Source organism: Vulpes lagopus, chromosome 3 (genome assembly GCF_018345385.1).
Source record: "Vulpes lagopus strain Blue_001 chromosome 3, ASM1834538v1, whole genome shotgun sequence".
NCBI lineage: Eukaryota > Metazoa > Chordata > Mammalia > Carnivora > Canidae > Vulpes > Vulpes lagopus.
In genome coordinates, this window is record NC_054826.1 from 45,158,205 (window position 1) to 45,230,293 (window position 72,089).

General features: G+C 39.7%; 1 protein-coding gene and 1 pseudogene across 1 annotated transcript; one reads left to right on the plus strand and one right to left on the minus strand.

Moving 5' to 3' along the window:
• Positions 1 to 7,929: 7,929 nt before the first annotated feature.
• On the minus strand, positions 7,930 to 32,147 carry PANK3 (pantothenate kinase 3). The gene is made up of 7 exons (XM_041748204.1): positions 31,819 to 32,147; positions 22,671 to 23,023; positions 21,015 to 21,268; positions 18,411 to 18,587; positions 17,627 to 17,750; positions 15,439 to 15,564; positions 7,930 to 14,291 (listed from the first exon to the last, which is right to left on the minus strand). Exons 1-7 carry the CDS (start codon positions 31,844 to 31,846, stop codon positions 14,241 to 14,243), a joined length of 1,113 nt encoding a protein of 370 aa, XP_041604138.1. The 5' UTR covers positions 31,847 to 32,147; the 3' UTR covers positions 7,930 to 14,240.
• LOC121486845 lies at positions 25,637 to 27,632 on the plus strand (annotated as a pseudogene).
• Positions 32,148 to 72,089: the final 39,942 nt, after the last annotated feature.

Consider the following 72,089-nt stretch of genomic DNA (forward strand, 5'->3'; position numbering starts at 1 on the left):
ACTTGAAGTCTGGAATTGTGATGCCTCCACCTTTGCCTTTCTTTTTCAAGATTGCTTTGCATATTTGGGGCCTTTTTGACTTCATACAAATTTTGGCATTGTTCTAGTTCTGTGAAAAATGCTGGTGGTATTTTGACCGGTATTGCATCAAATGTATACATTATTTTCGGAAGTGTATTTTAACGAATATTTGTTCTTCCAATCTATGAGCATGGTATGTCTTTCTATTTCTTTGTGTTGTCTTCAATTTCTTTCATCAGTGTTTTATAGTTTTCAAATACAGATCTTTCACTTCTTCAGTTAGGTTTATTCCTAGGTACCTTATTCGGGATGCAGTTGTAGGTGGGATTGTTTTCTTAATTTCTTCTGTGCTCCATTGTTGGTGTACAGAAATGCAACAGATTAAAAAAATGCAACAGATTTCTGTACATTGATTTTGTATGCTGTGACTTTACTGAATTCATTTATTATTTCTGGCAGTTTTTTAGTAGAGTCTTTGGGGTTCTCTGTTAGAATATCATGTCATCTACAAAGAGGGAAATTTTTATTTCTTTGTTACCAATTTGGATGCCTTTTATTTCTTTTAGTTGTCTGATTGCTGTGGTCAGGATTTCTAGTACTATGTTGAATAAAAGTGGTACAAGTGTGCATCCTTTACTTGTTCCTGCTCTTAGAGGAAAAGATTTCAGTTTTTCATCATTGAATATGATATAATCTGCAGGCTTGTCATATACGGCCTTTATTATGTTGAAGTATATTCCTTCCATACCCACTTTATTCAGAGTTTTTATCATGAATGGAAGTTGAACTTTGTCAAATGCTTTTTGTACCTATTGAGATGACTATTTGATTTTCTCTTTCTGTTTTGTTAATGTGGTTAGGCGAATGTAATAACAACTATGCTATGGAAACCCTATTTTGTTAATGTGGCATATTATGATTGCTTTGTGGATATTGAACAATTTTGCAACACTGGAGTAAATCCTACCAGCTCATGGTGAGCAGGAGGTATTTTTAGATGTTAATAGAGAATAGCCCTTTGCCACTGCAGCTGGTTGTAGTAGAGCCATTTGACAAAGTGGGTGAGGTCTTTTGGGTTGGTTGTCCTATCTGATGCCAGAATAAACAGAGGATTTTTCTTGGGCCTTTTCTTAAACAGAGGATTGATTACCTTCTTGGCCTCCTGCTTCTTCACAACAGCAGGGGCTGAGGCCATCTTCTTTCTTTAGCCTTCTTTCCTTTCAGCATCTTGGATGGCTGGAGGAGACAGCTTAAAGTAAGTATTGATAGGTATTTGTTATCATTTTGTTAATTGGTTTCTGGCTGTTTTTGTAATTTTCTTTTCCTTTCTCCTTTTGCTCTCTTCCCTTGTGATTGGTTGACTTTCTCTAGTGTTATGCCTGGATTTCTTTTTATTTTTATGCATCTGTTTTAGATTTTTGGTTGTGGTTACCATGAGGTTTATATATAACACCCGATGTGTATAGCAGTCTATTTTAAGTTGATGGTCATTTAACTTTGAACACATTCTCTCTCTCTTTTTTTTTTTAAGATTTTATTTATTTATTCATGAAAGACACAGAGGAGAGAGAGAGGCAGAGACACAGGCAGAGGGAGAGAAGGAGGCTCCACACAGGGAGCCCGACGTGGGACTCGATCCCGGGATTCCAGGATCACACCCTGGGCCAAAGGCAGGCGCCAAAACTGCTGAGCCACCCAGGGATTCCCAACTTTAAACACATTCTAAAAGCACTGCAATTTTTCTCTGCCCTCTCCCACAAGATTTATGTATTTCACATCATCTTATTGAGTGTCCCCTAATTATTGTAGATATAGTTGAATTTACTACTTTTAAATCTCCTATTAGCTTGATAATGATTGATCTATTACCTTTACTATATGTTTGCTTTTACCTATCAATTTTTCTTTCATAATTTCCTTCTACTTATGGCCTTTTATTTTACACTTAAGTCCTTTTAATATTTTGTATACATCTGGTTTAGTGGTGATGAACTCCTTTAACTTTCCTTTGTCTCTGAAATTTTTTCTCTCTCCTTCAATTCTGTATGAGAGCCTTACTAGCTAAGTAGAGTATTCTTCTTTTATTTATTTATTTATTTATTTATTTATTTATTTATTTTTATTATTATTTTTTTTAATTAATTTTTATTGGTGTTCAATTTACCAACATACAGAAAAACACCCAGTGCTCATCCCGTCAAGTGTCCACCTCAGTGCCCGTCACCCATTCCCCTCCAACACCCACCCTCCTCCCCTTCCACCACCCCTAGTTCGTTTCCCCGAGTTAGGAGTCTTTATGTTCTGTCTCCCTTCCTGATATTTCCCAACATTTCTTTTCCCTTCCTTTATATTCCCTTTCACTATTATTTATATTCCCCAAATGAATGAGAACATACACTGTCCTTCTCCGATTGACTTATTTCACTCAGCTAGAGTATTCTTCATTGTAGGTTTTTTCATTTCAGCACTTGAAATACATTATGCAATTCTCTTTTGGTCTGAAAATTCCTTTTGAAAACTCAGTTGATAGTCTTACGGGTATTCCCTTGTATGTCACTGGTTTCTTTTCTGTCACTGTTTTAAGATTCTCTCTTTGGGGCACTTGGGTGGCTCAGTTGGTTAAGCATCTGACTCTTGATCTTGGCTCTGGTCATGATCTTGGGGTCATGAGATTGAGCCTTGCATCAGGTTCCACGTTCCATGTGGTCTGCTTGTCCCTCTTCCTCTGATCCTCCCCACCCCATCTCTCCTGATCTCTCTAAAACAAATCTTTTTTTTTAAGATTTATTTATTTATTTATTCATGATAGACAGAGAGAGAGAGGGAGAGAGAGAGAGAGAGGCAGAGACACAGGAGGAGGGAGAAGCAGGCTCCATGCAGGGAGCCCGACGTGGGACTCGATCCCAGGACTCCAGGATTGTGCCCTGGGCCAAAGGCAGGCGCTAAACCACTGAGCCACTCAGGGATCCCTAAAACAAATCTTTTTTTAAAAAAAAAATCCCTCTTTATGTTTAATTTTTGATATTTTAGTTACTGTGTCTTGGTAACCGTCTTTGGGTTCATCTTGTGGGGGCTCTCTGTGCTTCCTGAATGTGGATGTCTGTTTCCTTCCCTAGGTTAGAGAAGGTTTCAGCTATTATTTCTTCAAATATTCTTACTGACCTTTTCTCTCTCTTTCCCTTCTGGGAAATCTCTAATGTGTATATTGGTACATTTGATGTTTTGCTGGAGATCCTTAAACCTATCATCTTTTTTTTTTTTTTTTTAATTCCTTTTGCTGTTTGGCTTGGATGATTTCTACTATCCCATTCTTCTGCATCCTGTAATCTGCTGTTAATTCCTGCTAGTGTATGTATTCTCCAGCTTGATTGGTTTTTGTACTTTCTCTTTATTGAAGTTCTCACTGAGTTTTGCTACTCTTCCAAATTCATTGACCATCTTTATGACTGTCTCTTTGAATTCCTTATCAGGTAGATTGTATCTTCATTGTTTAGTTCTTTTTAATGAGGTTTTGTCTTATTTCCCTTGGAACATATTCCTCTGTCTCCTTATTTTGTCTGATTCTCTGGTTTTCTATGTATTAGTAGATCAACTTTTTCTCTTGGTCTTGAAGGTAGTGGTCTTATGTGTGTGTGGGCTTATGGGGCCCAGAAGCACAGTTCCCTCTGTTCACCAGAACCAGATGCTCCTGGAGTGTCCCGTTTGAGGACTTTGTGCAAGCTGCTGTTATGACTGGGAGGTAACTGCTGTGGGGGTGCCTGTAGGTGGGACTGGCCCCCAAAGCTGCTGCCTGAGGGGTCTGGCAGCAACTGTTATGTACATGCTGGTGGGCAGGGTTGCCTCCCCTCCTCCCCAGGGTAAGAGTTGCTTTGGAGGGATGCTAGTCTCATGGAGGCTGCCTATTGGTTGTAGCAGGGCAGGAACTGCTTTGGGGGGACATTTGTCTGGATTGGTGGATTGAGTGTGGCTGGTCCACAGGGGAATACCAGGGTGGGTTGATTGGTGCCAGCAATGCAATTGGAGAGTGTCAGGACTCTCTCCTTCCAGCATTGGGCCAGGTAGGTTGAGAAAGGTCAAGAAAAAAAAAAAGTGAGCACAGTTATCTGAAAACTAGAAAAAATAAATCTAGTATCAGAAAGCATGTACCAGTGCTTGCCATGGGATGAGGATGGGAAAGGACTAAGATGGGGAGCAAAGGGAACTGTTTGGAATGATGGCAGTGGTGGTTATGTGGGTGTATAAATTTATCAAACTTACTTAAATATACAATTAAATATTATTGTACTTCAACTATCCTTCATTAAGCTAATTATAAAAAATAGGTCCCAGGTGCACTGGGTGGTGGCTCAATTGGTTAAGCATCCAACTCTTGATCTTAGCTCAGGTCTTGATCTCAGGGTCATGAGTTCAAGCCCCACACTGGGTTCCATGCTGGGCATGGAGCTGACTTAAAAAAAAAAAAGTCCTAAACTAAAAATAAAAGCCAATATAGCAGTTACAAATTTGCTGAAATCACTTTTTGAAGTATTAGCCTGTTATCCTGAAAACCTGAAGAAATGTTTTGGGAAATCTGAAAACATAAGGTATCAGGATTTTTAAATTTAAACTCTTAAAATAGGGTACTTAAAAACAAGAACAAAGCAAATGAGCAAATTGGGCTCTTCACTCCAAAAGAATATGCCATCATGGTTTCCATAATTTTTATTTCTATTTCCAGAAACTGAAAAGTTTACTTTTTAAAGCCCTGACTGGAGATGTGCATTTATTTATGTTAACTGTCTAGTCAAATGTACTTTAGGGGCTTATTAGCTGGGAAAAGCAACATTAAAGAGACCAATTTTTTATGTAGAAGATGTACAGTCCCAGAGATGAGTCATGTTTTCCAAGTTTATTTTAGAAAAGAAGCCAAAGCAAAACTCAAAAACAAAAACAAAAACAAAAACAAAAACAACCCTCAAATCCCAGAAGCATAAGAATATCTTAAAATAGAAGTATACAAAGCTTTTAGAATATGAAGTGATCAGGAGCGTATGGCTGGCTGGGTGCATAGAGTGTGCAACTCTTGGTCTTGGGGTTGTGAGTGAGCCCCATGTTGAGTGTACAGGTTACTTAAAAATAATGTAAAAATCGGGATCCCTGGGTGGTGCAGCGGTTTGGCGCCTGCCTTTGGCCCAGGGCGCGATCCTGGCGACCCGGGATCGAATCCCACATCGGGCTCCCGGTGCATGGAGCCTGCTTCTCCCTCTGCCTATGTCTCTGCCTCTCTCTCTCTGTGACTATCATAAAAAAAAAAAAAAAAAAAAAAAAAATGTAAAAATCTTTTTAAAAATAGGAAGTGATCAACAGGTTTTAGATGCAGAAACTTTAACAATGTTTGCTCAATATACAGTGCCCTTAATTGAGGAACATGTCTACAGGAAAAGAGACATCTTGCTTTCAAAATTCGTAATCTCTGTGTATAGAATCCAGTATGAACTCTTTTCTTTCCCTTCTGGAATAAGTGGACTTTGAATGAAACATGTAGATACTCACTTATGTGTGTAGACTTCAACTACTTTTGCTCTTCAGTGGCTTATTTCCAATTGTTTGCAGTACTTCTATCCTCGGAGTTAAACTCTACCTCAAATCTGTATTTCCATACCAAACTCATCATCTTCCTTGTTACCACCTCACACTTTTTTCCATCTTAATTCCTGCTTACTGGATTTTTCCTTTTCTTTTTTTTTAAAGGTTTATTTATTTCAGAGAGAGGGGAGGGCAGGGAGAGACAAAGGGAGAGGGAGAGAGTATCTCAGGTGGACTTGCAGCTGAGCAAGGAGCCCAATGCAGGGCTTGATCCCACCACCCTGAGACCACAACCTGAGCTGAAACCAAGGCTGATGCTTAACCAACTTCACCACCTAGGCATCTCAGGGATTTTTTTTTCTTAAACAGAAAGACCATGTACTTCCTAAGTCACATGGTAGTCTTCATGTTTTCAACGATTCCTATATGCTTCAAGTCATTCAATCTGAAAATAGAGATGAACTTTCCAGAATAATTCCTTGATTTTAATATAAATCATCACTTTTATTTTTTTAAAAAGATTTTATCTGACACAGAAAGAATGTGAGCACAAGCAGGGGGAGCAGCAGGCAGAGGGAGAGATGCAGGCTCCCCTCAGAGCAGAGAACCTGACATAGGGCTTGACCCCATAACCCTGGGATTATGACCTGAGCCAAAGGCAGATACTTAACTGAGCCACCCAGGCGCCCCACTTTTCTTTTTTAAACAAAGCTAACAGGCATTATCTACTAAAAATAAGTAAATGAAGTTTTAGAGGAAGCATATGTGAAATAACACTTCCAAAGTACCACATGGTTCTGGCATCTCTCCTGTTGAGCACACCCAAGAAAGAGTTTGGAAGAACCACTTCGTTTTGACGTTCATTCCTGGCGTAGAGTAACATAGCCCCATTTTGAGAAAGAGTGGAGTTTTACACATTTTTTTTAAAAAAAGATTTTATTTACTTATTGAGAGAGAGAGAGAGAGGCAGAGACACAGGCAGAGGGAGAAGCAGGCTCCATGGAGGGAGCCCGACGTGGGACTCGATCCCAGGTCTCCAGGATCAGGCCCTGGGCTGAAGGTGGCGCTAAACCATTGAGCCACCCGGGCTGCCCAGTTTTACACATTTTAATAAATATAAGCCTTACATTTCATGAAGGCTTCTTATGTATAAAAAACTTAGTATGCTTTCTAGTGATGGGAAGAGGAACGTGGGGAAAAACTATAATTCTATCTTACGTAGACAGACTAGATAAGAACACTTTCTCTACAGTGAATTCACTCAGCGAACATTTGTTTACTGAATGCCTTCTCTGTGCCAACTACTGGGGCTAGAGGTAACTGTGCCATGTCCTTGCTCTGAGTTTACATTCTACTATAGCTAATTTCAGTTAAAACTTTGCTTTTAAAAAAAAGATTTCATAGGGCAGCCCTGGTGGCTCAGCGGCTTAGCACCACCTTCAGCTTGGGGTGTGATTCTGGAGACCTGGGATCGAGTCCCACGTTGGGCTCCCTGCATGGAGCCTGCTTCTCCCTCTGCCTGTGTCTCTGCCTCTCTCATGAATAAATAATAAATCTTAAAAAAAGATTTTATATATTTATTTGAGAGATAGCAACAGAGATAGCAAGAGAGAGCACAAGTGGGGGAGGAGGGGGAGAAGCAGGCTCCTTGCTGAGCAGGGAGTCAGATGTGGGGCTTAGTCCCAGGGCTCTGGGATCATGACCTGAGCCGAGGGCAGAGGCTTTTTTTTTTTTTTTTGAGATTGATTTTATCTATCTTTTATTGGGGTTCAATTTGCCAACATATAGCATAACACCCAATGCTCATCCCATCAAGTGCCCCCCTCAGTGCCCATCATCCAGTCACCCCCACCCCCCGCCCACCTCCCTTTCCACCACCCCTTGTTCGTTTTCCAGTTAGGAGTCTCTCATGCTGTCTCCCTTTCTGATATTTCCCGCTCATTTTTTCTCCTTTCCCCTTTATTCCCTTTCACTATTTTTTATATTCCCTAAATGAATGAGACCATATGTTTGTCCTTCTCCGATTGACTTATTTCACTCAGCGTAATACCCTCCAGTTCCATCCATGGCGAAGCAAATGGTGGGTATTTGTGGTTTCTAATGGCTGAGGAATATTCCATTGTATACATAGACCACATCTTCTTTATCCACTCATCTGTCGATGGACACCGAGGCTCCTTCCACAGTTGGGCTACTGTGGACATTGCTGCTATGAACACTGGGGTGCAGGAAGGCATAGGTTTTTAACCAACTGAGCCACCCAGGTGCTCCTCGGCTGAAACTTTAATCAGAGTGAAAATGTGGGAGTACAATATGTAAAATGAAATAATAAAAAGACACATATTAAACAACTTAGAGAATTTATTTGGAAAGTAGGAAATAAAAAGAATGATTTTAACATTTATTTAGAATACGAACAAAACTATAAAAAGTTAAACTACAGGAAAGAAGGCAGAGAGTACAGAAGTTGGCTTAATGGCCATCCAATATAAACAAGCAAAACCTAAGTTTCTTTCATGCAAATAAGCATTAAGGAGAAGGGCACAGGAATGTTTACAGAACAGGCCACAACAAATATTTTAAAAATTTACATAAGAAAATGTACATAAATGAAAAAATAAACTAGACAATTTACAAGAAATGTTTTATAGGTACAATAGGCTATAAGTTAGTTTATTATGAATAAAATTTATAGCACATCATACATTTTTACATCACAGATTCAGTGTTAAAAGAATTCCAACATGACAAAAGCTTATTAGACTTGACAAGAAGAATGTGAAGGACAGAATAAGGCAACTTAAACTGAAATGGCTTATATAAGTAAAATTAAAACATACAAATATCTAGATATGATTTGGTCAATAACTGGGCAGAATTAAGACAAATGTCATTTACTTTAGTTAAAAAGTGGAAGTCTCAATATAGTTCAAATAAAAAGGGAAGCATACAATTTGTAAAAAAAAATAATAAAGCCGTCTTCTTATTAAGGCTTACATCCTAATTCCATTAATTATAGTTGGGACAAAGAGACTAAGATATTGATGTTAGGTTGTACACAGTTACCTTTTGTTTCTAAGTGTTTGTTCTAAATGTTGTATACCTCAGAAAAAAAGTTGTAAATTTCAAAATGGCTTAATATCTGCAATAACCACTGATTGTGCCATGTATGATGCCCATGATTCAGAGATACAAATAAAGCTAAAATAATCTCAAACTATTTGCATTACTTATGTATATTTTACAAATTATGTAAAAGTTCAAATGTTTTCTTTGAAAGCTACTGAAACTATAAGCAATGCAATGAATAAAAGATGTTAATAGCAAAAAAAAAATTCAGCAATATCATAGAATTGAAATTCAGTTGCATATTTTATACAATTCAAAACCTTGAATTTTAACTTCATTCACTCCTTTGAAAAATATATTCATTAGTTCTTTTAAACACAAAATTAGTGGCAGCTGCAGCAAAATGACTGAAAATTTTAATCTCTTAACTACACAAAGAGCCAACATATAAAGATTTCTAAATTTTTTTCTTAAGGAAAAAAAATTATTTCCCCTCAAACACATCATTCAGCACTATGTAGTACTTGAAGTCTCAGTATCAACTCATTGCTACATTGATTTTAAATAACAAGCTGGGAATGTCACAACCATTATTCTCAGACAATTCTAAGGATAAAAGTATTTTAGGTCTTCATCATATTTGATGTAAATGACTAGAACACAGGATATTTCAACTCACTTGGAGGTAATTAAAATATAGTTTTAGAAATTTCACTAAGAATTGTGTTTGACAAAAACAGTAATTCCTGGAAGAGTTTATCCCACATCTGTTCCTACTCACAATGACCAGAAAGAAGAAACAGCTTGAAGAAAAGGGCCACTAAAAATCTCAAATATATCTAATATTCAAACATTCATGAATTTAGTGGGATGTTCCTTTTTGTACAATGGAAAAGTTATAATAATGTCCACATAATTTTAAAGTTAACACAATAAAAATTCCAGATACTTCCACAGATAAAAGCGTGCACACACATGTGCACGCACACATACACCGACACACACACACACTTTACTATATATATATAAAACCCCTCATATTACTTTAAGTCTATCTACTTGGCCAGTATAGGCAAGAACATAACATTATGAGAGAATATCTAATACTATTCTACTGGTTTGGTGAGAATCCAGAATCTAGTGCCTATCAACACATATAAATCATATTAACTTCAACACAGGACACCACGTATCTAAACAAATTATTTTAGTCTTTCCAAATGCTGCCATGAATAGAGCAACTAACTGTCTTTTTTCAGGATCCTGATGGTAAATGAGTCATTTCCCCATTGTAACAAATCAATTCCCTCATTTTATAATGAAAGAATGTAACAAAGAATTTAGACCACTGGCTGGCACAATTTCTAAAATAATGCCAACTTACCATCCTACATCCACTGAACACACAAGAGATAACACAAGCAAAAAAGACTGCTTTGACAAGACATTTGAACTTTTCAGAAGTGGAAATAACTCAGAATTTTAGATATGGTCAAAAAGCTAGGGTGATTTACTTTTTATATCACCATTATTTTTATTAGGCTATTAAAAATACCTTAAAGAAAGAAAAAAATTACTTCTTTTGGTCTTTATTACAAGGCTCAGTAGAAAATATAAGACAACCACTGTCTCAAATATTGAAAATAGGCAGTAATACAGATAAAGCACATTATTTTCTGAGGTTATCTGATGATAGAAACAAAGTTGGCTGAATTCCTTATTAGGAAAATAGGACATCAATGACATTTCCTGGCAAATCATCTTAAATAAGGTCAAAGAGTATTACAAAAAGGCAATATATTTCTAATATTTTGTTTATATATACCACAAAACTCAGTTAAATGCAAAATAATAGACACTCATTTTTTTTTCTGGTGATTATCCTTTAAGAGTTTTTCCATGGCTTTAAATAAGAAAGGATTTCTAAGCTATATCCTCAAATGCAACGGACTAAAAAGCATAAAGTGCTCAACAGAAAAAGATATACTGCACAAAATATGAACATTTTTGCATATAAAAACAAGCAAAGTGGTTATAAAGGACATCTGGAAATCATTGCCTTGCTAAGCTTTCCACCCAAGAATGCAACCTTAGAAATCAAGGCAAGATGTGATGGACTGCTCTTAGAAGGCAAGAGTTCCCATCTGACATAGAGGAAAACCTTTCCCTTTAGCTGCATTTTTTCTTAAAGACACGGGATTTTCAGGAACTAGTACTTATAATACAGTAATCACATTTGCATGCAAAGGTAAAAAACTCGGGAATCTTTACAGAGTCTAATATTTGGCAAAAAATCTGAACCTCCTTAAAGACTGTCAATGGCCATGTCTGTTATTGGCAATGGCACTGACTTTACCTAAACAAAGAGCCCACCTATTTAAATTAGAGTAGCTAAGCAAGGAATGCCCCTGTTGACAAGCAAGCAAGTCTAATACTATGTCTTTGGAGAAACTGGGTATAGAACGAAAAGCCATTAGTTTTAAATGCCTCTAGTTAAAAGGCAATATTTTGGCGGGAGAGGGGGTATTGGTAGCAGAAAGTTCTAGACATTGTGTTCTTTATCAAGTCCCCAAATAGATAGTGCTCTTTGCGTTTGAAAATACCAGTTTTTAAGAATGAAAATTAAATCCAAAAATTATAAAGGTTCTCTTGTGTGTATAAAACTCAATGAAGAATTAAACGGGCCTCTTTTTAGTCCTAAAATTGTCTTCTCAAAGTTCAATTAGATAAGGTTGGGGGGATTTAAGTCACTGGAATCATCAAATTTGCTTCAGTGAAGGAAAAACACATTCTGGAGACTGTTGATGTCAGTCAGGATGGTCTTGGGCAACTTTATCAGTATCACTGTAAAAATGATACACGGTTATGATGAAATGGCAGGATTCAATGTAAGGTATTTTTGAGTTGGCCAGAAATACAGCTAATCTGTGTAAAATAAACTAGCCCAAATGAGCTATTTACCTTCCTTCTGTATTTAAAAAAAAAAAAAAAAACTCCCATAAAAAATAATATTTCCCATATCCCCTCTCAAACATTCTTTAAAAAGCCCTTATTCATAAAGTTTTAATGGATACATGATAGCGTTCATTTTTAAGAGCTAGCTCTGGAACTGCACTGTCTAGTACAGTAGCCACTACCCAAATTTGGCTCTTGAGAACTTGGAATGTGGTTAGCCTAAACTGAGGTGTGCCCTAAGTATAAATATACACTGGTTTTAAAGACAAACAAAAATAGGTATCTCCTAAATAACTTTCTATAGTGATTATATGTTGAAATGGTAAACATACCAGACATACTGGGTTAAATAGAAATATATAATCAAAATGATTTTCACCTGTTTCTTTTTACTTTTTAAATGTGCCTACTAGAAAATGTCAAATTACATATGGCTTACACTTTATGTTCTTAAACTGTACAGTCTAATAGAAAGAGAGCTTTTAGGCATTATGCTGATTGGGCTTAGAACTAAACCTATTTACCACTGTATGCTTACAAAGAATTTTGTGAGGCTATAAAAAAAAAACAAAACTAGAATCTTGGCAGTCTATCACAACTCTGTGTTCATGCTGATTACTCCAGGAATTCTTGATTATACATGAGAATAGCCAAGATCAACAGTGGTGAAACTGTTGTTCACTGTATATGCATTTTAACAGGTAACTTCAGTTTCAAAGGACAAAAGTATGAAACACAGTCCCAAATTAACAAAAGCAATGATCAACTTAACTTACATGGACTTTGACCCTTCCATTTCTTTCTTAAAGACAGACCCAGATCTATAGCTGTTAATATAGTTTGCCATAGGTAACTTGAAATTATCACTTAAAAATAAAAACTTTTTATACAAATGTCCAAATCACAGAATTTTAAAATAAACTGAACGCATGGCTTTTTGTAATAACAGAAATATCTAGCTACAACAGTGGAAACATTAAAGTAAGAAACATTTAGTCATTGTAGATTTTTCAAAATGACTCACTGATCTAACATGAATTCAAAGTTCCAAATATTCTAAATTCTAAAAAATTACCTTACATGCTTTTCCCTCTAAATTAAATCACTCTCATTATTCAGATGTTCATGTCTTTAAATAAATAAAACTGAATTTTAAATATTTGAGCACAAAATTTGAAAACTATAAGGAGAAATGTCTCAAAGCACCTCTACTGCACATTGTTTTTTATGGAAAAAATTATGTTCCATAAAAACATATAAATACTTCTTTCTTCCTATAATGTAAACAATTTTTAAGCTCTTCAAAGCACATCCACATTTACTGGTAATTTAAGGAGGTGAATATTTCCCCCAAATCTACTTCTTAAACCAATTAATTAATTAACAGACTTAAACAACTTCACTGAACTCTTGGACTTCCAAAAACGTTAATGCCAAAGTAAAAATCTGAAAAAATTAATAACATTATAAAAAATGACTTCAAAATAGAGAACAAATTCCAAGGCAAGAGGATTTACAAATTTTGGAACTATAATGCCTTTATTACCAGAATGTATAAAACACTGATCCTTTTCTAATTCTGCAATACTGCCTCAGACTCCTACAGTTTCAAAACAACTCATCTTTTAGATTTCCATAACATCTCTTTAGAATAAATGTGATTAAATGTGATTTTGTTGCTGTTCATAATAGATTAAAGTCTCTGGCTTTGAAGTTTCAGACCTAATTAAACAGAAATGACTAAGTTCAGGCCCGAGATAAATGTGGTATAGAAGGAGCACAGGTCTCTATCAATGCACACAAACCATATTCTATTAGTATAGTCCTGGGACCTCATTAAATGGACTTTCAAATAAGTAATTAAGCCTCTAATTAAAGGATACAAAACATTTTTCAAGTATAATGATTAACATAAAATACAGAAAGTGCAATTATCACCGATTATGTTATTTTCTAGGATTCATCTTAAAATTCAGGATAATATTTAATAATAGTATTTCAATTAAATTATGGCATTTGAAAAAGTTTATACTTCTGGGAAAATATCACATAAACATGCTTTTTTGGTGAAGGAAACGTTGAGAAAACTACAAGAATGAATAATTAATATTGCCTTAACATTTCTAAAATCACAAAAAAAATGATCATCTTTGATAGCCATTTCAATAAGTTTGATACAGGGTATGTTACTGTCCACTTAGTAGTAACCAAGACACACAGAACACACTTGTAACAAATATTCAGATCCAATTATTTTCAGGAGCTAAACATTTCAGAGACTTTAAGATTTGTTTGAGCATACAGTACTGCAATAGTTGGCTACATAAAATAAATAGAAAATCTTCTGAGAGGAAGCTCAATAATCAGAGGCTGTATTGCATTTAAGGATTTAACACTGGCTATATACAGAAGGGAAAGCATTTCAATTAGAAATACTTCACATGTTACCAAGCTCTCTCTTTTAATATGGCAACTTTTAGCAGCTTACCACTGTGACATTTAAAAATCAACAGGAATAGTGCTACTCTGTTATCCTTTGGTTCCCAGTGACAAAATAATGCAGTAACAATGACTCTGGTTTTCAGTTCCTCATGGATGACATTTATTAGTAGAGAGAAACCTGATGCTTTTTAGCTGAAATTTGGCAGCCCAAGAAGTGCACCAACAGCTCCAAAATATCCCTGTATAATTTTAAAACAATTATTAACACAGTTCAGCTTTTAAATTAGTAGGCAATATTAACTACTACTAGAAACATATTTATGTAAAATCTATTTAAGAACATTTATTCAAAAACATCAATTTCTGTGTTGCCAGCTAGTATTTGAAAAATATGAAATATATATTTTCAAAGTGTGGTTTTTAGACACTGAAAAGCTTCTAGGGCTATTACTACAATTCTGAGCCCTTCTTCCCTTTCCTCAAAACAATTCCTTTTCTTTCACCTGCCAATCTCCCGGGCTACAGCATGCCACTCGGAGCCTGCACAGCAGCAGTTCATCACAGTGAGAGCAGGAACAACCCAACATAAACACAAGAAAATACTCTGAATCTGTTATTAAAATTAATAATACTTCCATTTGATCAGAAACAAAACAATTCAAGGTAGATTTAGTTAATCCAAAGTATTATATGAACTGATATTTTCAGATCAGAATAACCAGATATAATGAACGAATAGAAAAAAATTTTTGAATAACCTCCAAAATTTCAACAGTGGTCCTTCTGGAGGTGTTGTGGTGGTAGGATTAAGGAGAATTTTCATTGCCTAATTATATATTTTTGTGTCAGTTCATTTTTAATATTTTTTTATTTAGAGAAAAACAAAACAACAAAAGAATACAATTTAACTAAGTATACAGCAGCCCAATATTTACAGAGCTTGTAAGATCTAGTATCGCTCTTTCTTGGTCAGTGGAAGTAGGAAACTCCACCTTAATGGGGTGCCTACCAGGTTATAGTAACCCTTATCTCCCCAATTCAAATTGAAGTCAGGGACTCAATATACTATTAGGTAAATCATAGTTTTATACTTATAAGTACATAGTAAGAAGCAATAAATGAAACCTACTTATAAAAGCATGCTATTGGGCAGCCCGGGTGGCTCAACGGTTTAGCACCTGCCTTTGGCCCAGGGCCTGAGCCTAGAGACCCAGGATCGAATCCCACATCAGGCTCCCTGCATGAAGCCTGCTTCTCTGCCTCTCTCTCTCTCTCTGTGTCTCTCATGAATAAATAAGTAAAATAAATAAATAAATAAATAAATAAATAAATAAATAAATAAAAGCATGCTATTAAAATTTGCAAAGCATTATTTTCCTATCATACCTCATGCTCTAGAAACAATGCTTTCAGTTGACCTTTTGACCAATAATCCAGTGCATATGCCAAAAGTTTCATTGAGAGAGTATTGACACGTAAAAAGTTTCCAACAAAAACAACTCGGTTTATTTTCTAAAAGGAAAGAAGAAAATGACATGAAATATAAATTATCAAGTGGATTTTATAATACAGTAGGGTTTAGAAAATCTCTACTTTAAAATGCAAACAACTACTACCTTTTTTTAGTGTCTACCACATTCCTGGTACATATTATCTCCATAATCCTGAATATTTAAAATTTAGTTCAGGACATGTCACTACACATTTGTCAAAACCCACAGAATGTACACCAAGAGTGAACCCAATGTAAAGTAAGGGCTTTGGGAGATAATGTGTCACTGCAAGTTCAATGATTATAACAAATGTACCAATCTGGTGCTGGATGTTGACAGTGGGGGAGGCTGTACAGCTGTAGGGTTCGAGGGTATATGGGAACTCTCTGTATTTTTCTACTCAATTTTGCTGGGAACCTAAAACCTCTCTAAAAAATAGTGTATTTTAAAAAAGCAAAATTCTGGAAAGACCCTAGTAAATGATTTTAGATGACACTTGTTTTTGAAGATGACCAATAAATAATCTATTAAGAAAGTAATTTGGAGAAATATTATTGAGATTAAAACCAAGGAAAAGTATTTTAAATGGGTTTAGGATTACTAACACTGTAAACTTGAGGCTTCTAGCATCTCTGGCATCAGGCTAACCCATCAAGTCACCCTCTGCTAAGAAGATTTCACTCATTAATTTGGTTCTGTAGAGAACCTTGAAGGAAATTTTTTATGGAGGAACTGGTGTTTCAAACTCCATGAAACTTTTCCACTCTCACTGTATACTGAACTTTTGAATATATGTTTTTGCACACTGAGTTTGGATAGTGTAAACAGTGGCCTTAATTATTGCTAAGTCAAGTGGCCAGTGAAAATGTAGATCTACAGGGCTAAGAAAAAAGGTCCTGGATTATTGTTAGCCCATAAAAGTGAAATACTCCCTAAAACGTAGGTTAAAACATCCGTTAGTGGCTCCATCAACCAACTTACTACACTGTCACTGAGAAACAACATATTGGATTTAAACAGAATAATTCAAAGGATTAATTTGGGTTTTTTCACAATTGTTCTCTGCTGAAGCTTTTTTCCTCAAATATCTGCATGCATGATTATCTCACCTCTTTCCAGTATCTATCCAAGGGTCACATTTTCAATAAAGCCTTCCTTTAACCACTCAATTACTCAGCAATTTATTTTCTGCCGATGTACTCTCAATTTTCTTTATTTTGTTTGATTTTCTTTTTTTAAGAAATACCACTTATTAACCTATACATACTAAAAATTTATTAAAATACTAGAATGCATGCAATCTCCACAAAGTCAGGGATCTTTGTTTTCTTCACTAGTGTACCCCAAGTGCCTAGAACAATGCCTGGCACATGGTTCTCTGTAAATACTTAATGAAAAAATGAACAGATGAAGGATTCCCTCAAAAAAGCAAAATTCCCAATTCATTTAAGGTATTTGATATTTACAAATATCAAATTAAAATTAAATGGGCAAATACATCTATTACACAAAGGCAGATTATATATACAATCTCCTTCAAATAAAAATAACCCAACAATGAGGGTAAACACAGGAGTACTTGCTTTTCCTAAGTATACATCATTCAAATTTCTTGTGAAGAACAAGTCTCAATGCCTTCATAGCCCTGTACAATGCTGCTTGATCCATATGCAACAAGGCAGCACTGTAAAGAAGCCGAAGGCAATAAGAAAACTTCTAAGCACTTGCTAATCAAATGTAACATTAATAGCAAAAAATACCCCTTTCAAAAATTAGTTACCTCAAAAATGTCCTATGTTTGGAAAAATTTTCTATCTTCAAGAGATTTAGGTTGTGTATTTCTGAAAAAGTTTGTAGATAAATTTGAAATGTAATTATCTCTTGGTTCTACTACCAACTTGAATAATGGGCTACTTTCTTTAAAGGTAACATAATTTGGTACACATGGTATATACAGCTAATGAACCTTGGGATTTAACAGAGATCTCAATCCTACAGGTCTCCTTAAGGAACACAAAGAAGCCCTGCTATATATACATAAAACTCCAATCTATATTTTTCATATAGTTAAAATTTTTTACCTCATTAACAGCACACATTCGTGCCACAGAACCAATGTTATTGGTGATAGTAACTAAAGTAGCTCTTGCTAGATCTTCTTTACTGACAGTTTCTCGCTTCTCCTTATAAATCATATTACCAAAACTGCAGAGAAATGAAAAACAAAATTCTGTTGATAATAAGCAACATTTCACACATTTTATCCTACAGATAAATTTATACAGGTATAAAATATGGTATAAACAAGGTTACTGACTGACTCACTGAACTACACACATGGCAGAATACTGGAAATCACCATGAAACTCTGATAAATCCACAGAATAAAATACCAAGAGACTGTTAATAGGGGAGGGAAGGAAGGAAGGGGAGAGAAAAAGGAAGGGGGACAGAGGAAGGGGAGAGAGAGAATGAGGAAGGGGAGAAAGAGAGAGAAAGGGGGGGGGACGGAGGCTGGCAGATAGACTAGGATATGCTGCTTGTTGATGAGTACACAGAATAAGTAGTATGCTGTATAATGGTATATAAATTTTACCTTTTGAAAGTTACCTTCTGTATAAGGGGGTGAGAAGGATATATATTTTTATTTGCATAAAGAAATATTGAAAGGATACTCAAGAATAAAATGGTTTCCTACAGGGTGTACCTGGGCAGACTTAACGTGTATCTTATTTTTAAATTACATGAATGTTCAAAACTTGGAATCTAAGCCAGGTAGGAGTAAGCCCCCTTGTAGCTTCTTGATACGTTGCTTTCTAAAAACTAAATAAGCAACTTTAATTACAACATAAATATTAAACTCACCTAGACGCTACAGCCCAACCTGGCAGACCAAATCTTTCATAATCTCCCCCGTAAATATCACGGACCAGTTTGTCAGCTTGGGTGCTGTCACCTTTGGATGCCATTTCAAGAGCCTCTTCAAAACTTTCACAGCCAGTCAATAAACAGCATAAACCCAGAAATGTACCCCCTCCAAGGCTAAAGAAAATAAAGAAAACTGGGTAAGTTATATTTATAAAGTATTCTTTCTCCAAAATTAAAAGGAGTATTCATGTTATCAATATGCACAAAGAAAGAACACATTGCTAATGCCAAGTGCTGAAATATCAGCATAATGAAGGTAAGAAAAATGCCAAACCAAACTTGTCAGATGAAAAAATAAACCAAAGGGGGGAAAAATCAGTTGGTAGAAGCAACATGAAGGCTAGAGGGATGTTTTATATCTTCTATTATCTTTACCCAATTCCTTACACTTTATAATCGCTAAAAACAAATGCTTTATGTGTGGGGATGGGGAGGGAAAACAGTTTAAGTGTTAAAAAAAAAAAAAAGTAGTATCATATGAATTAAAAGGAGAAAACTTATAACTCTAAATGGTTTCCAGGAAAATGATTTAGTGAAAGGCCTATTTACTTGATCTGACAAGGCTGAAATCAATTCAATGTGACACATTAGCATTTTAGCATGACCCAAAAATGAATATGGTGAGAAAATTTGTCAGGCTGGTCAATATGTTAAGGATAAAAATTTACTTGGATATGCTGATAAAATGAAACCATGTCTCTCTAATCCCTAGAATCAAAACCTTTGCTCCCAGTCTCACCTAAATTTCTATTCTTTTCTTTTTTTTTCATTGAAGTTCGATTTGCCAACATACAGTATGACACCAAGTGCTCAAACCATCAGGTGTCCTCCTCAGTGCCCATCACCCAGTTGCCCCATCCACCCGCCTGCCTCCCCTTCCACTACCCTTTGTTCAGTTTCCCAGAGTTAGTAGTCTCTCATGTTTTGTCACCCTCTCTAATTTTTCCCATTCATTTTCCCTCCTTTCACCTAAATTTCTAACAAACTCTATCCCTGGAATTTAGTTAACGGATTGAATTTCTTTTAGAATTGATTGAAGTAGGTAATACTTCCCTGTAATTCTATGGCATAGAGAGTTAACAATGGAAGCAGATTTTTAGGAACCAGAGATAAAATATTAAAGGGTGCCTGGGAGGCAGCCTGGGTGGCTCAGCGGTTTAGCGCTGCCTTCAACCCAGGGTGTGATCCTGGAGGCCAGGGATCGAGTCCCATGTTGGGCTCCCTGCATGGAGCTTGCTTCTCCCTCTGCCTGTGTCTCTGCCTCTCTCTCTGTGTGTCTCTCATGAATAAATAAAATCTTTATTTATAAATAAATAAATAAATAGATAGATAGATAGATAGATAGATAGATAGAGGGCGCCTGGGTGGCTCAGTCAGCTGAGTGTCTGCCTTGTGTTTGGGTCATAAACCCAGAGTCCTGAGATCAAGCCCTGCATCAGGCTCCCTGCTCAGTGAAGAGCCTGCTTCTCGTTCTCCCTCTACCGCTCCCCGTGCTTATGCTCAATCTCTGTCAAATACATTAAAAAATAAAAATATCTTAAAAAAAATACTAATTTAAGTATCATTTAGGGGTGCCTGGCTAGCTCAGTCAGTGGAGAATGCAACTCTTCATCTCAAGGTCATGAGTCTGAGCCCCACATGGGGGTAGAGTTTACTTAGATTAAAAAAAAATTATCACTTTAATAAGAGTGCTACTTTAAAATGGAAATGAGTTTTTCTTCATAGACCTGCAAATCTTCCTCAAACAGGAGTCTCTACCCTCCTTAAAAGCTGATAAAGTATATATCAGAATCATAAGGACAATTTTAAATTTCATTTTACAACAATATTTCAGGCATTATAGAAATTAAAGAAATACCTTATGGGATATTTAGAACATTAATGTTATCCCATAAAGAGCTCATGTTAAATTTGTCCTCTAAGAATTATTACAAGAGCATGTGGATGGCTCAGTTGGTTGAGCATCTGATTCTTGATTTTGGCTCAGGTAACGATCTTAGGGTCATGAGACTGAATTCTGCATGGATCTCTGTGCTTAGAGGGGAGTCTACTTGAGATTCTCTCTCCCTCTGCCTCTCCCCCCATGCTCTCTCTTGCTTTCTCAAATAAATGAAATAAATCTTGAAAAAAAAATTATTACAATGTTATCCGATACCACACTTAAATATTAATCTGATCCAACCATCATGCAAGCTGACCAGTGGCAAATTTCAGGCTTAAATATGTTATAAAACAGTGAAAACCAACAAGAATGCTTTGGCAAATACAAGTCATTAGAATCATTCCAGATAAGAACTCCCTCTTACAATTATGGAAATTTTGATGCCAACTGATGTTAAGCAAATGTAAATATGTAATGATTTTAGTTTGAATCTTTATACACATACCTTATAAAACAATATTATTTGCAACACTTATACTTATACATCTACATTTTTTGCTACTGCACAAATGTATGTTAGAGGCTAGCATTAAGATGATTTCACAACTTCTGTGTATAAAACAACATGAATGCTGCAATAAGTACAAAAAGGTCACTACCTTGTCCCGGTTACTCGTTTATAGTTGTCTTTGGAATGGACTGCTAAAATACTGACTCCTGAACCAATGTTCACTATCAGCAGCGGATAGGGATCATCCAGGTTAAAAGGCATCTTTTGGCATCGCTCAGGTTCTGAGGCATTAGCAAAATAATAGCACTCTGCTTGTCCATTGAAACTGACAGAATCTATATACAGCAAGCCCTTTACAAGGCAGTCAAGTTCATCCAGTTTGTGCAGGTGGAGGTTTCCAATCTATAAACAAACAAAACAAAACACCACAGAATTTTGTAAAGTGAAAAAGGGACAGTATTCAAAATACTTGGCTCAACTGCACTGTATGTGTAATTTTCATGTACCTTATAAAACTTGAAAATTATCTATGACCCATACATTTTCACTTGTTTTGTTTCGTGTCGTTATCTCTTAGTCCAATGGTTCTCAGTGATGGTGGTATTACCTTTGGATGCATTCTGGAAATTTGTGGGGATATTTCAGTTTTTACAAAGATGGAGAGGAGAGGAGAGGAGCAAACTAACATTTAGTGGGCAAGGACTTCTTATGTTCAAACCATTCAATAAATTGAATGCAATCAGTATTATCCATCGAAAGAAAAAAATGAATAACAATTTAGACTTTTAAACTATCTCAAAGTTTAAGGGGCTCACTTATGTGAGCCATATAAGTGATCACTTACATTCTATTCACAGACTTTTCTAATGTGAATTTAAGAAATTAAATGGTTTATGCATGTTTTCAAAGAAAACAAATTTCAGTAGCCCCAAATGCTAACTTTCTTTTATTCAAATGAAAGGACTAATGAAGAATGAAGAAGCTTGGCAAACCCCCACTAGTATATAATCAATGTTACATAGTCTTCTTGCCATATCCAAATGACCTCCTTTGAGATAGGAATGACCTCCTTTGAGATAGTAAGGCTGGTGGATAAAACCAGAAAAAAGGGAAAACAGGGACTCTCATTCAGATGTCTACTTAATCAAAGACACTGGCCTCAGCTGTTTTTGTTTTTAGTGAAGAGGCAGGGGCAGGGAAAGAGATGGCCCTGGGAGAAAGGACTGTATGGATAATACACAAAAGCAATGCAAACACATGTCAATAATAGTGATTGTAATTCAAACCCCACTTATATTTGACTTTGTACACTGCCAAATTCATTGAAATCCCCTTTTATTGTAGCTTTATAGCAGTCCCTAAACTTGGCAAGTTTTACCAAGTATTATGTACAATAAGCCCAAATCTGGGCAATTTTTTACTCAGTCTATAAAGGTGTTTAAGTGCCCCAAATGAAAAGCTAGTCATGAATACAAATTTCCTCTGTATCCAGCAGGGGGAACTAATCTAGGCAACATGCTAGATGGGAACCTAGCCTCTTATTTTAAAAATAAGGAGGGGGCACCTGGGTGGCAGTTGGTTCAAAGTCCAACTCTTAGTTTTGGCTCAGGTCATGCATGATCTCAGGGTTGTGAGACTGAATCCCATGATGGACTAGGCCCACAGTGAGTTGTCTGCTAGTCCCTCTCCCTCTGTCATTCCTCCCACTCCTATGCACATACTCTCTCTCTCAAATAAATAAATCTTAAAAAAAAAAAAAAAAAAAGAATGAGCATCAATTTTTGGCTTTGAGTAAGATACCTACTGTGCGAAAATCTTCTTCAAACTTGTAAGCACCACCTCCTGTAGCACATAGCACCGTGTGTAATGTTGAGAAGTTTTTATCTCTTCCCATCTGGATAAAAGTAGGCAGGTCATGGGTTGGAAATCTGATAAAGTGCAAGTTTCCTCTTCGGCCAAAAAGTGTTAAATCCTTCAGTTCAAGGTGTACATCCCGAATACCAGTGGATCCATATGCTACATTAGAAGTCAAATATTTCCGGATACTTTTTAGGCTCTCAACTTCTTCTTGTTCTTCCTCTGCTGTGATATCAATAGGTTCAAAATATGAGAGCTTTACTAGAGTCCCCCCAATGTCCATGCCAAACCATGGGAAAGCTGTGGATTAAAAAAACAAAAACAAAAAACATATGTGTATGTATATATATCAACTTTAGAAATGCAAATTAGGTACTAGTTAATTAGCCACAAACTTATATGCTGAATCATGCAGTCAATAACATTCTGGGGTAAGATGCATCTTCTATGTGCAACTCAACTTTTTCCCTTCGAAGTATTACTTTATACATTTTCTAGAAACCTGTAACATTAGATGCTTAGAGCTCGCCCAGGGCCTTTCAATTCCTGCTCAGGTTGGTATTCCTTTTCACCCTATTAAATACTCATCATATGCCCCAGGGGAATCAGGAAAAATTTGGACCAATAATTGGTCCAAATCTGGACCTGTTTTAATAAATAGGTCATTACCTAGGGCTTGATAATATTTCTAATAAGATTTTAATGTAATAAAATTGGCCTATAATTACTTCAAGTAACCTAAGGGAAAAAGTACCTCCTTAAAAAGAACTTATTCTTTGCTCATTAAACGTTATGTTTCTTTGGTACATCTGGTTAATAAAATTAGCTGTTAATAATGTTGAAGAGAAGTCTATTGGGCACATTTGGGCAGGGAGTTATATCATTTGGGTTTGGGACTTGGTGTTCTTTCACCAACTGGACTTATATGACTTTGGAAAAACCATTAGCTTCTCTGAATCCTAGTTTGTTCCAGGTCTGTTTCAATTCTCTGAGATCTTAAAATGACAGAGACTCAAGAATAATTTAATACTTAATACAAAATACTCTAATACATACATTACAAAAAACCTCAGAACAAAACATACCTCACAGTTTTTTATATGTAAGCTGTCATGGGAAACTAGTTCCCTCCAAAATCTGTTTCTTAAATATTAGTATTTTATTTGATATATGTGAGTATTAGAAACCAGTAACATACAATTCAACAAGAAAGGATTCTATACATTTCTCCATTTCAGAATTTACACTTACTGAAATCAGTACAGTAAATAGTATTAAATGAGGAAGGAGTAATTCTAATTATCTTCTTCTGGAGAAATAGTTCATTTTTTTTTAAAAGCTCATTTATTTTTTGTATTTGAAACCCAAGTTTAGACATTAAAGACAGTGTTAAAAAGGAAACTTCTTTAAAAAATAGTAAAATGACTTAAGACTATAATCTGGGGGGTAAGACCCCAGCAGTCATAACATTTGTGTCACCTAAAGATTTTTATAAGCCACTAAAATATAAAAGAAATGGACTAAATTTTCTCAATTTTCAAATCCCTAGTAGCAAGCAACAATACTAAAATTTACAGATGAGAAATTCACAGCAAGTGTTTGCTTGGACAACACACTGAAAGAAAAGACAATACAGGGTAGCTCTACTGATCCAGTAAGTCAGAGACGGCTTCAGAATTTTCCCAATCTGCTGAACAGGTAGATAATTAGGACACTTTTCAGTGGACATTACATAAAACATAGGAATGATTCTGATATAACTAAAATGATTTATTTTTTTAAAATTTGAGAGTGGAGAGAGAGGGGGGAGGGTGCCTGAGCGGGGAAGGACAGAGGGAGGAGAAGGAGAAGCAGACAGAGAGCCTGACTCTGCTGGATCCAGGACCTTGATATGATCTGACCCAAAGGCAGATACTTAAGTGACTGAGCCACCCAGGGACCTGATTTCTCTTATTTGATCATGTTTGATTCTAGATTCATGGGGGTGGGTGTACAAGTCACTGTTGCCACATAAAATGAATTTTGGGATAGAAAAATTTCTACAAGGGAAGATTTACTAAGCTAAAAACCTTTATTTTCCAAAGTTAAAAATACTTTAGAAATTAAGTTTATAGTTTTCCTACATATGTGTCAGGTGTCAAAATACATACAAATAAAAAGATTACTTCAGAGCAAACTACAATGCTGAAAAACTACCAGGCTCAAGGATCATGTTATTTTTATTTTCAGTCAGAAGTCCCTGTCTGCTCCCAGGTTTATAAATATTTGAAAACTGCCATTCTTGAAAGAAAAACCCAATTAATATTTATGTGAAGAACTTTTAATTCTTACACGAAACCATAAATTAAGTTTTGAAAAGACCTTACTGCCTAGGAAAATATTTGAAGTTTATAGATGAAATACTGGAGAGTAAGAAATTTTCTACTTTTCTTCTTTTTTTAAAAAATTTATTTATGATAGTCACACAGAATGAGAGAGAGAGAGAGAGGCAGAGACACAGGCAGAGGGAGAAGCAGGCTCCATGCACCGGGAGCCTGACGTGGGATTCGATCCCGGGTGTCCAGGATCGTGCCCTGGGCCAAAGGCAGGCGCTAAACCGCTGCGCCACCCAGGGATCCCCTCCACTTTTCTAAAGCTATGTAGGAGTACCACACATTTTCATCCCAAGGGGTCAATGGCCAATTCCAAAATACCTAATGGTGGAGTAGGCAGTAGAAAAAAGGCTCACTGAATGAAATCGCTTGTGAAACCTAGGGTGCACGAAAAGTGTTAACTAGCTCTTTCCCAAAGAAAACTACTGCTTAAGTATAATTATCATTAAAATGATAAAAACAAAAATCTTCTACTGCTTATTTATTTATTTATAGATTTTATTTATTTATTCATGAGAGATAGAGAGAGGCAGAGGGAGAAGCAGGCTCCATGCAGGGAGCCCTGGTTTCCAGGATCAACGCTCTGGGCCGGAGGCAGGTGCTCAACCGCTGAGCCACCCAGGGATCTCCCTGGTGGCTTGTTTTAAAAAGCTTTTCTTGATATATTTGCATGGAACAACCAATCTTGTCCTAGCTGAAAAACTCCACACAGAAACCAAAAAAACTTGTCTACAAAGTTATGTCTTATTGTTATAGTATATCAATCTGCAATTTCTTTTAAATTACATTAATTACTGAAGAATATTATAAGATATGTACGACATGCAACATATAAAGAATACAACCACCAGGGATGCCTGAGTGGCTCAATCGGTTAACCGTCCAACTTTTGGTTTCAGCTCAGGTCATGAGATCAAACCCTGCCTTGGGCTCTGTGCTCAGTGTGAAGTCTGTTGAAGATGGTCTCTCACTTTAAAATAAATAAATCTTAAAAAAAAAAAAAAAAAGAATAGCCACCAACAACCACAAACTCATGAGATAATATTACCATTCAATTTTAAATCTTTGAGTGACTCACTTTTTTACACTGGACTAGACAAACAGAATGTTTTATGAAATAACTGTAAATTAAGTTGGAAAAACTGTATAATATCTTTAAGGGTTATTGCCTATAGAGGTTGTTTTTTAAAATTAAGAATGCAAAGACCCCAAGAATCATCTCACATCTAGCCTATGAGATATGTCTGTTCTTAAGGGAAGCATAACTACAGATGCTATATTGTAGACAATAAATTTCTCAGTAATCATGTGCAAACTAGAACACTGCATGCCCTTTCTATTTCTTAGTAAATCTCAATTATGACAATTTTCTTCTTAAAATCAGGAAGTAAGGACTGGAAGAACTCAGCCTTGCCAGTGACTCTAAAGAAAAAAAGTTGGTAACAGCCATCTTTGGTATGGTGAACTTTTAACTCAGCAGAGTTCTGGAATTCATTCCCTTATGCCAAAGAGGGGGAAAAAAAAAATCACATTAAAAAAGTATGGAAGCCCTCTGCCCCAGGAGCCATGGAGGAGCAATGCTACCATAGCAATGCTATGGCTCTATGCTACCCTATGGCTGTGGGCCTCAATGAGGGCCACAAGGTGAGTAACAGTAGAAGCAAGCCCAGGTATAGCTGCTGCTGCCATGGTCACCTCACCAAACACACCAAGTTTGTGCAGGGTATGATCCCAGAAGTATGCTGCTTCGTCTCATACGCCCCATATGAACAGCATGAGTGGCACATGCAAGATCTCGAAGGACAAGTGTCCCCTCAAGTTCATCAAAAAAAGTGTGGGGACATAAAACTGTGCCAAAAGGAAAAGAGGAAAAGAGCAATGTCCTGGAAGCCACGAAGAAAGCAGTAGCCAAGAAGGACTTAACCCCCTTCCCTCTGTATATAATACAGCCTCTTTGGAACTTGAAAAAGAAGTTAAAAATTTTTAAGTAATCTTTACACCCAATGAGGGACTCAAACTCACAACCCCAAGATCAACAGTCCCAACCAAGCTCTAATGACTGAGCCAGTGAGGTGTGTCCTACAGAAAACACAAATTCTTAATAATGATCCACTCCTATCATTTAGTAAGTGGTATAATTACTGATCTTTACATTTTCCAGTACATTAAAAACAAAACAAAACAAAACCTTTTTTTGTCACTGACCAAAATAGGAGGGGAAAGGGGCATGGAGCTCAAACTTTGTTTGCAATTCCAAGTATGAGGCAAATATAAGTACAACCACAGGTCCACTAACATAGCTCATGAGGTAAGAAAAATATCTGTTTCCTAAAAAATCAGGGAAGTATCTATACCTATAGCTTTGTTACTTCTAGCCAAGAGATAGGTTAAAAGTAGGTTACCAGTGTGTGAACAAGCTACTTACTGCATATAACCTAAACATTTTTTTTTCTTTGATAATAAAACTCTCCATTGCCAAGGTGAAAATAATGAATGAAAATACACATTTAAGGGGATCCTTGGGTGGCTCAGCGGTTTAGCGCCTGCCTTGGGCTGAGGGCGTGATTCTGGAGTCTGAGATGGAGTCCCACATCAGGCTCCCTGCATGGAACCTGCTTCTCCCTCTGCCTGTGTCTCTGCCTCTCTCTCTCTGTGTGGCTCTCATGAATAAATAAAATCTTAAGGGATCCCCGGGTGGCGCAGCGGTTTAGCGCCTGCCTTTGGCCCAGGGCGCGATCCTGGAGACCCGGGATGGAATCCCACGTCGGGCTCCCGCTGAATGGAGCCTGCGTCTCTGCCTCTCTCTCTCTCACTGTGTGCCTATCATAAAAAAAAAAAAACAAAAACAAAAAAACAAACAAAACCAAACCAGAATACACATTAAAAAAAAATACATTCCATAAATCATAAATGCAAATGACTATTTTGATGATGGCAAATACGTGCTGCCCTCTCAAGACTTTCCTACAATATATCTGACCTTCAAAAAATAAGTACTTTTCAGCTGAGCCTAACAGAGCTGCCATTAGCCATCAGTAACAAAAATATCCAGAACTATCATAAGCATAAAGTGCTACATCAAGAATTATCTCTCTTACGAGACAGACTGTATATGAAGAGACCTGCCATGTCCAATCCCCTTGATATCTAGCCATGAGGCAAACTGTTGATTTCTAACAAGATGTGTTATAAGAGTTTGGTGTCTTGCTAGGTGTTGTAAAGGGGTGGGGGAGAAATATTAAAGAACTGTTTAACTGCTAATGGCTCCATGTAGATTTCAGCCCAAAGGGATCCTTTGGGACCCTTTGATGAGAAAGGGACCAAACGATGAAAATGTTCAAAACATTAGTGGATTATTTTAAAAAGCAAAATTCTAAAATGGGCATGTGTGCAGGTAAATTCTGGGTATGCCTGATGTTCTTGGATAAAAAAGACATGCATTTTTGCTTTTCCCAATAATCATTCCAAATAAAAATGTTGGTATTTTGAAACAGACTAAAAAAATAACTACTTTTACATCTTTAGTATCATAATTCCTTAGAAAAGCATCAGGTAAAAAAAAATTAAAAAAAAAAAAAAAAAAAAGAAAAGCATCAGGTAAATATTTTTTCCCCCTTTGGTAAATTAGGTACATCAAAGGAAACATTAGAAATTATATTCGATTGTACCTTATCTCATCATCTACTGGAAGGGATTTTTTTTTTTTAAGTAGGCTCCACATGGTGCTTGAACTCACCACGTTGAGATCAAGACCTGAGCTGAGATCAAGAGTCAGATGTTTAACGAAGGGAGCCACCCAGGCGTCCCTGGAAGTGATCATTCTTAAGTAATGATTCAATTTACAAACAGGCCAATCAAATTATATAGAAGCAAACCACACACATATGCCATATACTTTGCTCTGCTCTTGACAAAAGCTTCAGGCAACAGCTTGGGTTAGCAAAGCAGAGACTCAAAAATCTTTATTTTCTCAAATTAAAAAAAATGTATCTTTTATTATCATCTTGTTAATTAGGCTACAAGCCACTAAGGTAAGCAAAACAAATGTCGAACATACCTTAAGACATCCTGTCAGTCGAGGTACAAGAGGAACTGTACCTAGAGGGCTGTTTGGCTTTTTATTTTTTTTTTTATTTTTTTTTATTTTTTTTAAAATTTTTATTTATTTATGATACTCACAGAGAGAGAGAGAGAGAGGCAGAGACACAGGCAGAGGGAGAAGCAGGCTCCATGCACCGGGAGCCCGACGTGGGATTCGATCCCGGGTCTCCAGGATCGCGCCCTGGGCCAAAGACAGGCGCTAAACCACTGCGCCACCCAGGGATCCCTGTTTGGCTTTTTAATATCTAATATTTAAGCAGTGTGAAAAACTTAAGGTAAAGCAAACACTGCCAGTGTTTTTGCAGGTTTCCATATTTTCACTAGCAAAAGTTTTTCATTAGGTTAATGTTTGATTTTATCCCTCCCTTGGAGTTGAATTAACACATATTTCAAATGTTAATCTTTTACTATATAATCTGGCAGATGAAACTAATTCATTTTCTTATTTTCTGGTTAAATACACGCATCTGATTTATAACCTTGCAATATATTAAGTGATGTATCTAAAAGCAATGTTTTCTGACACTTAGAAATGTGAATGTAAGAATGTGAAGCCAAAGCCATTTGTTTAACGCTGCAATGCATATAAAGATAGTGCTTTAAACATATGAAGGGCTCACTAAATTTATAATTATTTAAATAAATAAATTTATAATTATTAGAAAAACCCCTATACGAGTACTTAAAAGCAACAAAAATGTATCTTTAGCTAATCTGAGTGTTCATGTTCCTAAGAACATTAGAGATAACACTTGCTGGTTACATATATTTATAATCCATAATTGAAATACTTTCCTTCACAAAGAAAAACAAGATGTTCTTTACTTTTCCTGTAAAGAACTGAGGAAGCAGTAACGTCATCTTCTACACAAAAGAAACAGGAAATGTTACGTTAGACTTCTAAATCATATTAACTGACTAGTGTTTCAGTATGACTCTTTCATCATTAATGGTCTCATAATGTAGTAATACGTAACTTTAAAAAAACAGGTGTTCTTTTCTCAACCTAAAGTTTATTTTATAAACCTTTATATCTTTGCTGAAGCACCTCTGACAGAGGTGGCATTCTTACCTGATAACAAGTGTGCCCAAATCTAACAAACCAATTATCATGGCAAAAAGAATATTAACTGTAAGAGTGTGCATATGAGCTTGTCATTGTTCAACTTATTTTACTAAATGGAAGTTCTAAGACAAGCAGGAAAATGTTAGTTAAGATGTCCAAGTGTTCTGTATTACTGCATCTGTTCAAGATCAGTTTAATTTAGCAACTGTAAAGAAAACTAGAAGTGGTTCTATATTCCTGTCACCTAAGCCTTCACGTCACTATTTTATAGACTCCTTGAACAAGAACTCTTTCACTATCATAAGAAATCATCATTAAAATACGTATCTCTTAAGCAGGCAGATGAAACCACCAGATCAGAAAGGTTTCTCTATTTCGACTAAATTGTACCCCCACGGGTGCAGAAAAAAGAACACTGGACTATGAGTCAGTCCACTCAGGGAACCTCATCAGCACAGAGTTGGTTGGTATAGCCTTGAAAAGTTACTCCGGGGCTAAATAAATTCCATTTCCTCATCTGTAAAATCAAGACCAAATCATCTCACATTTAAATAACAATGAGTAGTTTTTAGAGTGCTTTGGTATGCTGCCTTTCTGGTGAAGTTACAAGAACTTTGACCGTCCAGAAGGGAAGGTGTCCATGCTCCCTTTTGCAGATTTCTTAGGTCTGTAAGATCACACGAGACAGTAAAGACCGTAAAATACCAATACGACCCTAAAATAAGCATACATCCCCTAGTTCCTTTGGGAGAATGTACTTAGAAAGTCCGAAAATCGTGATGAGTGATTAAATAAGCTACTTACAGGAGTAAAAGGTCTTTAAAAGCCTAAAAATAAAAAGGAAAATTAAAGTTGATTTGCTCTTAAAACATGTGAAGAATATTTCATTAAACAGTACGTACATATACAGTCGTAGAAAAATCTCTAAGAGTATCCACCAAAATATTAATAGTGGTTAGCTCTGAGTGGCGGGAATACCCGTGATTTTTATCTTCCTTTTTGTTTATGTTTTTTTTTAATTTAATTTTTTTTTTTAAAGCAAACACGATCTGTCATTCTAAACAAATTCTAAGCAAAAACAAGCCACGGCAATTACCCACTGGTAGGTGACCGGCGTGTTTTAAAAAGATTCTAATTGTAGCAACAGTGACAACTCCCAGGAACACACCGGATTTCAAGGACACAAGCGAGAAGCCCAGAAATCAGTAGGGAAAAAAGAAAAAACAAACAAACAGACAGTGGTCAATGCCCCCGTGCAAACGAGGCGCGTTTCCAACCTGGTTTCAGGGGGAGCAGGGGGGGAGTGGACTGGCAGGTCGAGCACGCCCGGCCAAAGCCGAACGAAAAATCCCCGTAAGCGCGTCCCAGAACTCGAGGAGGACGTAAAGCGCCGGGGCGGCGGGGGCCTCCGGGGGCGGCGGGGGCCTCCCGGGGCGGAGGGGGCCTCGGTGCCCGCGCCCCCACCCCGAGCCAAAGGCCGGGGACCAGGCCGCTCCACAAGGCGCCTCCGCCCGGGGCCCAGGAGCTCTCCCAACCCGGCCCACGCCCCATCTTACAGGGCTTCTTGGCATCTTTAATCTTCATGGCGTCTGCGGAAGCAACCAGGGGCAGCCTCGGTCCGGGGCTCGCAGGGCAGCGGCGGCGACTCCGGAGGTGCCTGGGCCGCGCGGGAAGGCCCGGCCGGTTCCTCCCCTTAGGCCCGGCGGGGCGGGCCTAGGGCGGGGCGGCGGCGCCTGAGGCGAGGCCCGGCCCAGGGGGCGGCCTCCCCACCCCCGCGAGGGTGTGCCGGGACCGAGCGAGCTGGGGAAGGCCGCCGGCCTCGCCGCTCCGGGGCCCCCCGCGGCCGCTCCGAACAAAAGGCCCCGGTCCCCCGAGCCGCCGCCGCCGCCGCCGCCGCACTGAGAAGTAGCCCGCCCAGGCCGGGAGCCCACGTGACGCGAGCTGCCCCTCTCCGCTCGCCGCGGGCTGCTGGGGATTGTAGTTCTCCGGGTCCTGACGCCGCGGTCTTGGCCGGCGGCTGTGGGCTCGGACTACAAAGCCCAGGATGCGTCGCGGGCCCTCCTCTGAGGCCCCTCCGCTTCCGGAGATCGCCTCAGCGTGGTCCCAGAGAGAAGAGGGAAGGGCCTTAGTCACGCCAGCGACGGGGCGACCAATGGTGGCGAGGCGGGCGGGCGTGCGGTAGGAGTCGGGCCCAGGCCTGCCCCCGCCGCTGAAGGAGAAGGGGCAGGGCCGTCGGCGCGGGGACCGTCCTGACTGTTGTGTGAGTCGCGGACTTCCCCCGCAGCGGAAAACCTGGTGGCGGCCTTGTGGGGAGCGCCGAGGCCAGGGCTGTGGCGCCGGCGTTGAGGCCGACCCGTGAGCGCCTGTGTGAATCCGGTCCTGCGCGGCCCGGCCCCCTGGCCCCGTGGAGACGCCTCGGATGTCGTTGAAGTCGGGATAATAATAATAATGGCAGTGAAAACAGTAACTAACGTGTATTGGAAGTTGCCATGTCCTAGGCACTCTGCTAAGCACATCTTACGGAATTAGTTCAACTAACCGACCTCGTAAACTGCCTTACAGTCGTCATCATTCATCTTGAAGATGAGGTGGGAGCCGAGAAGTTAAAAAAAACCTGCGGGGCGCTTGCCCTTTGCCACAGTTCCGGCCTTCCAAAGGGGGAAGTTTGCAGGGAAGAAAATTAGACGCTCCAGTTCTCACAGCAAAGACCCCCTTTCCCCAGGCCTCCTAGATTCTGAATTTCCTTTCTCTCTCTTTCTTTCTTCTTTCTTTCTTTTTCTCTTCTCTTGTCTTTTCTTTCTAGGTTTTATACATTTATTCGTGAGAGACACGCACAGAGAGGTAGAGACACAGGCAGAGGGAGAAGCCTGCGGCCGGCCTGGGTCCCAGGGCCCCAGGGCCCCGGGGTCACGCCCTGAAGGCAGCCGCTCAGCCGCTGAGCCACGCAGGTGCCCCATGCTGAGTTTTCTTTCTTTTTTTTTTTTTTTAATTTATTTATGATAGTCACAGAGAGAGAGAGAGAGAGGCAGAGACACAGGCAGAGGGAGAAGCAGGCTCCATGCACCGGGAGCCCGACGTGGGATTCGATCCCGGGTCTCCCTCCAGCATCGCGCCCTGGGCCAAAGGCAGGCGCCAAACCGCTGGCTTACCCAGGGATCCCCCCATGCTGAGTTTTCAAGCTGGAACAAGAAGCGATGGCATTGCGGACCTTCTCCTGGCCTCTGCTCCACATTTGTGCCCCAGTAAGTTGACCAGGAATTCAGTGACTCTGGCCACCATTCAGATAGTTTGAGAATTGGCCAAGGACGATTGAGCGTTAGTGCCCCTGCCTTGTGGAGGATGAGACAAGGATTGGGAATATGGCCAGGAAGGGACACAAACTACCAGGGCGCGGGTACTGAGAGCTGGCACTTTGCAAGGTGCTTTCCTTACTTTTCGATTGAATCCCCACAACCACTTTGAAGTATAAAGATTAAGAACTCCAAATTTGAATTTACATCTTGGTCCTGTAACTTGTCAGTACGTTTGGGCAAATGACTTCATCTCTCTGATTTTCATTGGAAATAATAGTGCCTACATTCCATGGGATTGGGATAGAGATTAGATGAAAGCAGGGATATAAAGTGGTTAACTCATTGCGTGTTTGTTTTTTTTTTTTTTTATACATTTATTTCTGCTTCATTCTTTAGGTTAGAGCAAATGATGATCCTGGAGTGAAAGGTCTCCCAACCAAGGTAGTGATGGAGGAGGAGGGCCTTGAACAAAGATGATTGTGGTGGTGATGATGGTTTGCCATTTATTCCAGGTAAAGGAATTGGAAGAGGAGGAACAACTCCTTTGGGTAGAGGTGGCACTGGTAGAGACAATGGTGGGCATGGACCTCTATCTGCCTGTAGATGATTAGTAAGTGATGACCATGTCTATTATTGCTATTGTTTTCCTAATTATAAATATGAAGAAAGGTTATCCGTGCTGTTTGGCTAAGGTAATTATTTAGGATTGGACCTCAGGTCTAATTGGTACTTTGTGGTTCCTTATTTTAATTATTTTGACCCCAAGTTCCACATTTGTTGTTTAGAAATATATTGTTATTCTTTTTATAGAAACATTCTTTTGAATTCCATAATGTGTGACCTTGTAACTCTGAACTATGACTGGTAGACTTAACCTCCTTTTCCTTTTTTTTTCCCCCCTCTTGACCTTCTATCCCTTACAGAACTGTCGATACTCTCAAATGGTCCTGTTTGCCCAGTTTTATTGGTAAGAGTCATGATTTCTGATCGGACATGACTTCAAAGAGTGTTCAGTTGATCTAATATGGGTTTACCCATTGTTTTTAGAAGTATCACATACATACTGTCTTCGCTACCAGAATATATCTTTTGGTTATTTCCTGTCTCTTTCTGAGGCATCAGCTTGGAAACCAAAGGGGAAGTGATAGTTGTGTCTTGTGTTAAGCTGGCCATGCACCGAGAGGTAGGAGAGATAGAAATGAGAACCCATAAGAATTTGGGTGAGTTTTGGACACAGGCACTTGTTAGTTTCTGTGACCAGAGAGATAAATGTACACGTGGATGACTTAGCTTAATTTAGCTTAAAAGTTAGGTTTACACTGATGATGTTATGTGCCAGAAAAACACAACTTTGAATAGTGAGAATTCTAGTCTTAGATCAGCTATGGAATTTCTGTGTGATCCTGGGAAAGTCCTTTCTCTTCTCTGTGTTTCAGATTACCCATCTTTAAAATGAAACAATAGAGATTTCTTCCATTTCTGATTTTTGAGATCCACTAAAATGTCTCTTTTTCAGGAACATTATGAGATGTATTCAACTGTGCTTTCCCTTAGGTTTTTTCCAGTGTTGTTGAAACTGACAGGTTATCCTGCTTCATTTTTTTTTTTTTTTAAGATTTTATTTATTTGACAGAGAGAGAGCAAGAGACCACAAGCAGGGGGAGTGGGGGATGGAGAGGGAGGCAGGCTCCCTGCTCTGCAGGGAGCCCAATGTAGGGCTCAATCCCCAGGACCCCAGAATCATGATCTGAGCCAAAGACAGACACTTAACTGATTGAGCCACCTAAGCACTCCCTGCTTCAGTTTTTTGACCAGAAACTTTGTTCTACAAGCCCCTGTTGGCTGTCAGCCCAATCCCTCCCTCCAGTACTGTCTGGATAATTGCATTTTCTTTCTTCTTTAGCATGTCCTAAAAACCCCTCTCAGCAGAGCCAGTGTGGAGCTGGAGAGAGTACATTTAAGGGGCCAAGTGACTGTCTTCCAGTTTCAATATTTATAGTTGACAAGACACAGTAAATTCACCCTTGCAAAGGAATAGAGGAGAACTAACACATCCTTATTTTGCTTTTACTGAATGGGTGTCCTTGGAGGCAGGTGGTAGATTGTACCTCATGATGATTATGAGGTCTCCTGGCATGATGTAAACACACACATATACCCCCTAGCGTCAAAGCTGAGACCAAGCTTGTGACAATGGATTCTGTCTCTAATTAGATGGTGGAGAATATCCAGTCAGTCCTTGGATCCACAAACTCAAGCCAATATCTCACTGTGGGAGGGTATCATTTGTATGAGCATCATCAGCATCGCCATCATAATAGTGGAAGCACAATTTTATCCAAAAATGTTAACTGAGACTTAGCTATGTTCTGGGCACTGGAGTACATGCTAGGAGGAGAAAGAGGTGAAAAAGAGAGAAATAATAATGAAGTCCACAAATCAATGAACAAGAATAGGCTATGATAAATGATATGAAAGAAGTAATCAGATTGATGTGCTAGGGCAGAGAAGGAAGGCTCTATTTTAGTTTGGATAGTCAGAGAAGGCCTCTCCGAGAAGGTAGTGTATAATGTATAAGCTAGAATTCTTGCAAAATCCTTGAGAAGACAGAGGTGTGACTGGCACTGGACATAGATTTGGCTTGAGGTACAGAGCAGTATATGGGCAGTTGAGAGTAAAGTGCATCGGAGTAAAGTGATTGGAGATGAAGTTGGTGAAGTGAGCATGCTGGGCCTTGAGGACCCTTGGAAAATTTTTAGCAGGGCGTTGACATGATCTATGATTTTAGGAAGCCACTCTGGCTGCTTTATGTCGAATGAGTGGATTGGAGAGGTGCCATGACTTGGAAATGGAAAGGCTAGTTACTCCAGGCACCTCCATCACCTTTCTGGCTCACAATGCAAGCAGTTACCAAGTCTGAGAGGCTCCAGGAGTACTCTAGGAACTGTGTGGGAACTTGAATCAGTGTGGTACAGCAGAGATGGAGAGCAGTGCTAAGATGAGAACTTCATACTGAGCTCCTACAGTATGCCAGGCACTGTGCTAGGCATTCAGGGTATGGTGAAGGATAGGACACCTTCCACCCTCCTGGAGTTTCCATTTCAAGGGGGACAGAGAGAGTAGACAAGTAGACAGCATCCACCCACACAGAAAGCTGGCCTCCTCTTAACCCCCTCTTAGCCTGCATCCAACCAATCAGTCTTCTCGCTGCTGTTCTCATCTTTCTTCCTGTCCAACCTCACTGCTCTCATCTAAGCACCAGCCTCCAGTCTCCCCAAGTATACTCTTAAAGATCCTTCCTGCCTCTTGATTGGCTTTTCTCTATCTACCTTCCTTATTGATACCAAAGTGAGTTTTTTTCAAAGGCTAACTGGACTGTATCATTTTCAGAGCTTATTTTTTTTTTATTTTTATTTTATTTTATTTTATTTTATTTTATTTTATTTTATTTTTTTTTTATTTTCAGAGCTTAGAACCATATTTCTCCCCCAGTGTTGACCCCAGGATAAAATCCCAGCTCCTTAGTCTAGGATATAAGACCAATTATGACTGGCTGCTATAAACTTCTTTAGCTGCATCCCTTGCATCCATGTATCCTCATTATAAGACAAAAATTGCTTATAGCAAATGGAGTACATGCTACTACCTAATGCTATTACCCCTTTTGCATGTGTAAGGCTCTCTTCTTTTCTTCCCACTGAACATCTATTCATACTTTAAAGCCCAAACCAGAAATCCTCTCCTCTGGAAAGGCTTCCTTATCTCCATGCTACTTGCACAAGCTTTGCCTCTCTTTGCATAGTGATACAGTGATCTCTTTACTTGCCTGTCTCCTTCAGTACCAGATGAACTCTTTGAAGGCTAGGATTGTGATTTATTCTGCTTGGTATCCCCAAGCTTAGTATGGGGCCTTACACAGAATGCTGGCCCACAAATGAATAAATTGGATGAGTTTGGGTCCAAGTCCTTCAAAGACAGCCTGGTAACTCTCAGCCTTCTAGCAGCTTCCAACAACCAGTAATTATTGACAACAAAAGCAGATTAGTAGTAGTGAATCACTGTACTTTATGGGGTTAATATTGAAGAGAGTATGGCCTGGGAGCCATCATGTATTTCCTAACACTCTGTGCAGTCAGGTGCACCTCTAATTATAGCTGGGCCTCTTCCTGGGCCTGGGACATCTACAGGAGTATGTTTATCAAGGCTTTGACCAAGTTAGACTGGAGTTCAATGGTAAAAGCCAGGCATCACAATTTGATAGAATTAGGTTTTGGTCTTTCATTCATTGTGCAACTTTGGAGTGGTAATTTTCCTCTCCATCTATGTCTTGGCCTCCTCATCTGTAAAACATGGATATAAAAGGCTCCCACGCCATTTGGCCTTTTTAAAGATGAAATGACTTCCTGCATCTAAAGTGCTTAACAAAATAGCTGACGTATGGGAGCAAAAGGGTGGCCTTGCTGGTGACTATTAAAAAGACAAAGCATTCTTGCTGATATTTGAGCCTCAGTAGAAAGGTCTTCTTCCCACACTAGTGCACACAGGCTGATTTGGTTAGGGTGTCTGACTTTCTTATAAAACTTGAGTACTTTGTTCATAGCTTTCATCATGTGAGTCTCTTTGTGTCACATTGAGTCTCAGCTTAGTCACACTCAGCTCAGAAAGTTCTCAGAGGGCAAGGACTCTGTTCTTTAATCCTCAACTGTTTGTCTCTCTTTTTAAGATTTTATTTACTTCTAGAGAGAGCATGAGCAGGGGGAGAGGGAGAAGGAGACGGTCTGTTGAGGACAGAGCCTGATATGGGGCTCGATACCAGGGCCCTGAGATCATGACCTGAACCGAAGGTAGATGCTTAACCAACTCAGCCACCCAGGCTCGCCTAATCCCCAGCTCTTAACACAGCTTTCCTGGCCCATAGAAAGCTCTCACTGACTATCAAATAAATGAGAAACCTTTCCTACTGGCATGCTATGTTGCCATGGGGTGGTGTGTGTGTGTGTGTGTGTGTGTGTGTGTGTGTGTGTGTAGAGGTACTATTTGGTGGGATTAGAAGTAAAAGTCGTGGTAGAAAGCCCATGGTAATGGAGAATGGTTAGGGACCTCTGCACCAATGAGATAAGAGACTAAGAGCACATAAGGACAGGCCCCTGCATCATAGGATTTTTGAGGCTGTCCCTGCCTTAGGCTGTGAGGCCAGTGTGTAGGATAAGAATAGTTTGCACAGCTCTACTTTGGAAATCAGGGCTTTGACAGAGCTTAGCCAATTACCCAGCAAGAATAGCTAGCTTTCTGGAGCTGAGAACCTTATGAAAATTCCAAAACTGGGGAATAATCCAAAAAAAAAATTTTTTTTTACTTACTTTGAAAAGCAGGATTAAAAAAACCTACCCACCTTTTCAATATTCTCTTTATCTACAATATATATTATCAGACACTTCCTGTGCAAAAACCCACAGATGAGAGGAAGGAGCCAGGAATAAACCAAGTGCTTCACATGAAGTCATCAAGTGAAGGATAAGGAAGAGTAAAGAGTATAATGTGGTGTGGTGGCCAGACTAGAGCAATGCTATGCAAAGTGTGGCACACTGGTGGATGCTGATCCCTGACTTTCTATAGCTCGCAGTGGGATATGGAGCTTGCAGGAGAATGTATTTTCAACTGCTTCACTCAGCACACTGTTTCTAGTTTGGCTGATAATCTTTTCCTAGTAAGATACGCTCCATGAAGGTAGCACTTTATTATTTTATGTTTTGGCCTAAACTGTCACTGCCTTGGGCTTGGACCAGTACCAAATAGTTCACTGACCAGCTACTTTGAGCAACACAGGTCTAGAGCATGGAGTTTGAAATCAGACTTGATGATACTACTTAAGCAACTCCTCCAAGTTATCTGAACTTTGAATTCCAAATCTGGAAATCATTCTTGCCCAACGATGTTTGGAGCACACACAATACTCTAGGTACTGTTCTATGAGTTGAGGATATTGAAGTGACCTTGGCTGATAGGATTCATGCTTTCAAGGGGCCTAAAGATAAATGAGATAATCACAGTTTACAACACATGTTGTTAAGAAAGTCAACTAACTCTTTGATGAGTGAGTAACACATTGGTTGATTAGGGAATGGTTGACTTGAGAAGTTTAAGAAGGAGCCAGTTATACAAAGAACTTGGGGATGAGTGCTCAAGCAGAGAGAGGAGCATGTATGAAAGAAGGCTCTGAGGCATGTTGGGGAAACAAGATAACCAGTGTGTCTGGAATGGAATGAAAGAGGGAGGTAGAGGATAGGAAGGTGAGGTCAGAGAGGATCCAGTTCATGCAGGCCTAGTGGAACACAGAAAAGAGTTTAGATTCCAATCCTAAAGCAATGCAAAAACATTGGAGGATTTTAAACCAGGTCATAAAGTTTCTTGGACATCATGTTAAAAAGTTTGGACTTACTCCAGAGAACAACAGAGACCCATCAAAGATTTAAAAGCAGAGGAATGTCAGAATTAGAACCAGGTTTTAGAAAGTTTACTCTGGCTGTGGTAAAGGTAACAGCTTATATAGGGCTCAGGCAAAGAGACCAGCTAGAGGAAGACATTCTGGCCATGGAATGAGTGGATGAGTGTAAGAGTGATTGATTTAATATCATTAACTAGACCACAAGCTTCCTTATGTCATGAGCCTCAACAACTCTTGCTTTTGATGTTTTACAGCACAAACATTGTGAAAGTCAATGTTTAATTCATATCTAATTAGTTGAATTGACCAGCTATCAAAGTCAACCTAGCGTCCCCATCCATTTTACAGAAGCTTAGTCATTGTGCACAGCATTGATCTTACCCATGATGTAGATGTCTGTCTCCTTTACCTTGTTCACTTCTTACCTGTTTATATGGATGCCCACTGATGCTGAAGTCTACAAGTTGATTCAGTTTTCAGCAGCAACTGAACTGGAGCAATATCCATCCAGAACCAAATAAATGCCTAAGCCCTGTTTGTAATGTCTTCTTCGAGTCATCCAGCCACAGTCTGTTGCACAAGGCAAACTGGCACTTGGCCAGCCTGCTTAATAGAATTGTCAGTGCTCCTACATGAGAGAAGACCTATTCATTACCAGAGGCTTTGCCAGCCAACATTGGCTCAATCAATAGCAAATAACAATGATGAGTAATGTTTATTGAGCAACTACTATGTACCAGGCACTGGGCCAAGGATTTACATTTCTCCTCTCATTTTAAACCTCACAACAATCTTATACAATAGGCATTCTTAATTAACTATTTTATTTATTTATTTACTTTTAAATGTGTGGGTTTTTTTTGAAGTTCCATTGCTGTCCGTAACCGTCTAACCATGATGCCTTAACATGTGGAACGTGTGTTGTGGGGGCCATCACTAACCTCTAACCCCCCGTGTCTGCATGAGCATGTGGTCTCCCCCGGTCCTTGCCCCCTCCGCAATCCCTGTGGCCCAGGGAGGTGTGTGGGATGTGCTGCTGCTGCTCTCCTGCCCGCCAGGGCCTAGCCAGCCCCCTCCCCTGGCCAGGGCAGTGGGGGCGGCTCCAGGGGCTTGGGGAAAGCCAAATTGCCAAAACTGAAGTTGCCTCCATTCCCATGTGGGAGGCCAGGTGTCCTCACACCTCTGCCTTCTCTGTCCCAGAGGGTGGTGCGGGAGCCCGGGGCCCCAGCACACAGCCCTCGCCAGACAGAGCCAGCGGCCGAGCCTTACTCGTCCTACCCAGGCCTGCCAGCCTGGTGTCGTGTACCTGGCCGGTCAGTATTTATTGCCTCCATATGTGCCGTCCTCTGGGCCCCCTGGCCTGCCACCTCTGCCCCGAGGCTCGGTGCCACCATCCCCGGCAGGCCATCCCTGGACCCAGCCAGGATAGCTGCGGGACCAAGCCGCACAGTTGGGGCCTCCTTCCCCTTGCCTCCCTTGTTAGGCCTGGGCCTAGGATGTTCCAGAGCCTGACACTGCTTCTCCTTTTCTGACCGGGAAATAAACTCCCCCAAACCAAAAAAAAAAAAGATTTAAAAAAAATTTTTTTTTATTTATTTACTCACAGAGATGCAGAGAGAGAGAGAGAGGCAGAGACACAGGTAGAGGGAGAAGCAGACTCCATGCAGAGAGCCTGACGTGGGACTCGATCCAGGGTCTCCAGGATCACATCCTGGGCTGCAGGCAGCACTAAACTGCTGCGCCACTGGGGCTGCCCTAAGATTTTATTTTTAAGTAATCTCTATACCCAGTGTGGTTCTCGAACTTACAACCTTGAGATCAAGAGTCATATGCTCCACTGACTGAACCAGGGGGGCACCCTTTAATACATTTGAAGAGAAAGAAACTGAGAATCAGAGAGACTAAGTAACTTCTCTAATGTCATATAACTAATAGGATGCTGACCAGGATTTATACGTAGTTCTCTTTGATTCCAAAGCCTTATGTCATTTTAATAGTAATTTTTAACTTATATGTTAGTGGCTCTTTATAATTATTAAGGTTTTATATATGCTTATTATCATAACTCAAGCAATTTAAGATTATATAAAGTAACTATGGGGACTATCTTCTGGTTATCTATTGCTCTGTAAAAAATCACTCCAAAGTTTAGCGACTTTAAAAATATGAGCAGTGATTTAAAGGATGCTGTGGGCCATGGCTACGGAGCCGCATGTGGCCCCACGGGCCGGGCCTGAGTTGGCTGCGGGGATGTGGGCTGGCCTGGATGTGTGGGGAGAAGGCAGGTTGGGACTGGGGTCTGGGGCTGGAGCGTTTGAATTTGGAGCCATGGCCTGGGGCCATGCACTACCAGCTTGCCTATACTTGCAAGGTCTGTGGGACACGGTTTTCTAAGCACATCTCTGAGTTGTCCTATCACCGGGGTGTGGTCGTTGTGACCTGCCCCAGCTGCTAGAAATTCTATATCATCACAGACAACCTGGGCTGGTTCTCAAACCTGGATAGAAAGAGGAATATTAAAGAAATCCTGGTGGCCAGAGGGGAGAAGTTGTGCTGAGTGGTTGGTAACAGGGCCCTAGAGCTGGTTTTAGAGGCTGCAGGGAACCCCAAATCCACCACTGCTCCAGAGGGGCATGAGGACTAGGATCTCACTCATACTGGCAGGACAGAGCCCAGCTGGCCCTACCTTTTGCCTTTAGAAAAGGCTCCAGCCCCAGGCCCATTTGGGCTTGCCTGTTTTCTATCAATAAACAGACATCACTTGGGAAAAAAAAAGCAGTAATTTAATTCTTTCTCATCGTTCTGGGGCCTGCCTGGGTTCATCTAGTCCTGTCCCACTCATGGTCTCCTAAGCAGTTATAGTTGGTTGGGGCTGGAATCTCCCATGCTGACTATAGACTGGAACCTTAGTGGGGCTGTCTCCTGGAATAGTTCCTTGGCCTCTCTCCCTGTGGCCTTGGCTTTCCTCAGAGCCTGATGGGTGGGATCCCAAAGTGAGAAAGAGGAAATAGAAGGTGCTCATTTCTTAAGGCTTGGTTCAGAAACTGTCATATTACCACTTCTGCTGTTTTCTATTGATCAAGAAGTTACAGAGCCAAGATGGAAGGGAAGGAGACAGACTCCACTCTTAAATGGTAGGGATGTCAAAAAATTGGGAGGTCAGGTTTTAAAACTACCATAGTCTGCCTCTGACCACAAATTATGTTCCTCTTTCACTCAAAATGTAGTTGTCTCATTAAAAGAGTCTCCCAAACATACTGTGCTATTAGGGACAAGAATGAAGTCCAGGACCTTGCCTTTATTACTTCTAGGTGTGGATGAGGTGCTTTGAGTTTAGATCCTGTTACAGCTCTTTAAGGATGGTTCTTCTTGATCTGAGTACATGTGAACAAAAAGACAGATTATTGGGATGCCCGGGTGGCTCAGTTGGTTAAGCATCTGACTCTTGATTTTGGCTCACGTCATGACCTCGGGGTTGTGAGATCAAGTCTGGAGTCCAGTGTTCTGCATGGAGCCTGCTTAAGATTCTCTCTCTCCCTCTCCCTCTCCCTCAGTCCCTCCCTCCCTCCTTAAAAAAAAATAGATACATAGAAATAACTATATCTATATCTGTATCACAAAAAGGGTGTCTTCCACACCCAACATAAAATGGTGGGATGGGCATTGGAAAATTATAATATAGTTTTCTTGCTTAGGACCCAATTCTATTCAGTGATTCTCTGCAGCTCTGCCTTCTGAGCTCTGGGTTCTGCCTTCTGGATTTAGCCTTTGTTTTCCATGAAATGTAAACTGTGCTTGCCCTGAGTGGTTTCTGAACCTGCTTCCTGCACACAGAAATTCTGGAATCCAAAGCACCCCCCCCCCTTTTTTTTTTTTTACCTTGCACTATTTCCTTCTCTTTTAGTTCAGGCTGATTCTAAGAAACATTGAGGAATTTTTAAATGATTCTTCTTGGAGTTCCTTCTCTTGGGGAAAAAGCCATTACCATAAATCTCTTTGGCTCACTTAAGTCCTTTCTACTTTGTGTGCTTTTCCAGGCTACTGGGACATCCTGTTGTTTAATTAAGACAGACAAGCACATTCTGAAGTGCCTTAGAAGGATTTTGTCTGTTTTAAAGGGTTAATGAAGTAGTGAACTTTGCTGAAGGTCATTTCAGTTTGAGAATAGTTTGCCCTCTGGAACTGCTGGGCTTGAGAAGTCATTTTATTTTCAAACCCAGAAGACCCTGCCACATTACTTACCCTCTAAATTTTGCTCTAAAACCCCAAAAGTTTCTTTTTTAGCTGCTCTCTCTCGTTTGCATTTTACTATAGGCAGGTTGGCCAGATCATCATATTCATTATGGAATATTTCCTTCTTTTCCACATTACAGCACACAACAGTGTCACCAAAACTTCTACCACCCATACAGGGGTCCCCTTTCCTCCAGCTTCCAGTAACATTTTCCTCACCTTCCATCATCAAGACCCTTTAGACTTCTACTAACATGCTCTTCGAGGCCCTTCTAGCTTCTACCTGCTGGTCAAGCATAAGGATAATTATGATATTGTGATTAATAGTAAGAAATATATATTTAGTCTCCAGACTTTGGAATTGGGAGCAGAATTATAATTTGACACAAGTATATGTTTTTGTTATAATAGTAACCCACTCCCCATACCAAAATCTGTTTCTAGTTCCTTCCGTGTAATAAATCAACCAAAAAATAGTTGCTAAAACAACAATCATTTTTATGGCTCATGACCCCCAGGATCGATGGGGCTCATTTAGCCAGCTCTCACTCATGGGTGTCTCATGAAGTTGCAATTGTCTGGCTGGGGCCAGAGTCATCTTGAAGTTTAGCTCAGGCTACACAGATCTCATCCCTCCTTAAAGAATGTATAATAACTGGGATATAGACAGACTAAACTAGTTAACTAAGGAAAGCCCAGCTAAGACACCATGGGGATTTTCAGCATTAAAATGTTGCTGAGGCTGGTATATTGGACCATATGCAAGATGGTTAAACAAAGCAAGTCATCTGTTGGAAGAGAAAACCAAGATGTAAAGATGATGGAGAACACAGGGCACTCTGATTCCTAGTGGCTTTCCAAGCCCATAAGTCCTGGCTGTGCTTTGTTTCCACAGTACCTCTGCACTCTTACCATAAGCTTCCATTTTTGATGTATTGGCCTAGGGAGATTTCTGTTTCTGACATGCAACATACTGACCTGACTGGAACCCTGGAGAGATGTTGTAAGGATCTTTATTATTCTTAAGGAGTGGTGGGAAGAAATGAGCATGTACTTTAGGGCCATTGACTGAGATACTCATTTAATTATCCATTGTTAATGCAAGGAGGTCTCTATTGCACTTCCATTAGATACCTAATTATACTAGGCACTGGGTACATGGAGGTGAATAAGGTTGGCAAGGTACCTGTCCTCATGGAGCTCACAGTCTAGTGAGAATCAGCCCCAGAGCCAAGTTCAAATTCCTCCTGTGCCAGTTACTAGCTGGGTGAAGACCCCACTTTTCATCTGGGAAGTGGGCATCACTTTGTGGACTTGGTATGAAGACTAAATGATATATGTGTATGTGCATGTAGATGTGCAGACCATATAGCACACAAAAGGCTCTTAAATATTTGGGTTTATTTTTCCTTGTGTTGTTTTCCTAAATTTGGAGCTGGATAATACTTTGTCGTGAAGGCTTCCCTGTGCACTGTAGTATGTTTAGCAGCAGCATCTCTGGCCTCTACCTATAAGATGGTAGTAGCACTTCCTATGATCTCAAGTTGTGATAACCAAAAACGCTTCTACGTATTGCCAGATGGGCCAGGGGATAGAGATTGGGTGGGCAAAATTGCTTCGAGTTGCAAACCATTATATCAGACAAAAGGCAGACATTTATGTCTAAAGCTATAGACCTTAACATCCACCTCTGAGTTTGACTTCCCAATCCACCTGACTCCTTTTCACTGTTTATTATTATTATTATTATTATTATTATTATTAGCTTCCAAAACTAAATGGGATCAGGAGGAAAGTAGACACTAATGCCAATGTTGTAGTGCTGGCACTAAAGAAAGGAAAATCTACATAGCCCCCTTCCCTCTTCCTTCTCTGAGGCCCAACCCAGTTTTGCCTGTTTAATTGCCATCAGTGACTTCAGCATTAACCAGTCTGTTGATCCACCCTGGAATGAGAAATAGGAAGGTTGTCCAGATCTGATAGTGCAGAGAAATCAGAGCCTTTCCGTAGCACTATTTACACAGGCCTCATCTGGGGGTTGAGGGTCAGGGCTTTGGTGGTTTATAGCTGGAACACACTTGTCATTACCTGAAGAGGAGGGAAAGGGTTCTGTTTCCAGTGGTAAGCACAGAATTTCACAGTAGGGGGGCAATGGGCCTAGCAGTCTGATTTTGTGTAGAAACTAAATTTGCAAAAAAAAAAAAAGAAACTAAATTTGCATGGCAAGAATATGACATCCATAGATTGTGTTAAAAGAACTATAGAAGTATCTTAGTTTTCTAAAAGGTCTTTATTTATACTTTACATGAGTTTGGAAAAAAGTAAGTAGTTTATTTTAAATATTATATCTTCTATGATAACAATTTTGTTTGGAGTGGGCCTTCCTTTGGCACAATACTCTTAGAGGCTGTGGGGCAAGACTTGTGTGATTCTGATTCTGTCTTGCCACTTTCTCTCTTGTGCATTTACCGGCCTTCTTCTGTTCCTGAACATCACATTCCTTTAAGGCCTTTCTACATGACTTTCCCTTTACTTAGAACATGCTGTATCTTAGCTGATGTGAGCTGCCATAACTGATTGGGTGACTTAAACAACAGAAACTTATTTTTTATGGTTCTGTAGGCTGGGAAGTCCTAGGTCAAGGTGCTAACAAGATAGGTTCATTCTGAGGCCTCCTCTCTCGGCTTATTGGTAGCCTTCATCTCTCTGTTCACATGGCCTTTCCTAGATACAGGAAGAGTGAGAAGAGTAAGCTCTCTGATGTCTCCTCTCCTAAGGACACTAATCCTGTTGGATCAGAGCCCCATGCTTATGACTTCATGTAACCCTAATTTCTTCCTTAGTGGCTGTATCTCCAAATATAGCCACACTAAGGGTTATGGCTGTACTGTATGAATTTGGGGAGAGGGAAGACACAAACATTCAGTTTGTCATAACAGTCCTCACTAGCCTAAGTTGATTTAGTTCTTGGCTATCTACCACACATCTCCCACTCCCCCCCTTTTTTTCCTGTCACTCACCGTCCTTTTCTGCTTGGTTTTTCTTCCTGCACTTAACACGACCTAAAATTATTTTACATGAAATGAATTGGGTTTATTTTCTATTTTTGCTTCTTAGATTAGTTAATGATTAAGTGAGCTAGATTAAATATTCATTCAACAAATGTTAGTCGAGTGCCTACAATGTGCAAGGCGCTGGACTAGGTTCTAGGGTTGCAGTGATGAAGAGAAGTATGCATACTCCCTGCCCTTATTTATATTGCTTACAGACTTATAGGAGCATTTATTGAATACTTACTAGGTACCAGGTATGGTGCTGGGAATTTAACTTAGATGATCTCATTTGACCTTTATAAAAATCCTATGATGTGGGTCCTGTTGTTTCATTAATTTTATGAAAGGGAGCATTAGGTCCCATACGGATAAGCTACTTTTTCAAAGTCATTTAACTAATTGGAGCTTGGTCTTTTTTTTTTTTTATTTATTTTTATTTTTTTAATTTTTTTTTTTTTAAATTTCTTATTTATTTATGATAGTCACAGAGAGAGAGAGAGAGAGGCAGAGACACAGGCGGAGGGAGAAGCAGGCTCCATGCACCGGGAGCCTGATGTGGGATTCGATCCCGGGTCTCCAGGATCACGCCCTGGGCCAAAGGCAGGCGCCAAACCGCTGCGCCACCCAGGGATCCCTGGAGCTTGGTCTTATAGTCTGGGGCCATGGCTGATGCTCTTGACCACTATGCTAAACTGCATATGGAAGGCACAGTAGAGTACAGAGCACATTTGAGGGGATGAACAAAGTCACGTATGGCTGTAACTTCAACATCAAAAAGTATTCAAGAGACACCTTGGTTAAGCGTCTGCCTTCAGCTCAGGACATGATCTTCCGGTCCTGGGATTAAGCCCCGCATCATGCTTCCTACTCAGCAGGGAGTCTGCTGCTCTCTCTGTGTCCCTCTGACCCTCCCCACTGCTCATTCTCTCTCTCTCTCTCAAATAATAAAATCTGGGATCCCTGGGTGGCGCAGCGGTTTGGCGCCTGCCTTTGGCCCAGGGGGCGATCCTGGAGACCCGGGATCGAATCCCACGTCGGGCTCCCAGTGCATGGAGCCTGCTTCTCCCTCTGCCTGTGTCTCTGCCTCTCTCTCTCTCTCTCTCTCTCTCTCTCTCTCTGTGACTATCATAAATAAAAATTAAAAAAAAAATAATAAAATCTTTTCAAAAATATTCAATATTGATTATTCCCATTAACCATCAGAGTAATTAATTATAGGTGCACCATACTATAAACATGTTTGTATATAAAAACCTACATGCACAAGAATGATATTCTGGGGCATTAAGAATGTTATAAAAATCACTGCCACGAGATTCCTTTCCTTTAGAGTGTGTGATGGAAAACCTCTTGTGGGCTTTGAAAGCGGGCAGGGAGATTTGGAAGCAGACTGGGACTCAAATCCTTGTCTGTCATTTACTGCCCTTGGAACCTTGGGCAGGTTCTGAGACTGTTTTCTTAGCAGTGAAATGGGAATTATAATACCTACTTCATAAAACATTAAAATATCCTTGCAAATAGAGGATACTTGATGGTAGTTAGCTTTTATCTTATTATTTTCACAGTGCATTTATTTATTTTTCTTTTTTTTTTTCATTTTTTTCACCGTGCATTTAAAAACTATAATTTTTAAAACTATTAACCTGTACAGAATCATCTCTGTTATGTAAAGTGAAGCCAACCTGGAAGACTGAGTTGTGTATCTGATCACTTGGAAGCAGCTATTTCTCCATCAGTTCCCCTGAGTGCCTCAACATAATCTCAGCAGTACTAGCTTTCCTTTCCCCTGGAAGGAGTGTCTTTAAGAGCAGCAGTCTTCCGAGGTTCTGGGAGTCAAAGGAATCCAGGTCCTTGGCATACCATGTGTCTTTCTCTCTGCCTCTAGATTCAACAGGAAGGAGTTAGGGATTGGATAAGGAAGAAGTGAGAAGAGAGAAAAAGAAAAAAATCAAACATGAGTCCAAGTCATACCCAAGTCATTCCCACTGGAGACCCAGAAACTATCTTCCTCCCTTGGGCAGGACAGAAAGAATTAGAATCTTTCTGTCACTTGTCAGACCACATGGTGTCATGCTTTTGGCTGTGGGTGTTTAGAAGGCTGTGGGTTGTGCTTGCTGAATATTCATTTTCACTTCTTATAAAAGTAACTTGCCTTTTTTTCTTTGGGAAACTAACCTTCTCCCACTCTTAGTACCTATTCCAGGTCCAGGTAAACCTGTAGGAAGGCCTAGCAATAAGCATGTTCCATTCCTCTGGCCACAGTGATTGGTTCAAGGCTAGCAGGATAACCCAAGCTGGGCCAATGAGGCTCAATTTCCGCGTTTTTATTGGCCTTCTTTCCCCTCAGGCATGCTAAACTCTGGGATAAAATCTGGCTTCTTAAATCATAGTCCTTACAAGAGCACATCCTGTTGGTAAAATACTGGATTATTTATACATATTACAGGGTAAATGATATATTCAGACACTTTACATCTACTCACAAACTCCCAAAATAGAAAGGGGGCTCAGTCAGTCTTAATATGTCTGGCAAGCCAGACTCAGGAAGGGTGGAAGGGAGGGTGTGCAAGGCAGAGAGATACACCAGCATCTGACATGGTACATCCTGGCTGAGGAAGTTGAGCCAGGAATGTCCCCTTCCCATAGGCACCCCATTCTGACCCACAGTGGAAGGAGACCCTAAGCTTATTGCAGCCTCTGTGCTGGGATATCTAGCTGTCTTCCCTGGGGATAGGTGAGAGGCTTACTCTTGCCATGATGCTTGCCAAATGTGCTGTGGTATTGCCATCTAGGGGCAGGGACAGCTACCACCTTGCCCAGCCCCACCTCTCCTTGTGTCTGCATTCAGGCCCTTGCCAGGGGCCAAGAGCTGCTTCTGTCACTGGACAGGGCAGGGCCAGAAAGGAGGTAGAGGAGGTGAGGTGGGAAGATGCTGGGAAGTGGTACTGCCTGTGAGCCAAGGCTCCAAGTCCCTCTTCATCCTTATTAATTTAATAGAACTTCCCCTATAAAACAAATTCAGACATAAACTTTTAAAGAAATTCAAGATAGTAGGTGCAGGACAGTAAAGCAAGAGGCCCTTGTGAACATTGGACCCGATGTGATTGCCTTCGTCTTAGTATTGTGAATATCTCTGACTTTATTCTTTGGCTCATCAATTCGTGATCTCTTTTGATTGTGTGTATTAAGCAGTATTCTAGTTGGCTGTCTTAATTTGCTCCCCAGATGACTATGTTCGATGAGCCATCTATCTAGATCCCTGCAGGTCAGAGCCTCTGGCCACCATTACACCCTTGTTGCCCTTTATGGTAATGCACCCATCTTGTTTCTTATGAGCACTTCTGTTGGTCTTTGCTACTCTAGAATTTTATTATCCAGTTTTATCCTAGGGAGCCCAGTTCTATTACAGTAACTCCTATGGGAAACAGCCACCGTGGAGCTTCTTGAGGTACTGTTGCCAACCTCACCAATACTTTCTTTCTTTCTTCTTCTTCTTTTTTAAGAGATTTTATTTATTTATTTGAGAGAGAGAGAGTGAAGGAGCAAGCATGAGCAGGGGGAAAGGGCAGAGGGAGAGGGAGATGCAGACTCCCCACTGAGCGGGGAGCCTGACGAAGGGCTTGATCCCAGGATGCTGAGATCATGACTTGAGCGGAAGGCAGATGCTTAACTGACTGAGCCACCCACATGCACCTCACCAATACTTTCTTATCTCCTTGGTAAAGGGAGAGTCCTCCCGGCCTTCTCAAGGAACATGGTCAGCTGGTGGGTTTTCCTGTATTATATAGCAGGCCCATTCTAGCCTGTCCACTACTCTGAGCCCATCAGACCTTCCCTCCAGTTTTCAGTGGCAGTTCTGACAATGTTTGGCTCATTGCCTTTTCCAGTCTTTCAAGAGCATCCCTTCAGCATATTGGAACCATCCCCTGGGGCCATTCTGTGACACTGTAGAGAGGGTCCCCCTCTTCATCATCAAACTCTACATTATCCAGCCTATATCTCACCCTCCTTGAACCATCACCCTTGGAATCCTCCACAGACATTCTCCCTTTCCCCAGTTTAGGCTTGTGCATGTTGGCCAGCTCTGATATATAATCCCTTTCTTTCCTCAGTAGGCCTAGCACTTTCTGAGATCGTCCACGCTGAGGTTTTACACCCATGATCAGTCTGGTAGCCAGGAGTGGAGGTGGGGCAAATCTCTAGGAGAGCAAACATTGTTTTGTAAAACACTTGATTCGTTTTTTAGCAAGGTAGGGTGGAGGTGAGGGCTTATCTTCCAGCAAGGGAACAGGGACACTTTAAAGACTCAGAGGGTTCTGGAGTATCTGGGTTTATCTCTTTAGATAGCTCGTCCTAAGAATCTGCATCCACTCTTTCCCTCTCAGGGCCTTGTCTTTGATGTAAACGGATGTTCCTAGCAGAGAACTAGCATTCTTCAAAGTTCTGCCATTCTAACAATGCACTCCTGTGCCTGCCTGCTCTTTAGCTTTGTCAGCCCTCCAGCTGTGGGAGATAAGGGTCTCTTTAAATGCTGCCAGTCAGGCTCTCTGAAACTGTCAGTGAGTCTGTCATTTTCTCTCTTCAGTACTTCTTAGCAAGAGTCACCCAGTTACATGGTCTCTTTGGTCAGCATTTGTCCCAGCCCTCTAGGATGCCAGAGGGACTGTGGCAGCTGGGGCTTCCCTCCAACTTCACCACTGCCTCTTCTCTGAAGGTGAAAGTCTTAGCAATGGCACTGCTGCAACATGCATTTTGTTTCCTAGGACACTTTCTGGTACCAACTGTTTCCGGTTGGGTTCCCTAGAAGCAAAATCTGAGATGGGGTACATTGTTAAAATGATTTTTTTGAGGTAAAAAAAGAAGGAATGAGGAAGCAAGACAAGGTGGCAAAAGCTGAGCAAAAATGTGGTCTCAACAGGAGTCTAGTTGTAGCCTGATTTCCCTGGGGCATTCTGGAGCCTTCATGGGATCACAGAGTTGGCCCCAGCCTAGCAATCTGCTTTCACATCCTCCCCTAACCATCAGTCATTGGTCTCCTCTCCAATTTAGGAAAATAGATTTTGTCCTCTCTTCCTTCTTAGAAACCTGTCTCAGTGGAAAGCAAATCCTTAGCATCAAGGGAGAGATCGAAGAAGTTTGGCCTTTGGCCCAATTTCTCTGGAAAATGATTTTAAGATTGAAGACATTTTAATTCATTTTAATGCACATCACTGATACTGTCTCTACTGGAATGGCTATTGGCATGGGGACAATGAAGAAGCCTGGCAAAATGTGATGTGCAGCTAGGTTTGCTTTCTGGTATCCATCCCATAGCTGGATAATTATGGACACCACAGGGATCGTGTTGGAAAGGACTTTGTCTTTGTTTCCCCTTGGTTCCTAGGATGTTCACTACTTGCTTTCTAATTACCAATTGAGTTGGAGAATCAGTATGAAACTTGAGGAACTTAAGAATATAAGCATTGATTTTCTAGGGTGCCTGGGTGGCTTTGTAGGTTAAGCATCTGCCTTTGGCTTGGGTCGTGATCCCAGGATTGAGCCCTGTGTCAGCCTCCCTGCTTATGGGGAGCCTGCTTCTCCTTCTCCCTCTGCTGCTCCCCCTGCTTGTGCTTTCTCTCTAATAAGTAAATAAAATCATAAAAAAAAAAGAATCGATTTTCTGTTTTTCAACCTGATATTTTAAGTGAGCATGAGACACAGGGATGACAGGGAAGAAGGAGGGTGTGATGGTTCAGATCTTCCTCCCCAGAATCACATGGACCTGGGTTGGAATCCCAGCAGTGACTCTTCATAGCAGCATGACCTTGAGTATGTGGCTTCAATTCTCTGAGCCTCTACAGTAAAAACATCTGTTTTTACTTCATAGAGCTGATATAAGGCTTAGATAGGATCCTACATGAAATAGGTTGAGCACTGGGCATCTGGTGACTGCCTAGTGAATACCAACTATTATTGATAGTGGAGTGTTATCTGAAATTTTGACAGTGCATATTCTGGAGGCAGCATGATAGTGTGGAAGAAGTCAGGTCTTTCAAATCTGAGAGAATTTGCTTCCATTTCTAACTCTGCCAGTACCTAGCTCTGTGACTGTGGGCAATTTACTTTCCCTCTCTGATCTGCTGAGAAGGAGTAAAATACCTGCATTGTGGTATTTTGGTGAAAAAAGCATCCAGCCCAAATTATGGTTCACTCAGAACTTACTCAGTTCTCTTTCTTCTTCTCATGTTGCAACAACAGAATGTTTAGCCCATGCTTTTATTTTCTTGCATGTGACTTGGGGCCAAAGTTGGCAATTAGATTTTTTAGTTTCTCAAGGATAAGAAGGTAGGGCACAGAATGGGTGAGAGCATTAATTAAATGTTGGCTCTGGAAGGCAAAGTACTACCACATGCCAAAGGGAAATTAAGTATTAATTGGAACAGAAATATTCAGGATCAAATAGGCAAAGACAACAAGTTCTGAGATGCCATTTTAACAGCAGGAGATGTAACCAATCTTTAGTAGTGTCTGCTTGTCTTAACCCTTAATTAGGAAGACAGTGGAAGGGAGCAGGATGATGACAGTGATATTCATTGGGTCCTTATTCTTTTCTAGGTGCAGTACTAAGCACTTGACATGGCATATTTCTTTTAATCTAAATTTTAATAACCCTATGAGGGATATATTATTATCTCCATTTTACAGATAAGGAAAGTTGAATCTCAGAGAAGGAAACTTCCAAGGTCATTGGCTGGTAAGAGGCACACTAATATTAAAATCAAAGTCTCAGGGGTGCCTGGGTGGCAAAGTCACTTAAGTGTCCAACTCTTGGTTTCAGCTCAGGTTATGATCTCAGGGTCATGAGATTAAGCCCCCAACAGGTTCCTCACTCAGTGGGGAATCTAGTTGGGATTCTGTGTCTCCCTCTCCCTCTGCCCCTCTTACTCATGCTCTCTCTCTCTAAGTAAATAAATAAATCTTAAAAAAAAAATCAAAGTCTGAGTATGGAACCTGAGGCTGTAGAGCTGTACCCCAGCATATCACATGGACTTCCCATGGGCCAGCATTCTGAGGAAATGCTCTGTGAGTGCTTCTCTGAGAAACACTGAATTCCTTACCACTTTTATAAGAAGGGGTTTTCCTAGAAGCTTAAATTTTCCTCTAAGGGGAATAAGTTTGAAACAATCTTTCATATTGCTTATAAGGTTTATTTTTTTAATGATTAGAGAAATGCTTCTTTCCTATGGTTAATAGACTAGACATGAAATTATAATTGTAAAATCTCAATGTGGAGAAGAAAATTATAGAAAAGAGAAAATGCTAATAGCATTATCTCTGGTTTTTGGAAGAGTTACTTCTTTACATTATTTTAACTTCTTTCTTTTCTTCCAAAATTTCTGCAATCTATATTTATTATGTTGATGATCAGAAGCAACAAGATTAAGGATAATTGGGGGAAATGATCTTGTGTATTGTTACTTATCAGAGATCTACAATTGTTTGGAAAATAAACCCTTGTAGAACCAAACTGTGCAGATTGCAGGGGTCAGGATCCATCAGAAACTTCTCTTGTTTGTTAACATAGGCTGAACACATGAACAAGTCTGTCTTTAGAACAACAAATTTGCCCCACCAGCAGTGACTGGCATAGCTTCAGACCCAGTGAAGTAGTCTAATAGGTGCATCTTATTTTTTGTTTTTAAGATTTTATCTATCTATTTGACAGAGAGAGCACAATCATGGGGAGCAGCAGACAGTTGGAGAGGGAGAAGCACCTCCCCACTGAGCAGGGAGCCTGATGTGGGGCTCGATCCCAGGATCCTGGGATCATGACCTGTGCCAAAGGCAGATGCCTAACCCACCGAGCCACCCAGGCGCCCCTAATAGGTGCATTTTGAATGCACTGTGACCACCAACTATGAATATTTAGGGTTGGGACATCAAGATGGGAGAGTGCTGTGCAGGACAGTCTGTGAGAGTATGTTATTATACAGATGAGATGTCTGGGAGAATGGCAGATCACTTCTTACTAGCTAGCTTTCTGTATGGCCCCAGAAATTCTCACATTAAAGATCTTTAGGGGAAAAACAAAACAAAAAACAAAACTTTGTTAGCTTTCATTGAAAATTTTGAACTCAAATACTACAGTACATTTTTAAAAAACCCAGTAAATCAAACATTTTCAATGTGCCAGATACTGCTCTAAGTACCAGGATATAGCAGTGAATAGAATGAGGTTTCAGTTATTTTTTCTTTAAAGATTTTATTTTTAAGTAATCGCTGTACCCAGCATGGGGCTCAGAAAACCCCAGTATCAAGAGTTGCATGCTTCACTGGTTGAGCCAGCCAGGTACCCCAGTTTCAGTTCTCATAAAGCTTCTGTCTTAGTTCTCCATCATTTTGAAAGTCAATAGACAGAGTTTGTATTATTCTGTATAAATATTGTTCTTTTGTCAGCCTAAAATTATGCTATGATACTTTTTTGTTGTTGTTGTTCAACTGCTTTTTTTTCTAGTTGGTAAGGTTCTTCAATATTTGTCATTTGCTTAGTTTTCAAGGTACTTATTGCTCTTTATTCTCTTTGCTGCTAAAATCTGTCAAATGCATACAAATAATATTTCAAATGTTCAAAGACATCAGGTAATCAGTTCCATGCTTTGTTTCCTCTCACTCCCCCACCAGAGACTTCTCTCCTGCTTCCCCTATTATCCTCCTTCTTTAATCTGGACAGCTGATACTTGGCCACACTTGTGGGTTGGGCCCTCTGTTTCCTTGTTCCTGAGTCTTCCTTTGTGTTATTGTGTTCCTTGTATATTCTTCGCTACCTCTATAAGAAAGATTGTTTGGAAGATCTTGCATAATAACTATGTCACTGGGCTTTCCTCATATTTGGTTCATAGTTTGTCTTTGTATAAAGATCTCTATTGAAAATAATTTTCTGTCAGAATTTTGAAGGCTGTTGAAAAATCCGATGCAATTATGACTTTCATTGCTAAATATATGAATATTGATTTTTTTCCCCTCTCTGAATTCTTTTACGATTTTCTTTTTATCCTGGCAGAGTGACATTTCTCAATGATAGATTGAATTTATTTTGCTGGGCACTTGGGATTTTTCAGTCTGAAAATTCATGTCCCTCCCTCAATTTTGGGAAGTTTTATTTCCATCTAAAGCTCTGTTAACTGATTTTCTACTTAACTACTTTTCTAGATTAACCCACACCCTCCATTCTGTCTGAAAAATATACTGACAAACGCTCACAGCATTCTAAATGCCCATGGATAGGAATAACCCTAGCTTTTATTTCTATTAGTTGAGTTGTATGCTTATCAATATCAGTCAGTTGCATTTGTTCCCAAAACTGCTTGTACCAATTGTACCTGTTATTGGAATTATATAAATTAGTTAAAAATTGTATTTGCAGTGAATTTGAGTGTGAAAAGAGAATTGTTACCATGAGTAGAAAACTTTGGGGAAAAATGGATAAAGTCAATTTGCTTATGGGAAAATACAAACTCTAGAATAAATCAGCACTCAGATTGCTTTGAAAGGGGCTTTCAGTTCTTGGTCTTTAAAGAAATTGAAATTGAAAGTGTGCCTTCTAGGAAATGCTTGGGAAAGGGTTTAAAGAGCCAGTTAGCAGACCAATTCTCAAAGAAAAAGCCTTGGCCTGAATGAAAAATTGGTGAATGAGTGCATATTTATGTTTAAAGCAAAAATAAAATGGCTCAGTACTAACTTTAAAGTGCAGAAATCTGGCAGTTGCCACTTAACCAAATAATAAATAAAGTTGATATCACTAGTACTGGATCAAACAGTACCTCCTGATGGGATGCACTGAGAAGAATACCATGTCATGGCAGTGGTATTTCTGCCAAAAATGTAAAATGTCAATCTACTCATAAGGAAACATGAGATAAACACAAGTTGGGGAGTGTTTTACAAAATAATTGGCCTGAACAATTAAAACACATCAAAGTCAGGAAAGACAACAAAATACTGAGTAGGTGATCAAAGAGACATAGCAACTAGATTGGTTTGGGATTGGGTTTCAAACTGGCAAAAATCAAGTATCTCAAGATGTTTTGAGGACAATTGATAACATTTGAAAATGGACTGTGGATTAGATAATAGTATCTTATCAATGTTAAATTTCCAGATTTAGATAATTGTAAATGATTGTGTGAGAGAATGTCTTTGTTAGAAAATATAGTCTGAGATATTTAGGGATAAAGGGGCATGATGTCTCCAGTATACTTTCAAATAGTTCAGAAAAAGTGACATGAAAAAAATACAGAGAGGGACTCCTGGGTGGCTCAGTAGTTGAGTGTCTGCCTTTGGCCAGGTCATGATCCCGGGGTCCTACATCTGGCTCCCCATCGGGATCCTGCTTCTGCATCTGCCTATGTCACTGCCTCTCTCTCTGTATCTCTCATGAGTAAATAAATAAAATCTTAAAAAAATACAGAGAGAATCATGGAGACAAAGCAAATGGGACTAAATATAAGTAATTGCTAAATCTGGGTAAAGCATCCAGATTGCAATAATATAAAATGGCATATAGTAAAAATGTAGATTTCTTTTGATATCTGTTATAATTACTTCAGTAATCAAATTTCCTTTTAATTGGTCAACCCTGGAGCTTCCAGGGCAAGAGGAGAGAATATGGTGCTACCAGGTTAGTGTTTCAGGGTCACAGGTTGAGTGTGGAAGAGCAGAAAGCAGTGGGGCTGGAGAGAGGCAGGAGCCAGATGGTGAAGAAAGTATTCCAACTTCAAGGACTTGAACTTTGGGAAGCTGCTGAAAGATTGTTAAGGAGAGGAGTTCTGTGAACCCATTTGCATTTTAGAATGATCACTATAGTAGCTGGTGTGCAGTGTGATTAGGAGAGAACAAGGGAGGGTGCAGGATTAATAGAGGCTGCCAGAGTAATTTAAAGGGAAGTAACTGGATCTCACATTACATTTGTGGGTGGACAGAAGTGGAGGGACTCCAGACCATGGGAGACACTTTAGAAGTGGAATCATCAGATGGGGGAGCTGACAGAGGAATGATAGTGAGAATGGGAAGAGTACAAGTTGACTCAAGTTACCTTCTTAGGTGACTGTGTAGAAGGGGACACCATTAACCTGGCAGGAACTTCAGTGCAAGAAACAGAGTAGAGGCGGAGTGAGAGGGTAGGGCATGATGATGAGTTAAATTAGATCACAATGAATTTAAACACCAGTAGGTATCATTTGGATGGACATACAGTTCTCTGCAGTCACCTCCCTCTCAGTTCATAGAACATAAAACACATGCATCCTAGAACTGATCAAGTATCAAAGTCTTACCAGACAGAGTGCTTCCAGTTTAGCTGTTCTATTATTCTTTCCCATCAGCAGTGCAAGAGGATTGCTTGGTATCTTCCCATATCTTTGCCCACACTTGGTGTTTCTTGACTTTTTCATTTTTGCCAATCTGATGGGGACATCTAGACAGCTTGCAATTCACAGTAAATTTAGGCTTTTTCTTTACTTCTTTTTCCTTTTTTTGCTGGTTAACCACTTAGGTTTCCTCCTCTGGAAATTCCAGTGTATATTATGTGTTCATTTTTCTTTTGGGTTTCCTCTTCTTTTTTTGTAGATTTTGAAGGAATTTATGGGTGTTGTCGATGGTAATCTCTTAACCATCTTTAAATATTGCAACTATCTTTTCCCAGTTTGTCATTTGCATTTTGTCTATGAAATCTCTAATTTTGATGTAGTCAAATGTAATATTTTCCTCTGTGTGGTGTCCACTTTTAGAGTTTTAACATGTCCTTCCTCACAGGTTACACAGGTATGAGTTTCTATTAACTTTATAATTTTACCTTTAATTTTTCTGTAATTCATCCTTGCATATGGTCTGAAGTAGAGATCCAACTTTATTTTTCATCATATAGTAAACTGGCTTTCCCACATAATCCAAGAAAATCAACCCATGTCCATTTATTATTACTTAACAAATTGCCTTATATAACTGAGTCTATTTCTGAGTGCTCAGTTCTGTTCCATTGGTTTATTTGCTCCTTAATATCAATGCATCTGATTTGTTATTGTGGTGTAGAATAGGCCTTAATGTCTAATAACATGGATACTCTTTCTTGACTCTTTTTTTCCCCCAAAATTTATTTAGCTGTTGGTATACATAAATTCTACCAATCACTTATAAGAAATACATTTGATAAATCTTCAAAAATAATATCCAATAGTCTGTCTTTTGAGTAGTGAATTTACTTTTGTTGAAACTAAGGTTCATATTATATATGAATTTATTTTTACTGTATATTATATTTACTAAACTTTCATATTTTCTTCCTTTTTTCTTTTCCTGACTCCCATTAAATTGAATTTTATTCTGTTGGTTTGAAATATATGCATTCTATTATTAATAAATCAAGACAGATATTTTTAGTTTTCTTCCCTAATAATTTCTTTAATGTATTACTATCACTATTTTCCTTCTGAATAAGACAAACACATTAGCATGCTTCCACTTTCCTTATTCTTCCTTTTTCCCTACTTACCCTCTTAATTATGGTGATGTTATCTAGAATTTTCATTTTGAATTGTTAGAGATTGTTATGGTTAATTTTATGTGTTGACTTATCTGGACCACAGTAACCAGATATTCAGTCAAAAGCCAATCTAAATGTTTCTGTGAAGGCATTTTTTAGATGAGAGTAGCGTTTAAATCAGAAGGCTGATGGGATGAGCACTGGATGTTATGCTATATGTTGGCAAATTGAACTCCAATAAAAAATAAAAAAATAAAAAAATAAATCAGAAGGCTTGGGGCACCAGGGTAGCTCAGTTGGTTGAACATCTGACTCTTGTTCTCAGCTCAAGTCTTGGCCTTGGGGTTGTGAGTACAAGCCCCACATTGAGTGTGGTGCCTACCTACAATACATAAATAGGCTTTGAGTAAAGCAGATTACACTACATAAAGTAGGTGGGCCTCATCCAATCAGTCAAAGGCCTTAGAAGAAAAAAAGTTAGAGGTCCTCTGACGGAGAGGGAATTCTGCCTCCAGACTGCCTTCTGATGTTTATCAGCTCCTCCCTCAATCTCCAGCTTGTTGGTCTTCCCTGCAGAGTTTGGACTTGACAACTCCAATTGTAGGAGCCAATTTCTTAAAAAAAATTGTTCTCTCCTTCTTGCTTTTCCTCGATACACATCCTATTGTTCTATTTTTCAGAGAACTCTGACTAACTTAGGGATATACTTAGATCTTTTTCCTCAACTGTTCTAGAGAATGGTGTAACCCTGATTCTAGAATTAAGATTTAGGATTCATCTTTTAAATCTGACTGGTTGGGTTTGAATCCTGCCTCAGTTACTTACTGCATGATGCTTAAAATTGTTAATTGAAATGTTATATGCATATAAAAATACAAACATATACTAAGGTACAGCTCAATGAATTTTCAGAAAATGAACTAGCAAATAAAAAGACCAATGTAACTAGCAAAATAAAAGACCAAAACATTACTAACACTCAAGAAATTTCCTTTATGCCTATTACCAGTCACTCACACTGCCACTAAGGTAAATCACAATTCTTACTTCAAAAAGAGTAAATATTTTTTATTCCTGTGTATTGTCATTTTTTTACATTTTATATACAAGGAATAATAGAGAATGAATTTTTTTATATCTCATGCTCAACTTTTTTTTGGTATGATTAATTTAGGTGGTTATATGTCATTGTAGTGTGTTCACTGTTGTGTAGTATCTTGTAAAAGTACTTCTACTATGTTGTTGGCCTCTTTATAGTTTAAGGTGGAAGCTAAAGTTATTGATTGAAGTTTTTCCTCTTCTCTGATACAGATATTTGAAGGTATGCATTTCCCTTTAAGCATTGTTTTAACTATATCCCATAAATTTTGATATTATGATTTTGTTTTCATTCAGTGCAAGATGTTTTCTAATTTCTCCTGGGATTTCTCCTTTGACCATTAATCCCATCTCCTGGGATTTCTCCTTTGACCAATAATCCATGGATTATTTAGAGATATGTTGATGAATTTCCAGATATTTCAACAATTCTCATTTGTTATTGATTTCTTTTTTTTGGTTATTGATTTCTTAATTCCATTGTAGTTGCAGAACACACTTTGTATAATTTTAGTTCTTACATTTATTAAGATTTGTTTTATGGACTAGCACATGCATCAGATTTTTAAGAAATATTTTATTTATTTATTTGAGAAAGAAAGAACTTGAGAGAGCATTGTGTGAGAGAGTGAGAGCATAAGAGGGAGAAGCAGACTCCCTGCCCAGCAGGGAGCCTGGTAGGGATTCACTTAACCAACTGAGCCATCAGATTTTATTTGACTTTCAGAAGCTTTTAACTTAGCTCATTTAGCCTCCTGCTCTCCTAGGTTTTGGAGTCAGCAAATGTATAGTCAGGAAAATCAGGTGTGTCTGAAGGCTCCTCGTTTCTGATTTTGCCCTTCTATCCATAAGCAATAGCACAAAGCTTTGATGGTTTCCCTTTCCCCAGTTTATCTGCTGTCTGCCTGGGCCAAGTTCCAGTCCTCAAGCATGCCCAGATGTGGCAAATGCATCCAGGGAGTTGATCTGATAGCTCTTCTGTGAATTGTTCCTCTCTGGGATTTGTAGTCCTTTCAATCCTTATTCTGCAGCTCTTGACACCTTAAAAATGTGGAGTTTTTTTTGGAGGGGGGTGGTAATTTGTCTAGGTCTTTTTTTTTTTTTTTTAAGATTTTATTTATTTATTCACAAGAGACATGGAGAGAGAAGCAGAGATGTAGGCAGAGGGAAAAGTAGGCCCCCCCCCCAGGGAGCCCAATGTGGGACTGATCCTGGAACCTGGGATCACACCCTGAAGGCAGAAGGCAGACCCTTATCCGCTGAGCCAGCCAGGCGTCCCATTGTCTAGGTCTTTTTTTTTCTTTTTCTTTAAGATTTTATTTACTTATTCATGAGAGACACACACAGAGAGAGAGAGAGGCACAAACACAGGCAGAGGAAGAAAGCAGGCTCCATGCAGCGAGCCTGACATGGGACTTGATTCCGGGTCTCCAGGATCACACCCTAGGCCAAAGGCAGCACGCTAAACCGCTGAGCCACCCAGGCTGCTCTTGTCTAGGTCTTAATAGTTATTGTTAGTGGCAGTGTTGGCCTCTTTCAACCTCCTTTCAACACTTCCACCCTAGAAGTAGAAGTTGTGTGTCCTATTTTAGATAACAATATACTTTGCTATGCCATTTATGCACCCTTATTTCACATGTGGTTTGTAGCATTCTTATGGATTTGTTTCTCTTCTTGCTGAAATACTATCGACAAAATAATTTTCAAAGAAGAGTATTTCCAAAGAGAGTATTTTGAATGATAAAACTGATGCTTAAAAAAAAAAATGTTTTAAGAATTTATTTGAGAGAGAGAGAGCAGGAGAGTGGGGAGGGTCTTAGAGGGAGAATCAGATTCTTCGCGAAGCTGGGAGCCCTATGTGGGGTACAATCCCTGGACTCTGGGATCATGACTTGAGCCAAAGGTAGACACTTAACTGACTCAGCCTCCCAGATGCCCCAAACTGACACTTTATATAGGTTAAAATTCTGAGGCGTGTCTGACTAGCTCAATTGGAAGAGCATGTGACTTTTGATATCAGGGTCATGAGTTTGAGCCCCATGTTAGGTGTGAGATTACTAAAATAGATAGGCAAACAAACTCAGAAAATTTGGTTTTGATGTTCTTTTCCTTTAAAAATTTTGAAAATACTGCTTCTCTTCATAATAGTATTATTTACAATAGCCCCACATTGGAAATAATCTGAATGTCCATCAATAGTAGAACAGATAAATAAACTTTCCAATATTTATACAATGGAATACTATATAGCAGTGTTTCTTTCTTTTTTTTTTTAAGATTTTATTTATTCATGAGAGACACAGAGACGCAGAGACATAGGCATAGCGAGAAGCAGGCTCCCTGCAGGGAGCCTGATGTGGGACTTGATCCCAGGACCCCAGGATCACAACCTGAGCCAAAGGCAGAGGCTCAACCATTGAGCCACCCAGGTGCCCCTGTAGCAGTGTTTCTAACTGGAGAAGATGTTGCCTCCCAGGAGACATTGGGCAATGTCTGGAGATATTTCTTTTGTTCTCACAACTTGTTGGATGAGGGGAGAGGATTGCTATTGGTACCTTGTGGGTGGAGACTAGGGATGCTGCTAGACATCTGGCATTGCATAGGGCAGCCATCTCATAATATAAGGCCCAAAATAGCAATAGTGCTAAGGTTGAGAAACTCTTTGTCAGTGAGAGTAGATAAACAGTTGCTACACAGATGCAACCGTATGTTGAATCCCACAAACATATGTTGAACATAAGAAGCCAGATAGAAAATATATAGTGTGTATACAATGTGTATATACAATGTGCATCTATTTTTTTTTGAGAGAGAGAGAGAGTGTGTGTGTGCATGTGCACTTGTGAGTGGGAGTGGGGGGGGGTGGGGAGGCACAGATGGAGAGGGAGAGAAAGACTCTTAAGTAGGCTCTATGCCCAGCACAAAGCCTGACTCGAGGCTTGCTTTAACGACCCCAAGATCATGATCTGAGCCAAAATCAATGAGCCACCTGGGCACCCCATATTTATATAAAATTCAAATATAGGAAAAACAGTCATGGTGTTAGCAGTTAGCATAGAGTTGTCTTTGGGATACAAATGATGACTGGTAAGGGCCTTTTAAAGGTCCTTTTACTAAGGAGATTAGCTACACAGATGTGTTCAAAGTGTGAAAATCAAGCTGTGCTTTATAATTGGTGAGATATAGATATATAATTATATATTATATAATATATGTGATGTATATATATGATTATACTTAAATAAATTTTTTTCAAAATTCCATTGTCTTCCTTTAAGAGGTGATCTGTTCTTCCTCTTTGGAAGCATTTGTATTTTCTCTTTGCTTTTGATATTCTGAATGATCATTGTAATGTTGACTAAGAGTGGGGTTATCCATACCTATTTGCCACTCTTTGAGATCTTTTATTCTAAAGTCTCTTCATTTTTTTCTTATCACAGGAAAAATTTTAGTTATTATTTTTGCAAATATTTTCTTACCTATGCTTATTTTTTTTCTCTTAATGTGATTTTATTATCTAAATGCTGACAATTCTACTTCTCTCTTCCATATGTCTTAGCTTCTCTTTTATAGTTTATCATTTTTTAATCTCTTTCTAGTTGCTCTCTGGGTGATTGTCTCCAATCTCACTAATTCATTCTTCAAATTTATCCAGGCCACTGGTTGGGTAGGCACAACCACTGAGTGGTCTTAAGCTGCTCTTCCACAAAGGCAAGCAAAATGGAAATAAGGTTGATGGAAAATAAACAGTTTCTTTAAAAAAAAAAAAAATCAGTGAAAATAAATTGATTCATTCTGCTATTCAACCGATCCATTAAATTCCTTTTTTAAAAAATTATATTTTCATTATATTTTTCAACCTAGCATTGCTTATTGTTTTATTATTTTTCAATATGAGTATTTGTTCTCGGGTTATTTCATAAACGCTGATCCTCTTCTATATTTTTGAAGAGGTTTATTGTGCTTATTTGAATTGTCCATTCTGGCACTTCATTTGTGCTTTATCTGGTATTCATTATCTACCCTTTTGACTTTCTTTTGTGGTGTTGCTCCCCTCCATTATTTTAATTTGTGATCACAGACACCAATGTGTCTTCCCCCCTGGGGAAGCTCATCAACCCCGGCTGGTAATGTGTGTCCAGGGGGAAGGGCTGAAAGGATTGGCCCTAGCTGTGTTCTGCAAACTTTTTAGAATGTGCATTTGTGTGTCAAGGAGTATACCTCAATATGAGTGCTCTGGTCTTACAGCCTGGAACTAATGGCTACTTCTTTCCCTGTACTTGAGGAACCTGGCTGTACTTACCCTTGGGCTTTTCTCTCCAAGAGCTGTCTTTGGCTGACATCCCCTTGTCCTCAGGCTGTGGGGCAGGGAGGAGTGTCCAGAGCCAGGCCATTGGTCTGCACCTACTGTTTTCTGTTCCCCAGCCCAGGCAGTGCTCTACTGCTACTGCTATGCCTCAGAGTGCTGCTTGACAGGCAGTTCCACCCCCAGCCCCCATAGAAATGCAGGAAAGAGGAAAGAGCAGCTGTAAGATCCTCTTTAGAATCTGTCACCTGATTGGCACTTGGCTGTCCTCTTATTTCCTAGGCTACTGTTTTGTATTTGCCTTGGGACCCAACCATCTTCTGGTTTTCCAGAGGGATTCCTCAGTTTTGAAACGAGGGCCTCAGACTCATCAACCTCCTTATCACCTTCTTGTTTTCTCCAGGGTCAGACTGTGGCGTGGGAGCCACAGCCTTTGTTACTTTATCATTTTGCTGGAAACCAAAAATAGTACTAAGTGTGGACTTTAAAAGCAGTCTCTTGAGAAGTGACCTCAGGCTAGTTATTTAAGTTTGCATAGCTGTGAAATATGACTGATAATGACATGGCACCTGCTTCAGAGAATTGTTGTGGATTAGCCCAGCACTGGACATAGTATCAGTTAACTATTGTTATTGTTTTTATGTTATGACAGGGTATGGGCAGCCATCAGTGGGGAGTCAAGGCTGGTGGTTGGAGTTGTGGATTTGAATGTCACATCCCTGTGGGAGTGAGTAGAGTAAGGAACAAAGGTGGTATAAGGAGTGGTCCTGGCATTTAAGGATTGTAGATAAAGAAAAGGAGATAGGGAGGGTATATCCGGAACAGATAGGGCCACAGAGGCCAAATGAAAGTTGAGCCTCAAGAGAGGAAAGGGGTCATTGTCAGAACCAGAGGCTTTGGAGAGATCATCGGGTTTTTTAGTCAATTGGATTTTGAAGTTAGATGCTCCCTGATGAACTTAGATCATTTTCAGTAGAGAGGAGGGGACAGAAGCCAGATTACAGCCAATTGAGAAATAGGAAGTAGAGACAAGTATAAACCTTTCTCCCAAAATATTTGGCTGTGAAAAGGAGAGAGATTAAGGCAATGGCTGGAGGAAGTGTTCAGACAGAAGAAACACAAGTGAATTTGTTTCTTGTGGGGAAAGAGCCAGTTTTGGGGATCCCTGGGTGGCTCAGCGGTTTGGTGCCTGCCTTCGGCTGAGGGCGTGATCCTGGAGTCCCAGGATCAAGTCCCACATCGGGCTCCCTGCATGGAGCCTGCTTCTCCCTCTGCCTGTGTCTCTGCCTCTCTCTCTCTCTCTCTCTGTCTCTCTCATGAATAAATAAATAAAATCTTTAAAAAAGAAAAGAAAAGAAAGAGCCAGTTTCATCTTTCCCATCTTTTGCTCTTTCCTTCTTCCCTTCTCCTTTACCCATTCCCTCCTACCTCCTTCTAGTTCTCTTCTTTAAGCCTAACTTTGTATCATTCTGAAAATGAAGCAGGTGACTAGGAAGCTCTAGGAAAGAGAGAGGTGGAAGCTACTTGAGGGCAGGATAAACTACGAAGGGCACTTGCACTGAGGAGATAGAGCGATGGCAACCCAAGTCCAGGTGGGCCTTGAATCCTTGCCCAGTGTTGCAGGAGGGGAGGAGTGGTATCAGTGGGTATCAGTGGAGGTGGGTTTGCAATGGAGGGGAAATGGGGCAGGGAAGGAAAGTAAACAGGGTTTCTTCCATTATATTTAGTTGGCTTATTAAGAACATCAGTATGCACCAGCTTACAGTGTCCTCAATACTTCCAACTAGAATCCTCTTCTGCCTCCAGAATTCTCTGAGGGTGACTAGAAGGAAACATGTGCCTCAGAGCCAAGGCATTTCAGCAGCTTCTCCAAATCTTGCGATACTCATGTAGAAATAGAGGCATGTTGTTGGGTCAGTCTGGGCCTAAGAACCAGGGACATGGCCCTTCCTGACCTCCACTCTCCTCAAACCTCCAGACATCCTACTGTTCATCACCGCTTCTTTGGCCTGTTATCCCTGGCCAGAGAGATGAGGTAAGAGAGTGATTGCCAATGCTGTCTAGTACTGGATTACAGGAGTTGTGAGGTCTACTGCTGGCCCAGCTGAAACAAAGATTAAAGATTGGGAAAAGTCATAGTTTACCACACTTTAAACAGAGTGTGAAATCCTAGTACCATGCAGAGAGCAGATTGCTTCGTTGAGGTTTCTCCACCCTTGCTGGAAACTTTCTCAGAGCCCAGGGGCCCTAGCACACGTTATGACTCACTCAGGCTGCCCTTCTGTAGCCAGCATCTCAAATCAAGATGGGACGCACTCACATTATTAGACCTTTTGTTCAGAAAGCGTTGCACCTTTTGTCAGCCTACATGGACTCTTTATCACTGAACGGGTGTGTGACCTTGCATGCATGTGTGTTGCTTCCCTTCTGAGTCTCACTTTCTTCATTATTGGAGATGATCAGATCTATTCTAAAGGGTTGTTGTAGGAATGAAATGAAATAATACACATAAAGTGACTTGCATGCAGGACACACAAATTACTTTCTTTCCTTGTCAGCTTTACCTAGAACCTGGTTCCTAATAGCACAGGTGGGGTGAGCACTGCTTGCTGGGAAAAGGGAAGGAAGTCTCTGTCCCACACCCTTGTGTGCTTGCTGTGATGATGGGGAGAATGGGCCTGCTCCTCTCAGCCAGCCACTCCCAATGGCAGTTGATGCCACTGCCTGCAGAATGGGGCATTAATTCTGTGAGTACTGGGAGCTAGGTGTGATACAGGGTGAGGGGTCTGTGAAGAGTGCAGACAAAAACCTGCAACCTGAAAGAGAGACTCAGCTCAAGACCCTCTCCTCTGGCACCTATCCTCACACCTAAGGGGCCCTCACCTGGTCTCCCAGTTCTAGTCTCACACCTTGAGTCCATCTTCCAAGCTGCCCTAGATGGTGCTTTCTGAAACGCTAGCCTGTTCACATCCATCCTCTTCTCAAAACCCTCTGTGGTTCCCTAGTGTTTAAAGCTGAGCTTTTCAAATGATGGAATATGACCTTTAGTGGGTTATGAAATCAATTTAGTGAATTGCAACAAGCATTAAAAAAAAAAAGAATAGATTAAATGTCAACCTCAGTCACATGTAAGTTATTGTTTTGCAAAACATTGATTTCAGATTATTTAAAATATAAGCATGTAATTTTGTATTGAGGTTTTGTGGGTTTGCAACTGCCTTGGGAGCTTCCTGGGTGTAATTTGAATGCTACCCCCCATACTCGAAGGGCAGGATGCTCTAGGTTGGTAGGTGGCAGTTTTAATAAGCAAAGGGAACTTACATGTAAGGCTTATCTTGGCCAGCTGTGAGATGAATGACCCCCAAATCCATCCCTCAAATCTTAAAAGCTTATAAAGAAGACTTAAGTGGGTTCAGTTACATGGACCATGCAAGTGTTCTTAACACCACATCACCATCTGAAGGCTGTGTCCTTCCTCTGGAAGTGGGGAAGGCAGGTAGAACTCACATTCTCAGGACAGAGGAGGGGGTGAGGAACCCTCCAAATGCCCAGGTCATGCTCACAGGTCAGTTGGTTGTTACATCTTTTCTTTGACATTCCCCAACAGGGATAACATTTTCAGTAAAGTGCAAAGCATTGAGTATGCAGTTTGATGGGTTTTTATATGTGCACACTCTCATTTAGCTACCACCTAGACCAAGATATGAAACATATCTGGTGTCTCAGAAGGCTCCCTCTTGCCCCTACCCAGTTAAAACTACCCCACCCTACAAGATAATTACTATTCTGACTGTTTTAGTCATCAATTAGGGTTTTTTTTTTAACCTGTTTTTGAACTAATGGGGTTTTGGGTGTTGGCTTCTTTAGCTCAATATGTCTGAGATACATTCATGATGTTGCATGTAGTTGTAGTTAGTCCGTTTTCAATATTTTTTTTTATTGGAGTTCAATTTGCCAACATTTAGCATAACACTCAGTGCTCATCCTGTCAAGTGCCCCCCTCAGTGCCCATCACCGAGTCACCCCAACCCCCCGCCCACCTCTTTCTACTACCCCTTGTTCGTTTCCCAGAGTTAGATGTCTCATGTTTTGTCACCCTCACTGATATTTTCACTCATTTTCTCTCCTTTCCCCTTATTCCCTTTCACTAATTTTTATATTCCCCAAATGAATGAGACCATATAATGTTTGTCCTTTTCCAATTGACTTCACTCAGCATGATACCCTCCAGTTCTATCCACCTCGAAGCAAATGGTGGGTATTTGTTATTTCTTTTTTTTTTTTTTAAACATTTTATTTATTTATTCATAGAGATACAGAGAGAGAGGAGATGCAGAGACACAGGTAGAGGGAGAAGCAGGCTCCATGCAGGGAGCCCAATGTGGGACTTGATCCCAGGTCTCCAGGATCATGCCCTGGACCGAAGGCGGCGCTAAACCCGCTGAGCCACCAGGGCTGCCTCTATTTGTCATTTCTAATGGCTAATATTTAATATTCCATTGTATACATATACCACATCTTCTTTATCCATTCATCTTTTGATGGACACCGAGGTTCCCTCCATGCTTTGGCTATAACCAAACATTATAAACATTGGGGTGCCGGTGTTCTGGCGTTTCACTGCATCTGTATCTTTGGGGTCCGTTTTCATTATTGTATTCTATTGTGTGAATGGACCACAGTTTCCTTATCCACTTCTGTTGTTGGACATTTGGGTTGTTTCTACTTTTTGGCTATTGTGAACAAAGCTCCTGTGAACAAACTTATATATGTCTTTTCATTTCTACTCGTTTCTTTTGGCCATACTAATAGGAGTAAAAATTTCTGGATCACGGAGTAGATATATGATAACTATTAAAACTTCCAGAGTAGTTATATTTTAGATTTATATGTGTATGTTCACATATATGTGTGATGTATATGTGTATATACCTATGATCTAGGTTGTCATGTAAATTGATTTTATTATTGTGGGTCTTGGTTAAAAAAAAAAAAAAAACCAGCCCACATACAACAAAAGCTACTCATTAGAAGTGAAAGTCAGATTCCTTAGCATGGCTCACAAAGCAGGGCATGACCTGCTTCTCTCTGCTGCCTCAACTCCCACCCCCTCCTCCAGTGTCTTCTCTTGGCTTGCCTGAAAAATCTTTTTCCTCTTTTTTGTTTGTGGACTCCCTACTTTTCCCTGAATATTCATTTCAAATGAATAGCTTTTCCAAGAAGTCTTCCCCAATCACCCCTTTCTCCTTTGTCTTTTTGCCCCTTTATAACCCGTGCATCCCTCTATCATAATGCTTAGTGCCTGTATTCTGTCTCCTACCAAATGTTTCCTTAGGTACAAACAAGGTCCTTGAGGGAAAAGTGACCCACCTTTAGCATCTAGGATTATGTTCTTTACCTTTCCACCTCCATCATCCCTTCTTTTAGTAACAGCCCCTAGTATTAATGCAGGGAGCTACCTTTCCTGAACTTGAGGTCCAGGTAATTCAGGTGTGGTCCCATTTATCTGGTATCATAGAGGTGCTTGTGACCACAGTCTGGGTCCCTTATCATATCCAGTATCCTTGGCTATAGAGTTTGGTTGCCTAGCTAGTTGGAAAGGGCTTTGGGAGGCATGGACCCCATTCTTTGTATTTTTTCCATCCCCTGTCCACATTGTGGTCTGTAGCCCATTATCTGCTAGACATTGTGCTAAGTGCTTTATATTTACAATGTCATTTAGTTTTCACAGCAGCTCTAGGAGCTGAGGATACTATTATCATCTCCATTTACATATGAGAACTCTGGTTCAGAGAGGTGAAATAGCACATAGCTAGCATACTTCCAGAGCTGGGCCTTAGACTAAAAGCTCAGGGCTGCCTTTGTATCAATGATAAAACATTAAACTTTAACTCTCTTAAGAGCAGATGCTTTAAGAAAATAATTTTTATGTATGAGTAGGTTTTTCACAGGTGTTGCAGAGGTGGCCCCCTTTTCTCTAAGCATTTTCAAGATGTCATCCCATTGTCTTCTGGCTTCCATTGTTTCTGATAGGTAGTAAGCTCTAATTACATTTGTTCTTTTTTTGTCAGGTGTCTTTTTTTTCCCCTCCCTTCTGGATATATTAAAGATTTTCTCCCTATCTTTAGTCACTAGTAACTTGATTATGATGTGCCTAGGAATGGTTTTGTGTTGGCGTGTATATTTGTCATATATGGGGTTTTCTGAATTTCTTGAATCTGTAGATTGCAATTTTTCCTAATTTGCACAATTTTCAGCATTTTTTCTTTATGTATTTGCTTTCTGCCTAGTTTTCTTTCTCCTTTTCTTCTGGGATTCCAATGACACAAATGTCAGATTACTTAATGTTGTCCATTGAGGCTCTGTTCATGTTTGAAATATATTTCTTCACTCTGTGGTTCCATTTAGATAATATCTGCTGACATATCTTTACTTTCATTTCCACTTTTAGAGTATGCAGTATGCTATCATCCTAGCTAGGGAATTTTTTATTTCAAATATTGGATTTTTTAGCTTTTGAGTTTACATTTGGCTTACTTTTTAGAATTTTCTTATCTATCTTGAAATTCACTAGCTCTTCAGCTATTACTTTCATCTTTTCCTATAAAATATTTTAAACATGTTTATTATGTTTAATTTCAAGATCCTTGTCTGCTAATTCCAATGTCTGATTCATATTCTGGGTTCTTGGTATGCCAGGTAATTTTTTTTATTGTGTGCTTATTGTATGTAATACACTCCAGAGTCTCTTGATTCTGCTATCTTTCTCTGAAAAGTATTGAGTTTTGTCCTAGTGGCTGGTTCACTTGCTGACAGATCACCTTAATCCTGTGGAAGTGTAGTTTTAGCCTTTATTAGAGTTGTCTCTTCCAGTTCTATCCT

What these genes read in the sequence shown, in the direction of transcription:
- PANK3 (XM_041748204.1), bottom strand. Translation starts at nt 31,846, where the DNA reads ATGAAGATTAAAGATGCCAAGAAGCCCT. An exon ending in TAAAGATGCCAAGAAGCCCT is followed by an intron (nt 23,024 to 31,818) that starts GTAAGATGGGGC and finishes TTTAATCCACAG; the next exon opens with CTTTCCCATGGTTTGGCATG. An exon ending in AAACGAGTAACCGGGACAAG is followed by an intron (nt 18,588 to 21,014) that starts GTAGTGACCTTT and finishes TATTTTCTTTAG; the next exon opens with CCTTGGAGGGGGTACATTTC.